The following is a 72,089-nucleotide window of genomic DNA, read 5'->3' on the forward strand; positions in this document are numbered from 1 at the left end:
TGATGCAATTAATTGTATTGTGTGATTGCGCACGATTGTTTGTTAAATATTGAAAAACTTGACAAATATACAAACTTGGTGGTGAAACTGTGAATTTATTATGAGATGGTGTGCATGTGTAAAGTATGATACTTGGGGAGGTAGAGGGTAATTAGTGAAATTCTAGAGATACTTAACCCTAATCCCTTTTCACTAATCATTTGCACACAAAAACCAAAGCACGTACATTCACTTTCTCTGGCAATCATCATCACCAAGATATTCACTCTTGATTCCTCTCTTTCTCTAGAATCATTCAAGGTAATTGTTTTTGAATTATTGTAATACTTGTAAACCCTAAATGATTGTTGATTGTATCGATTCTTCATTCTTGTGAACTCTTGAAAACCCTAGTTTTACATATAATACTTCTGTGTTTATGGATTATGATTATAGAGTATTGAATATGACAAATTGTATGCCCGATAGATGATTTGTGAAAGGATTGTTTGTTGTTGATAAAATCGAGTGATTAAATATGGATTCTGCGATGCAAGTATATGTGTTAGGGTTTTATGATCACGTTAGAAACCAAAACGTAACTGATTTGATTCTTTTGACGCTGTATTGGAATTCACGTATTGTTGTTGTCTGAGTTTTGTGCATAATTGATGGTCTGAGTTTCTTAAGTGTGCTCAAGGTCCGACTTTTAGAAGGTGCATGCGTCCGAGTATGTAAAGTTGTATGCTATCCGAGTTTTAATAAGATTGCCTAGTCCGACCTTTTTAATGGTGATAGAGGGTCTGAGTTTTTTGTCACACCTGTTGTCCGAATTTGTATGAGTAGTGATGTGTCCAAAGATTAAAGACTATGCTTGTCCGAACTTTATGAATATTGTAGGTTGTTGTTCTGAGTTTTGTTTGATTATGTTGTCCGAGATTTTACAAGTATGTAAGGGATGAGGTCCGAGTTTCTTTGGCACCTTTATTGTCCGAGTTTTGTGAACCAAAACACTATCCGACTTTGTGAAAGGATTTTCCACCTGGTCCGAGTTTCAGGGCAGCCCCCCCCCCACCCTTGTTCTATCCGAGTTTCATGCCTTAACCGTGTGGTCCGACTTTTGTAAGTTGTAATGGTCCGAGTTCCTTCATGATGATATGTCCGAGCTTTGCTAACACCACATGTGGTCCGAGTTTTGTTAAACATCACATGTGGTCCGACCTTAGAGCCTATCCCCATGTCCGACTTTGTGTGGTTAACATAAAGCTATGAATGAATGTATGATAAATCATGATTTAACCTGTTACGTTGATCACCTTGTTAAGATACGTGCATGACTATGTAAGTGGTTAACTGTTGTTAACTCAATTAGTATATCCTGCTAGTTAATTAATGATGTGACTGTATCATTCCTGTTATGTTTGTAAACTCTGATAAGTTGCTAACATCGTTAAGACTGCGACTCTCCCAAGAAGGTGAATCAATGATCATGATAGTACAAACTGTGATGAACATTTGTGTGAAATATAGATTACATGTGAAATATTGCAAACTCGAAACTGATTATTATGTGCATACAATAGGACTTGATTGATTACTTGTGAGTGCATAACCTAGCATACCGAGCAAACCAAGGTGAGTTCACACCCTTACTAAGGCATGGGATTCCCAAGGGCTTGGGAATGGGATTGAAGGAATAAGGTTGAATAGATTCGTACTGACACTAATACTAGACTACCATACCACTGTCCTCGGTTGTGCAGGACACATACTTATGCTACTCACTGTCCTCGGTTGTGCAGGACACATACTTATGCTATTCACTGTCCTCGGTTGTGCAGGACACATACTTACAATCTACGTAGACTTATACTTACTATTATCCTCGGTTGTGAAGGATACTTATACTTACTACTATCCTCGGTTGTGAAGGATACTTATACATACTACTATCCTCGGTTGTGAAGGATACTTATACTAAATTACTATCCTCGGATGTGAAGGATACTTATACTTATTACTATCCTCGGTTGTGAAGGATACTTATGGTTACGAATAGTCTAGTGGTTATACAACATGGGAAGCCCCCACCAATAGAACGTACTAACGGCCCAGTAGAGCCACCTGTTACATACGAACTTACTATTACGCATTTACTTTCTGTGAACTCGCTCAACTAGTTGTTGATCCTCTGTTACATGCCTTGCAGGTCGTTAGGTATATGGAGCTTGCACAGGGAGGAGCAGGTCGTTGTGGGCGTGGATCATGATTGTTTCTTTAAACACTTATGACATTACATTATTAATTATGTTGGGTTTACTTACATGCTTCCGCTACTTAAACAAATGTTTGGTTTTGAACATCAATCATGTCTTGTTGAATTATATTATCTACTTTTATTATTAAATGCTATGTTCGATATGATTGATGGCTTGATCCTGGTCAGTCACGCTCCCAAGCGGTGATACTCCGCAGGTGGATTTTGGGGGTGTGACAGATTGGTATCAGAGCCATTGGTTATAGAGAACTTGGTTTTAATATGGGAAAACGTTTTTATTAAAACCAGACTATAACCAGAACAGTGCTCTCAACGATCCACAACGACGCTTCGCTCCACGTGCAAGACTCGACATCCTAGGTAATAAGGTTTATGTTTATTGCCTACATGCTAGAATTGCATAGAACTTTGCTCGAAGTATGCTTACATTACTTTGCTCACTACTTGTTATTGCTTGAGAATACCTATGTGCTTACACTCTTCTGTCATCGCTTTATTCGCGAACCTCTCTAACTCATGTTGCATTTGCCATGAAGATCATGTCCGGACGTATTAACATGACTCAAGCCCAGCTAGAGGCTCTCGTTCAAGCTCAAGTTGCTGCGGCACTTGCAGCTGCTCAAGCAGGTAGTATACCCTGCAGATTAGACTCACACTAGGATCTTTAGATCCTACATTAACTCTCGTATTTAACTTTGTCCTATCCGTACACAATAGGTCAACACGCGCAGCAGCCTGTCTGCACTTTCAAGAATTTCATGGATTGTCGCCCTAGCACGTTTAGTGGCACTGAAGGAGCGGTTGGACTCCTCCACTGGTTTGAAAAGCTCGAGTCTGTGTTCGAGATGTGTGAATGCCCTGAGGCTCGCAGGGTCAAGTATGCCACTGGTACTTTGGAAGGGATCGCGTTAACTTGGTGGAACGCGCAGGTGCAGATCCTAGGGTTGGCAGCTGCTAACGCCACCCCTTGGAATGACTTCAAGGAACTGATAAAAAGGGAATACTGCACACGTGAAGACATTCACAAGTTAGAAGACGAGTTGTATCATTTGAAAATGGTTGGATCAGAAATCGAAGCTTATACTAAACGGTCGAACGAGCTGGCCGTGCTATGTCCAACTATGGTGGACCCTCCATACAAGCGCATCGAGTTGTACCTCAAGGGATTAGCACCAGAGATTTAGAGCCATGTGACATCGGCTAATCTTGACAACCTTCAGGCTATTCAGCGCCTCGCTCACCGCATCACAGATCAGGCAGTGGATCAGAACAGACTGCCAAAGCGTATCAGCGCTACTACTACCGCTACTGCTTCTACTACACTTGCTACTCCCAGTGAAAACGAGAGAAAATGGGATGGGGATTTTAGCAAGGGGTCAGCTTCAGTGCAGTCACAAGCTCAGCAACGAAAGACAGACAGTTACCAGAGTCCCAGTCAGCACTCCTCAGGCAGCCACAGACAGGGAGGATATCGAGGAAATCTCCCGAAGTGTAACACCTGCAACAAACACCACAGTGGCCAGTGTAATAAGGGTCGCTGTCAAAGATGCCTCAAGATGGGTCATGAGGCCAAAGATTGTAGAAGCCCTCGGCCTGCGAACCAGAATCAGCCGCAGCCCCAAGCACAGCAGAATCAGCAGCAGGGCAACAAAGGGTGTTTTCATTGCGGTGTAGAGGGTCACTTCAAAAGGCACTGCCCTCAGCTGAACAGGAACCAGAACAACAACAACCATAACAACAACCAGGGAAATGACAACAACAACAACAACAACGGAGGGAACAACAATGGCAATGAAGCAAGGGGTCGTGTGTTTGTGTTGGGGCAGGGTGATGCCAGAAATGATCCCAACGTCGTTATGGGTAAGTTTCTTCTCGACGATATTTATGTTACTGTTTTGTTTGATTCGGGTGCGGATACGAGTTATATGTCTATGAAAATGAGTAAATTGTTAAAACGTACACCAACACCCCTAAACACCAAGCATGTTGTAGAGTTAGCAAACGGTAAAAGTGTAGAGGCCACACAGATAGTTAAGGGTTGTAGCATTGTCTTAGCTGGTCAGACCTTCTCCATCGACCTTATTCCTATAGTTCTGGGTAGTTTCGACATCGTCATCGGCATGGATTGGTTATCCAAGCAGCAGGCAGAGATTCTATGTAAAGAGAAGATCATTCGCATTCCTCGTGCGGGAAAGGAACCTCTCGAAGTTCAAGGCGACAAGAGTGGTGCTGTGGTTGGCATCATCTCTTTCTTGAAGGCTCAGAAATGTTTACGAAAGGGTCATACGGCTATCTTGGCACTAGTTACTGATGCAGCGACGGAAGAGAAAAGAATAGAGGATATTCCCGTTGTACGAGAATTTCCTCAAGTGTTTCCAGAAGATTTACCTGGCCTACCGCCTCATCGTCAGGTCGAATTTCAAGTCGAGCTAGCTCCAGGAGCAGCACCTATAGCCCGCGCACCGTATCGTTTAGCTCCAACCGAACTGGAAGAACTGTCAAAGTAACTACAAGAGCTCTTGGATAAAGGCTTCATTCGTCCAAGCTCTTCGCCTTGGGGAGCTCCAGTACTATTCGTGAAAAAGAAGGATGGCACTTTCAGAATGCGCATTGATTATCGCGAACTGAACAAGGTCACGGTGAAGAACCGCTATCCTCTTCCTCTCATTGACGACTTATTCGACCAGTTGCAAGGGTCGAGTTACTACTCCAAGATTGATTTAAGGTCAGGGTATCATCAGCTGAGAGTCCGGGATGAGGACGTCTCCAAAACAGCATTCAGAACTCGCTATGGTCACTACGAGTTTCTCGTCATGCCGTTTGGATTAACGAACGCGCCTGCAGTATTTATGGATCTTATGAACAGGGTGTGCAAACCCTATCTTGACAAGTTCGTCATTGTCTTCATCGACGACATTCTGATCTACTCCAAGAGTCAGGAGGAACATGAGCAGCACTTACGCCTTATCTTGGAACTTCTTCGAAAGGAGCAATTGTACGCCAAGTTTTCTAAATGCGACTTCTGGCTTCGTGAAGTCCACTTCTTAGGCCATGTGGTGAACAGGGATGGGATTCATGTCGATCCATCCAAGGTAGATTAGATCAGGAACTGGTCTGCACCGCGTACACCAACAGAAATACGCCAATTCTTGGGTTTGGCGGGTTACTACAGGCGATTCATCAAAGACTTTTCGAAGATCGCACAGCCGCTTACAATGTTAACACAGAAAGGTGTTACCTATCGTTGGGGTAATACACAAGAAACAGCTTTTTAGTACTTAAAGGATAGGCTTTGCAGTGCACCTATCCTCTCATTGCCAGAGGGCACCGACGATTTCGTGGTCTATTGTGACGCATCGATACAGGGGCTTGGTTGCGTATTGATGCAGCGGGATAAAGTTATTGCTTACGCTTCGCGACAACTCAAAGTTCATGAATGGAATTATACGACGCACGATTTAGAGCTGGGAGCTGTTGTTTTCGCGCTTAAGATATGGCGACACTACCTGTACGGTACCAAGTGCAATATTTACACCGATCACAGGAGTCTCGAGCATATCTTCAAGCAGAAGGAATTGAATATGCGTCAACGACGATGGGTCGAATTACTTAATGATTACGAATGCGCCATCAAGTACCATCCAGGCAAGGCCAATGTTGTGGCTGACGCTCTCAGCCGGAAAGACACGCTACCTAGACGCGTACGAGCCTTGCAGCTCACTATTCAGTCCAGTCTTCCTGCACAGATACGAACTGCTCAGATGGAAGCATTAAAGCCCGGAAACGTCAAAGCTGAAGCCTTACGCGGCTCAAGGCAACGAATGGAACAAAAGGAAGACGGCGCCTACTATGTAACGGGGCATATTTGGGTCCCACTTTTTGGCGGTTTACGCGAGCTGGTAATGGACGAAGCTCACAAGTCCCGCTACTCGGTACATCCAGGTTCGGATAAAATGTACCACGACCTCAAAACAACATATTGGTGGCCTAGCATGAAAGCCCACATCGCGACTTACGTCGGCAAGTGTTTGACATGTGCAAAAGTCAAAGTGGAATATCAGAAACCCGCAGGTCTACTGCAACAACCCAGGATACCACAGTGGAAATGGGAAGAAATTTCCATGGATTTCGTTACGGGCTTACCTAGATCCCAGCGTGGGAATGATACCATATGGGTGATCGTGGATCGACTCACCAAGTTTGCACACTTCCTGGCTATTAAGGAAACGGATAAGTTCTCCACTCTCGCAGACATCTATCTTAAAGAAGTTGTTTCGAGGCACGGAGTGCCAACCTCTATTATTTCGGATCGGGATGCACGATTCACGTCAGAACTATGGCAAGCGATGCACAAATCTTTCGGCTCACGGTTAGACATGAGCACAGCGTATCATCCTCAGACGGATGGGCAGTCTGAGCGAACAATCCAGACTCTTGAAGACATGCTCCGGGCATGTGTTATTGATTTCGGTAACGGCTGGGAAAAGCATCTCCCTTTGGTGGAGTTCTCATACAATAACAGCTATCACACCAGCATACAAGCCGCTCCATTCGAGGCATTGTACGGACGTAAATGCCGGTCACCTTTCTGTTGGGCAGAGGTGGGGGATAGTCAAATCACGGGTCCAGAGATTGTAGTGGACGCCACGGAAAAGATTGCACAGATACGACAACGCATGGCGGCAGCACGCGACCGTCAGAAAGCCTACGCGAACAAGCGTAGGAAGCCTTTGGAATTTCAGGTCGGGGACCGGGTTTTACTAAAAGTCTCACCCTGGAAGGGTGTGGTTCGTTTTGGCAAAAGAGGCAAACTAAATCCGCGGTATGTCGGACCGTTCGAGATCATTGAGAAAATAGGCAAAGTGGCCTACAAGCTAAACCTACCAGCTGAACTCGGTGCAGTTCACAATGTTTTTCACGTGTCGAATCTGAAGAAGTGCCTGTTAGATGAGACCCTCATAGTTCCTTTCAAGGAACTCACTATCGACGAGCGGTTGCAGTTCGTCGAGGAACCAGTTGAAATCATGGACCGGGATGTTAAGGTCCTCAAAATCAAGAGAATCCCTCTTGTTCGAGTTCGTTGGAACTCCCGACGTGGCCCAGAGTACACCTGGGAACGCGAAGACCAGATGACAGAAAAGTACCCCCAATTATTCGAAACCAATGCAACCACTACTGAGGCTGAAGCTACTACTACTGAATTTCGGGACGAAATTCCAAATCAACGGGGGGATGATGTGACACCCCAGGAAAACCAGTGAACAATACAGCGTACCTAGCTTCCTCAGTGAGTGTGTACCAAATTTCGGGACGAAATTTCTTTTAAGTTGGGGATAATGTGACAACTCGAATTTCCAAGTTTTCCATTTTGCATTTATTGCACGTTCATGTATGGTTTAACTGTTTATTTGCACAATTAGTTGCTATGGAATTGTATACGCTTTGATGCAATTAATTGTATTGTGTGATTGCGCACGATTGTTTGTTAAATATTGAAAAACTTGACAAATATACAAACTTGGTGGTGAAACTGTGAAATTATTATGAGATGGTGTGCATGTGTAAAGTATGATACTTGGGGAGGTAGAGGGTAATTAGTGAAATTCTAGAGATACTTAACCCTAATCCCTTTTCACTAATCATTTGGACACAAAAACCAAAGCACGTACATTCACTTTCTCTGGCAATCATCATCACCAAGATATTCACTCTTGATTCCTCTCTTTCTCTAGAATCATTCAAGGTAATTGTTTATGAATTATTGTAATACTTGTAAACCCTAAATGATTGTTGATTGTATCGATTCTTGATTCTTGTGAACTCTTGAAAACCCTAGTTTTACATATAATACTTCTGTGTTTATGGATTATGATTATAGAGTATTGAATATGACAAGTTGTATGCCCGATAGATGATTCGTGAAAGGATTGTTTGTTGTTGATCAAATCGAGTGATTAAATATGGATTCTGCGATGCAAGTATATGTGTTAGGGTTTTATGATCACGTTAGAAACCAAAACGTAACTGATTTGATTCTTTTGACGCTGTATTGGAATTCACGTATTGTTGTTGTCTGAGTTTTGTGCATAATTGATGGTCTGAGTTTCTTAAGTGTGCTCAAGGTCCGACTTTTAGAAGGTGCATGCGTCCGAGTATGTAAAGTTGTATGCTATCCGAGTTTTAATAAGATTGCCTAGTCCGACCTTTTTAATGGTGATAGAGGGTCTGAGTTTTTTGTCACACCTGTTGTCCGAATTTGTATGAGTAGTGATGTGTCCAAAGATTAAAGACTATGCTTGTCCGAACTTTATGAATATTGTAGGTTGTTGTTCTGAGTTTTGTTTGATTATGTTGTCCAAGATTTTACAAGTATGTAAGGGATGAGGTCCGAGTTTCTTTGGCACCTTTATTGTCCGAGTTTTGTGAACCAAAACACTATCCGACTTTGTGAAAGGATTTTCCACCTGGTCCGAGTTTCAGGGCAGCCCCCCCCCCCCACCCTTGTTCTATCCGAGTTTCATGCCTTAACCGTGTGGTCCGACTTTTGTAAGTTGTAATGGTCCGAGTTCCTTCATGATGATATGTCCGAGCTTTGCTAACACCACATGTGGTCCGAGTTTTGTTAAACATCACATGTGGTCCGACCTTAGAGCCTATCCCCATGTCCGACTTTGTGTGGTTAACATAAAGCTATGAATGAATGTATGATAAATCATGATTTAACCTGTTACATTGATCACCTTGTTAAGATACGTGCATGACTATGTAAGTGGTTAACTGTTGTTAACTCAATTAGTATATCCTGCTAGTTAATTAACGGTGTGACTGTATCATTCCTGTTATGTTTGTAAACTCTGATAAGTTGCTAACATCGTTAAGACTGCGACTCTCCCAAGAAGGTGAATCAATGATCATGATAGTACAAACTGTGATGAACATTTGTGTGAAATATAGATTACATGTGAAATATTGCAAACTCGAAACTGATTATTATGTGCATACAATAGGACTTGATTGATTACTTGTGAGTGCATAACCTAGCATACCGAGCAAACCAAGGTGAGTTCACACCCTTACTAAGGCATGGGATTCCCAAGGGCTTGGGAATGGGATTGAAGGAATAAGGTTGAATAGATTCGTACTGACACTAATACTAGACTACCATACCACTGTCCTCGGTTGTGCAGGACACATACTTATGCTACTCACTGTCCTCGGTTGTGCAGGACACATACTTATGCTATTCACTGTCCTCGGTTGTGCAGGACACATACTTACAATCTACGTAGACTTATACTTACTACTATCCTCGGTTGTGAAGGATACTTATACTTACTACTATCCTCGGTTGTGAAGGATACTTATACATACTACTATCCTCGGTTGTGAAGGATACTTATACTAAATTACTATCCTCGGATGTGAAGGATACTTATACTTATTACTATCCTCGGTTGTGAAGGATACTTACGGTTACGAATAGTCTAGTGGTTATACAACATGGGAAGCCCCCACCAATAGAACGTACTAACGGCCCAGTAGAGCCACCTGTTACATACGAACTTACTATTACGCATTTACTTTCTGTGAACTCGCTCAACTAGTTGTTGATCCTCTATTACATGCCTTGCAGGTCGTTAGGTATATGGAGCTTGCACAGGGAGGAGCAGGTCGTTGTGGGCGTGGATCGTGATTGTTTCTTTAAACACTTATGACATTACATTATTAATTATGTTGGGTTTACTTACATGCTTCCGCTACTTAAACAAATGTTTGGTTTTGAACATCAATCATGTCTTGTTGAATTATATTATCTACTTTTATTATTAAATGCTATGTTCGATATGATTGATGGCTTGATCCTGGTCAGTCACGCTCCCAAGCGGTGATACTCCGCAGGTGGATTTTGGGGGTGTGACACTCAGAAACAAGAAAGGTTTTAGCAATCTGACACTCAGTAAGTTCATTGAAAAGATTGAGTCTCAAGAGATGGAACAGAGAAAAGTTATCCGAATGAAAGATTTCGATGGTGAACAGGATATCGGGCTGTATTATAAGGCAGGGGTAAATGAGAAGAAATCTTCAAATCTATCTCCTAAGGTTGAGACTGCCTACAGTGCCAAGAATTCGTCTGGGAGTCAATCATCTGGGTCCAATAGCAAAACCAGCTTTACTTCATTTTCATCATATGATCCAAACATTTCTGCAACTAAAAATGGGAGAAAATTACAGTGCAATATAGTGTTAAATCTTGAAAATGATCAAGATTATTCTGAGGAAGTTGCCAAAAACCAAATGTCTTTATTAGGAATGGTTTTGGAATCTTATACTTGTTTTGTTGCAGGTCGTATCGGGAATCCAATGTTAACCAAAGAAGATTACGACCAGATAGATGCTGAAGAAATGGAGCTGATGGACATAAAGTGGTGTCTGGCTAGTGTTTTACGGAGAGCTGAGAAATTCAAACAAATCACGGGGAGAGATGATCTTCGTGATGTGAATGTTTCTACTTTAGGTTTTGACAAATCTAAAGTCACTTGTTTTCGGTGCAGGGAAAAAGGACACTTCAAGAGAGAGTGCACTAACCGAGAAGCAAGTGGAGCTCAAAATCCGTTCAACAACAACAATGATTATTATCGAAAAGCCATCTATCACCAAGTTGGTCAATCATCTCAACAACCTAAACATCAAGCTCAAACTGCACATGGAAGAGATGTGATTGAAGATTCCGGAAAAAGAGCTTGTGTGGGTAATCATGATAGGTTGTATGGCAAAAGAAGAGATGGTAGTGCTTTGATTGTTGATCAGGATGATGAAAAGCTAGCAGAGGGTTTTAGCTGGGCAAATTTCACTTGGGATGATTACATTCCTGATCAAACTACAGCTTACACTGCTTTTACAGCAAAGATTGTAGATGATAGTGATGATGATACGGAATATTGGACAAGAAAATATAAAGAAGATATGAAGCTGCTTGCTGAAAGTGATAGTGAAGATGAAAAAGCCAAGAAGAAAAAGAAAAAGATCAAGACACCGGTGAGCAGTAATGATGAAGAGGTGCCGGTGGTAAGAAGACAAAAGGTGAAAGAAGTTCCAAAATTCAAAGTTGATGAAGAAGTTGATGCGAAAAAGATTCCGCTGAAGTGTGAAAACTGTGAAGCTGTAAAGAAGCAGAACATCACGTTGATTTACAACTTAAACAGTCTGAAGGAGTCATATGATGTGCTGAACAAGACAATGAATCAGTACAATCAAACAAGTGAAGAACAAGCAATTGCTATGAAGACACTTCAGGGAGCATTTATGACAAAATAAAAAGTTGTAAACAACTATATTGAAAAATGTGCTGCTTTAGAACAGAAACTTGAGCTACAACGAATTGAAACTGAAAGAGTTAATCGTTTATTAAAAAGTTACTCATGTACTTCCTATGTGATTGACAGGATTTATCCGACGGTTGAGAGCATGAAGGTATGGGAAGACAATGAGGTAACTGAAGAGAAAGCAGCTGAAGTTAATGCTGGTGAAAAGATTGCTGACAAGAAGAAGGGTGATCAGAAAAAGGACACTGAAAAGGCTTCATCTGGTAAGAAGAAAGGTGTCAGTTACAATAAGTGTCCACCTCCGCTGGAAAATGGATATTTACCTAGATATCCAAACGATGAAAGAGTCAAAAAGGCCACAAATTTACAGTGGGAGTCAGAGTCGTCAGTAAATCTTCCAGAAAGTATTGATGTTGTATTTACATCATCTGACACTGATCAACCGTCTCAATTGATGAAGAAAGTCGTGGATCATGTGTTAGAGAGTGATGATGTGGAAGAGTCAAAGTTTGGGTCATGCACACAGAGTCAAACAGAAAAACAGGGCAAATTGGTTTATGATAGAAAGTTTTTATTGTCAAAATCTAATTTGGATGATGGATTGTTTAAAGTGGCATACACTTTGAATGATTCTGACAAATTATATTCTGATGAAGAATTTCCAATAAGAGGTGTCAAAACAGAATTGATAAAAAAGGTTTTTGTACTCACAGAAATTAATATTTCTGAAATAAAGGGCTTATGTCTTAATGAAAAACCAAAATTTTACACCTCAAGAGTACAACAAAGGTTAAACAAGAAAAAGAATTACAGTTATGGTTCAGGTTTCCAAAAGAAATCAAACCATAATAGTAATTTCAAAAAGAAAGGTTTAGGCTTTATTCCTACAGAAAAACAGAAAATTGAAAAACATGTTCGTGATTTTAAATCCAAAATGTCATTTGTTTCAGGCACATCAACTGATGAAGAAGAAAAGACAAGTTTCTGGAGAGAATCAAATAAAGAGTTCCTTGCAAAGAAGCAAGACGAACAGAAACGGGATACAAGAACCTGTTACCGATGCAACACTGTTGGACACATTGCAAAAGATTGTTCGAATGTGATACAATCAAAACAGGGAGTATTTCGTAAAATTGAAGAGAAAGTGTTTGCGTTCGAATCACCACTTGATAGAATAAAACTGTTTAAAGATTCTATTTTTGAAATTGGTGAGAGTTCGAACAAGTTTTACGAGAAAAGAGCAAAATCTGACAACCAGAAATGGGTTGTTAAGAGTATTGGTGAAAGCTCTAGCGATGATTCTGATAGGTTGAAATCAGAGGAGCTATCTTCGGGCGATGAAACTGATTTCACAAAGTCAGTTGAGCCACAAGTTATTTCAAAATGTGAAGCTGATGTAAAAGTTGAGAACTCAGTTCCGATTGTTAATGATGAAGAGTTTCCATTACTTCGGGCTGAGAATTATAAAAAGAAAATTGGTAAAGTTGAAATTTCTAACCAATTTTATCATGATGAACAGGAATTTGATGCTGAGAAGGTCTTTAACCCCAAGGTAAAACACATCTTTGGCAAGATGATTGATCGAAAAGTCAAAGGGGTTAAGGAATTTTATGAGAAGAAAACAACGAAAGAAAAGGTAGAACCATCCCTGGTTTGTGACTGGGATGGTACATACTTCGAACAATAAGTCTCAGGACTTGCCGGAGCTCCCAGGTTGGTAAGCGTGGAGCATGAATCGGCATCTTTCTTGAATATTATTCGGTAACGTCAATCATACAAACGGTAAAGAGGTTTGTTTATGTTTGTTGGTTATAATTACAAGTGGTTAGATGATTTGATTGCATATGGTAAATCAAGGACATTAAGTTGTACTTGTATTTTCCTACTTTTGGTTGAAAGACAAGATGATGAACCACATCCCCAAACTTAGTATTGATATACTTACAAGTGGTAAAATCAACCAAACTTATTTTCCGGAAAAATCATTTTGATTAAAACAAACTTAAGTGTTTTGAAATCTAAATGAGAAAATAGTTTGTTGATAGGGGGAGTTCTGATTGTTTATGCCAAAGTGAATGGCGAATTGATGCGATTTGATATCGGTTGTCATGTTTCTGTATAGTTTGTTTTCATATTTTCGTTAATGTGTTTGCATTTTAGGGGGAGTAAGAAAATTTCAGAAAATCCAAAAACATTAGAAAATTTGAAAAAGTCAAAAACATGATAAAATCAAAAATGAGTTTTGTTGCGAAAAAGAGGAAATGATAGTACATCAGTGGACTATCACAACATGCTAAAGAATTGGAAAGTTTAAATGTGATAAACGATCTTACTGCAGATGTGTCAGTAGATTTTCGCACATTTAGTAAATTGAAACGAGATATAAACCTAAATCAAACTTGCTTGATTCGTGGGTAACTATTCTTGAATATATGGGTAACCCCCGAAATCTTGTTTGAAAGGTCCCGTATTATGAGATACCAGGTCTTTATACTTAGTGATATCTGGGGTATTATCCCGGGACTTCTGCTGTATGGAAGTACTGACCTAGTCCCCGGATAATACTTTTCGCAAAATGCTTGAAATATAGCATCGCCCTCAGCAAGCTGATGAAACAATAAAATTGATAGTCGCTGCTGTTGTAATCAAAAGATCCTCTAAAGGGGACCCACCAAAAGTCGAAGCCATCATCTCTCTGCGTATACGGAAGTATCGACCTGAGCTCTCACGGCCCTCGCACATAACCCCTTTACAGATATCATCTGTGGTATACTCACCTGTAAGACTGAATATTTGGGATCTGGATACAGGAGTATATTCAAGTGGAGTGATACACAATTAAGTTTAAGTCTCTAAAACATTAATATCGTATCTCGAATCAATTGAAGTCTGTGTGAAGATTTAAGTGGACAAACATACTGACAATCTAGGTAAATTGTTTAGAACTGAGAATGTTTAAAGCTTAACGGTGTTAGTGATATGTCTCAAAAATGATATGATCCTCTTGCACGAGCTCACAAAAATATTGTCTGTAAATATTTTCTGTTATTGCATTTCAAGTTTCTTTATTTCAAAATCCAAAAAGATTTTCAGTGTGTTTTAGCATAAATTTTTGAAAAAGTCAAAAAGATTTTCGACAACTGATGTTGAATAGCTGATTTTCAAAATTCCGAGTGCTAAACATGATGAGCAATATTTGAGGGGGAGTGTTTGTGTGAAATTAAATGTTTTTTATAATCTAACCTTTCAAGTGGTTCATCAAAATCTGTGTTTGTTTTTGAAAGAGAGTCTGAATTGGTGCAGGGTTACATGTTTGAAATATATATGTGAAAGAAATTTACTTTGAGGTAGAGCTTATGCAGGATAAGATGAGAAGCTATTAGACGAAAAGCCAGACAACGATCCTGAAGATGTTACTGAAGAACAAAGGAATACCAGTAAATCGAGAGGGGGAGTCTGAAGATAGAGAGAAAGAGAAGCCCAAAGACTGATCAAGACTGAAGACCTGAAGACACAGTATTGTTGTGACTCGATAGTCGACTCCATCAACATCTGAGGGGGAGTCTATTGGTGCACTACATCTGCTGATTCCGTCTTGTATCGAGTCATAGACTTAGGATGTTAGATCTGGGCACGAAATACGAGAAATTGTGAAATTGTATAGGTTTGGGATGATAGGTTCGCTCATATGGCCCATTAGGTCTTAGGCTCGCTCGAACGGACATGTGTGGATCGCTCGAACAACAACATTCTGGATCGCTCATTTGGTTTGTTGTTGGTCCGCTCGAGTGGTTCGCTTATTGGGCCTGTCCAATAAGCGAACTCAATCCACTATAAATAGCCTTGGAGCAATTTCATTTGTACGTGTGTGTTGAATCTCGTACCGAAGTGCTGCCGGATCGAGAACTGATTGTAATTGCTGTCAAATCAATACAGAAAGAGTTTAAAGTGAATCGCAAGCTATTCCTACGTTGATTACTTGTTTTCCGCACCTGTAATTGACGAAAACGCCTCTGAACGACTTATTTAGGTCTCAAAACGATCCTACAGTGGTGTTCGACAAAGAGGAGAGAGAGAGAGAGAAGAGAGAGATGGGTGTTTGGAGAGAGAAAGAGAGTATGTGTGTGCAGGTTTTAGAGAGAGAGAGAGAGAGTTCACGGGGATGGTGGTGTTGGCGGTAGTGGGATGGTGGTGGTGGGAATGATGCGGTGGTGGGGGTGGTGGTGGTAGTTCATAGAAGAGGGAGAGAGCAAAGTGTATCTGTATGTGTGGTGGTGGTTGATCTGTAGAGTGTATATGTATGTGTGTGTGTGTATATATATATATATATTATTTTTTGAATTAAGAAAATGTTAAATGAAAAGCAAAATGATCAAAATGCCGCTGAACTACAAGACAAAATAGGAGGTTGCAACAGTAAAAAAAATGAGGTTTTTGAATTTTGGACTAAAATAGCAACGAAATGCAAACCACAGGGACCCAGATTTAAAAAGTTTGAAATTTGGACTAAAATGGCAAAACTGGACAAACCACAGGGACCAAAATGGCAGTTTACTCAAAAAAAAAAAAAAAAAAAAAAAAAGAAAGACAAGACAAAGAACATAAAATAACATGGAAGATTAAGGTGGTTTTAACACCGTAAGCATGATTAGCTTTTAGCAACGCATATACTTACTTACTTACATAAGCAAGCATTCTTTATTATCTGGTAGGCGTGGGCCTGGTGGGACTGTGTGGTGTGGGGTTTCTTTCATCACCATCAAGTAAAAATAAAAACTTGCTTCCCGCCCTTCCCGCTTCTTCTATCTTCTTGAATCTCACTCTTCTCATCTCATCTCATCTCATCTTTCACCACAAACCCCACAAGCAGCCGACACTTAATTGGGGTTAAACATGACCGATGACAAAGATCAAGATAAAGAAAAGGCTATTGTTATGGATACTCCAGAGAGAACCCAGATCGCTAACCCACTTTCTAAGTTTGAGGTGAATTGGGTTTTCTTTTTAGGGTTTGTTTTTCTAATCTAATTGGTGTGTGGGGAGGGTTGTGTGTTGGGTTTGAGTGTTGATTTTTATTGGGTTTTTTGGTTTTTGATTTTGGGTGTTCTTTTATTGTGTTGGGCTGAAGTCAAGTTTGGTTTTTCATTTGTTGTTGGTTTGGAGAAATTTGATCTTCGTGGGTTGATCTAATTTGAAGAATTTTGTTTTTCTTTTTGATTGGTGGTTCTTTTTTAGGGTTTCTGATTTTGGGTGTTTTTTTTAATTGAATTGGGTTAGTCCCAAGTTTTGATTTTGATTTGTTGTTGGTTTGGGGAAATTTGGTGTTTGTGGGTTGATTTAATTTGAAGAATTTTGTTTTCTTTAGGGTTTTTTGCAGATTGGGTGTTAATTGTGAGGGATCTAGTTGTTCTTTAGGGTTAGGGTTTGTTTGTTGGTTTCAGTCTCAAATTGAAGTAATCAGGAAGTGTTTTTGGGATGTTTTTTGAGAGTTTAGTTATCAAGATCTGTAAAGATTTGTGCAGTTTCTTTTGAAAATTTGTGATTTTGTTTTTCCAGTCTTAAGAATTCATGGATTTTACATTCAAATGATTAATTTAGAGTGTCAAAAACAGATTATGATTTTGTAGTCTCAAAATAATCGAATCTGAATTTAACGAAAAATATCTTGCAAGAAATTCGATTATCGAGTCCAAATTGAATTTTCACAAGGGGAGTGTCACTATTGTGTATAGTTTTTTGGCTAGTTGGTGATTTGGGGGTGTTTGGATGTGCATTTTCAAGTTGATTTACATGCTCATCTTCAAATTTGATCATTTTGACTGAATGAATTGTTATTCGTGTTTCCTAAATATTCTATAAGGATTCAAGATTCATATTAACTAGTCATATTGAAGCATTTTGTTGTCGGTTTGCAGGACTCCCCAGTTTTCAATTATATCAACAGTCTTTCGCCTATCAAGCCGGTTAAATCGGTTCACTTTACACAAACATTCAGCAACATAAGTTTTGCATCGCTTCCATCCGTTTTCACTTCGCCTCATGTCAGTTCCCTCAAAGATTCCAAATTCCTTAGAAGGTAACGAGACTGATTATATTTGATTAGAGGTGCCAATTTACCATTAATACGCATTAATGTTTTTTTTTGTAATTGGTCAAACGGTAACATAGAAACAACTAGCTCAAAAGGAAACTTATTAAACGGGTTAAAAGTCACCCAAAGTATACTTTCAACCCCTAAAACCCTCTAAATATTTTTTTTTTTAAAATTAATAATCATTATTGAAATAATGAAATCTATTTCATTTAGCAATTCTTGCTAATTTTTTTTGTTATGTCAAAATTTTGTTATTCTAGGCACCAGTTTGCTGATCCATCAAAACCTGAACTTACTTCCGAGGACTCAAAGAAAGCTGGAACCGGTGAAGCGAATTTAATCGCTGCTCAAAACACATTAAAGCAGCAAACAGATATTAATTCTAGTAATCCCATTACCGAACTATCTGTTGTGCCATTAACCCAATGCTCAAATCTCGAATCAAGAAAACTGAACTATGAAGATGTTAGCCCCGTCACGATGAACACATTAAAGTTAATGGGTCCGTCAGCATCATCCGTTCCATTCATCAACGGGCCCACAAGTGGTTCATTGAGACTCGAAACAGAAATTGGTAAAGAAGTATCCGCATGTGATTGGGATAGTTTGATATCTGATGCTTCAGAGTTGCTTAATTTTGACTCACCGAGTGACACCGTGGCCTATAAGGACCCTGGTCAAAGCGCGCTAGATCCTCCAAGTTTCAATACTTCACTTATGAACGCGAAACCTCAAGCTAATGGCGATAATGATAATTCTTTAGAAAATAATGACGGTTTGAAGGGTGCGGCTGAAAATCATTTAACGATCGCTAGTACTTCTTTGAACAATTTTGACGTTGGAGAGCCAGTGGAGGATACAGACAATGAGGTGAGAATTTTAGTTACTTGTATTATTTATCATTTATAAACTAAAAGATAATCAACCCATTTATATTTATTATCTGTAGGGCGGTTCAAATTTATACCGTGGCATGAGAAGACGTTGTTTAGTTTTTGAGATGGCGGGGTCTCGAAGAAAGCACTTCGAAGACGTCTCAAATGGCACTTCTGTAAATTTATCAGAATCCAATCAAACTGTTGTTCCCATTGAGAATAAATTACTCCCATTGAGGACCGGAAACGATTCCTCTAAATGTAAATTACCCGGAATCGGTTTGCATTTGAATGCTATTGCTTCAAATTTAGTGGAGCACAAAGCTGTTAAGCATGAAAGCTCTGGCTCTGGTAGACAACTTATTATTTCACCTTCATCGGCTGCTTATTCTTCCGTGGGCTCCGGTCAAGAATTGATGACAAAACCGTCTGATGTACCCTCGTTCGAGAATGACGTACGGCCCGCTCAAAACGTTGGAGAAGATGCTTCTAAAGCACTTGGTTTTGTAGGCAATGATGAGTTAAGTCAAAGTCAAACTAGCCCGAGAAAGAAGAGGCAAGTTACTTGAACCCTTATAGTGTTGTTGATGTATAACATTTCAATTTGTCAAGCGTAATGCGGATTATGGGGTTGTTTTTAGGGGCGGCAATTCTTGACACGACCCGAAACCCGACCCAAACCCAACACGAAAAAAACAGGTTTGGGTTGACTAACATGATCTGTTTTAAAAACAGGTCGGATTCGGGTTGATCCTTATTATACAAACAGGCAGGGTTTGGGTTGACCCGTTAACCCGTTTAACTATTTAGAAAAAAACTTTTATGTTTTTGTTTTTTCCATTTCTATTTTACATGGTTAGTCATAATAATGTTAGTTTTGACACATTGTATTATTTATTTGTCACACTCATACTCACCATTAAACATGTTATCGATAACCCGCTTTAAACCCAACAACTCGCTTACGAATCGTCAACGTGACTCAATTAAAAATACAGGTTAAACGGGTCGTGTTCGGGTTGACCTGAATTTATATGTGTGCGGGTTAGGGTTAAAATCTTTGACCCAAATACTAATATGGGCCGGGTTCGGGTTGAACATTTCAACCCTGCAACCCATTCAAACTGGCACGAGTTACATCGCTAGTTGTTTGGATGTGCATAGATGTGACAAAATGGGTGGGTTGGTAACTTATAACCAATGTCGAAAACCACATCTAAATGTTTATATATCGCATTTGTTAATCTTTATTGATTCTATGTGTTTGATGTTTTGATTGAATTCTTACAGGCGTAGAGTGGAAAGTGCTGGAGATACGGAGGCGGCTTGCAAGCGTTGTAACTGTAAGAAATCCAAGTGCTTGAAGCTGTAAGTCATTTTTAGTTCATATGTATATGCTTGCTTGATCACTTGCGGTTTTATAACTCTGATATTTATGAATTACTACCAATTTCAGTTACTGTGAATGCTTCGCTGCTGGGGTGTACTGTGTGGAGCCATGTGCATGTCACGAATGTTTCAACAAACCGATACATGAAGATACGGTGCTTGCAACTCGCAAGCAGATTGAATCTCGCAACCCTCTTGCATTTGCTCCCAAAGTTATTAAAACATCTGATTCTATGCAAGAGGTTAGCATCGCAAACTTAGAGTTGCAAAAAATGAGTTTTGAATTTTATTATAAATTTTTATATCGTGGTTGTTCTTCGTCGTACAGGATGAATCTAGCAACACTCCAGCTTCTGCTCGGCATAAACGAGGATGCAATTGCAAAAAATCTGGCTGCCTCAAGAAATACTGTGAATGCTATCAGGTTTTTGTCGTTTGTTTGACTTGTTTGAAATAAACATAATCGCATTGGTCTGTTACTCACTATTTGGTTATTTTTTGTTTGAAAAAAGGGTGGCGTTGGATGTTCTATCAACTGCAGATGCGAAGGATGTAAGAATACATTTGGTCGCAAGGATGGTGGTAAGTGTGCAATTTGTAAATACGATGGGATAAACATTTTCATTTAAAGCAAATAGTTTTAATATGAAGTCGGTTGCGGTTTATTAGACTTGTTACTAGTTTGATAGTCAATTTATGGTGGTTTTAATTCTTTCACAGGTTCGGAAATGGATCCAGAGGCCAATGAGTGTGAAGGAAATGCGAGTGATGGAAGCTTACAAATGGCATTGTATAATGAATCCGAGCCAGTTTCTGCTACTCCCGCAACTCCTTCACGTTTTGGCAGGTAAAAAAACTACGTGTTTTACGATAATAACACAGTTTTGACATGTTTGAATCCTTTGTAGTTAAACCCATTAACTTATATTAATCTTCTTAATGCTAGGTCTATCTCGTTGCCAAACTCAAAGGGCAAACCACCGCGATCATTTCTAGCCATTGGATCCTCCAGTGCAAGATTTGGAAAGTTGAATCATTTTAAAGGTGGTCTGAATAAGCAACTACAAACGGTGGGGGAAAACGAGATACCTGACATTCTTGAAGACAACAGCGGGTCTCCAATCAGTGGTGTAAAATCTTGTTCACCAAACAGTAAGAGGGTCTCGCCGCCACACTCGGGCATGGGTCAACGAAGCAGCAGGAAGTTGATTTTGCAATCAATTCCTTCGTTTCCATGTCTCACTCCCAACCCGAAACAATGATGCGTGCAAATCAACAAGCAATATATGCTTTTTTTCCCCAATGTGTATGGATGGACGGATCGTTAGTTATGTTCCTTTAGTTACTGTGTAGCCTTTTCTTTATTCTTTTTTGATGTTTTAGTTGTATGGTTACTTACTCAGCTTATAAAACTCTGCTTGTAAAATAATAATATCATGTTCTTAGTTTGTTTTATATCAAGTACCAACCCTGATCAAATACTAACCTAATTGCAACAAGATTTGGTTAAATATTTAACAAAAAAAAAAAAAAACATTGAACATGTCATACTAAGAACATTAGTTGGTTATAACAAGACATCATAAACTTCTAACAGGTAATGAAGAATATACCAGAAGTCAACACAACCAGACTTGAATCTTTTCATGTGGGAGCTAAATGATTAGCATTTGGAAATTGCCACAATCGCTTCATCCATTGTAATGATCTCATCATCTTGAATCTCAAAAACTCCATTGCTGATGAAAACGGCCTTGTATCCTCAAACACGAAGCTTCTTTTATACTCGAGAATCCAAGTATTTTCATCCAAACGCCATACAGAAGCACTCCACTTTCCTTGTTCCCATGAAGTATTTGCTGTTCGAATCAAACCATTCGACCCTCCATTCAACCACTGCATATGTTACTCAGTTAGAAAGACCGAAAAACGAAGAACAAAGAAAAAAACCGGAACACTTTTACCTCTGTAACTCTTCCGGATAAGACAGTGAATGATCTTGAACCAAAATCAGTTGAAACCAACCCAGAAGTCTGCAGAGGCCATCCCCAAACACTCACTTCTTCCATTCCAGATTTGTAGAGTCTACAACGAGACCTCAAGATCAAACCATCCTGAAATTAACAAAATTAATCACATATGCTTTACACAAACATATGGTGGGTTTATTGGGCCTGGTTACACAAAAGTGGCAGACTAATTAAATTAAAGACTGGAGACAGGCTTGACCCGTTTCATTTAATTATAGCCCATCTGTAATTATAAACAAATGATCTTGTACCTGTAATTTCTCATCAAGAGAGCAATAATAACCTGTGGACGTGTAGGTCAGTTAGACCGAACCACGTAAATCCACGTGTTCATTACTTTTCAGCAGTTTATTTGTGTGTGTATGTGTTTGCAACTCGACTTAACAACATAAAGAGCATATACATATACAAGCATATAATTACAACAATAATAATAATAATGTACCTCGACTATTTCCCAATTAGGAATTTCAAACCTAGCATCTGTAGCTCCAAGAACATTCTGCAGCTCACTATGCAAAAACCCTAATTGTTCTTTCACATCTCCAAGCCCTAACGACTTCTCACCTAACTTTCTCACTATCTCCGGAGACAATTCGGTTCTCATAACTCTATAACTAACAAACTCAAACCCTAAGTTGAGTAAGTTCCCAACCAAATTCAAACACAAAACCACCAAAACACATTTAACCGTCATCAAACCGTATCCAAATCCAGTCTTCTTCTTCCTGTTGAGCTTCAGCTTCAAATCAGTCCTGACCACCGGTGACTTAACAGGCGGAGACACCTCGAGATGAGAGGTCGGAGTGGAGACGGTGGAAGGATCGAAGAAAAGAGGGGTTTCGGGTGGAGAGGGTTTGGAAGGTCTTTGGGCGCTTAACGGGAGTAAATCTAGGGTTGCGTTGAAACTAGCTTGGCAGATTTTGCAGTTGCAGTTGGCGTCTCTGAGGCATGGAGTGGAGCAGAAGGTGTCGTCGTCTTCAATGCTGCTGGTGGAAGATGATGATTTCACGGAGGAATTCGGTGACGCCATGAGCGTCTGGTTCGTTACTCCGATGAGGATCAGAAGATTATTATTACTATTATAGGTTTGAATTTTGAACCTCTTAACGGTAAGGAATTATTGCTTTATGGATATGATTTTTTTCATAGTTAATGCATTAAATGTTTGTATGGTATTTTTATATTTTAATATTTCCACAAGTATTTATAAATCGAGTGATACGATTGTTAAGAGTATATTTTAAATTTGAGTGATATGAAGACGACTTAACCTACGTAACAACGTTAATATAAAGTTACGTGACAGGGTACTGCTGTAATGAACCCTTGGGTTCAGCGGATTTAACTAGAACAACGCCGCAACCCTTTTCATCTTGGGGTGATGGTGGTTTCACGTGACGGCAAACCCGGACATGATGTGTGTTACGATTATAATTGTACAGGGGCCTGTAGTGTAAAATTGTAATAGTGTGAGGGCTTATGTGTGTGAGTTGTTGTTAGTTCTGTTAATTGGCAGTTGTACTTATAGGTTAGTTGAATAACAGAGGAGTTAGTTGGTTGTTTGGTTAACTCTTGTCTCTCTCTCTAACTCCACTCTCTCTCTAACATTCACGCATCAATTGATATCAGAGCTCTCCGATCCTCAGAAGCTCCATTATCGATTGACTGGTGCGTTCAGTTCGTTGAAATCAATCAGTTGTTCGATTGATTTGTCCGTTCAATTCATCAGAATCAATCATTGTTCGATTGATTCAGTTCATTTCAATTCGGAATTGTTCATTGTTCGATCAATTCTACTTCAAAATTCGTTCAGATCTCATCAATTTGATAATCAATTGATAATTGCGAAATGACAACTCGCAGTCAGGCTGAAATTGAAAAAACGTTGAAGGATCATACAACTTCATTGCTTAAATTTGATGCTTTCGTCGAAAAAAACAGAGCATACCTTCTTTGACATCAAGAAATTGTTAGAAAAACTGACGAATCATACCAATTCCAATGATACTGGCACTTCAGCTAATCAAGAAATGATCTCTACTAATAGGTTGTTCAGGCTAGGAAAGATTGAATTTCCCAAATTCAATGGCACAGAAGATGTAGAGGACTGGGTGTGCAGATGTGAACACTTCTTTGATGTGGACGAGACTCCCGAGAATTACAAGGTACGATATGCTGTTATTAATTTGGAGGGAAGGGCAATGAAATGGCACAATAATTTTGCAAAAAACAAGAGCAATAGCTGGTGTAACATGGGCAAAATATACTAGAACTATAACTGACCGTTTTTCTACACAAATGTTCAAAGATGCAATGGGAATATTGTCTTCTACAGTGTAAAGTGGGGAATTAGAAGATTATTGTGATGAATTTGATGAAAATTTGCTAAGAGTCATAATTGCTGAAGAAATTTGCAATTAGTTTGTTCATTAAGGGTTTGAAACCTGAATTGGGAGGTCCTGTGAGTATGTTTGATCCAAGACCATGAAGGAGGCTTATATGTTGGCTAAAAAACAGAAGGTTGCTAATGATAAAATCAAGAATCAATTCACATCTAAACCTTTAGCCACTTCTAAACCCATGTATCCTAATCCTAAACCTGTTTCACAGTTTAAACCACCGGTTAACACTTCTCATCTGCCATTATTGCCTAACCCACCATCTCATCAGAAGTTTAACACTAGAAGGCTGACTCGTAAGGAGATTGAGAATGAAAGATCCAAAGGGGAGTGTTTTTGGTGCAATGATAAGTTTACCCCTACTTATAAGTGTCATAATAAACAGTTGTTTGTGCTAGAAGTTGTGGGTGAGGATGATGAAATACAACATGAATCACTTGATGAGTCCGCTGTTAATCTAGTTTAAGAATCAGTGGTTGATACTACTTTGCCTGATCCTCTCATTTCTATTCATGCCTTAACTGGTATTCCTTCTTTTTCTACCATGCAAGTAGTGGGAAATTTAGGTACCAAACCTTTACAAATCTTGATAGACTCGGGCTCCACTCATAATTTCATAGATGAAAAATTAGCTATCAAGTTGAATTGTGTTATGAAGGACATTGAGGGTATGAAGGTAGGGGTAGCTAATGGGTCTCAATTGATGTGTGCCAAGGTCTGTCCAGGGTTTCAGTGGCAAATGCAGGGCCTATGGATGAAGGCTGATGTCTTAGTCTTACCATTGGCAAGTTATGACATGGTACTAGGGGTACAATGGTTATCTTCATTAGGGGATATTGTGTGGAACTTCCAAGACCTTACTTTGCAGTTTAAAGTGGATGATAAGGTTTATTAGCTGAAAGGAAGTAATACAAATAGGGTGTCATTGTGTTCTAATGAGTTGATGAGTCATTTGTTGTCAACATAATGCAAACAAGTGGTTAGTCTCAGTTATTCAGTCTCCAAAAAGAGGAAAGGAAGGATCAGTTTCAAGACAAGACTGTAGTTTCTAAGGAGGTGACTCATAGTGCTATTTATAACAACCCTAAATTAAACCGACACCCTCGAAATATTTTTTGACACCCCAATATATTTTAAAAATATCCCAATATGTCTTAAAATACACCCCGTATGTGAAAACCGAGCCTAAAATGTGATCTAGCATTTAAAATAAAATAAAAACAAGAAAATTAAGCTTGTCGCGGGCCGCGTAGCCCACGGCTACGTTTTACGCGGGGCGCGACAGCTCCAAGGCGGGACGACACCCGGTGTTGACACGTGGCGACGCGTGTTGGACCTATACCCGTGACCCGGATCAGCTACAGCCTAGGCCACCTACTACGCGGGCCGCATAGGCCTTGGTCTCACTTTACGCGGGCCGCGAGGAACCCGAACTCAGCCCCTATAAAGCTGGAGCTCGGGCCTTCAGTCGAATTCGCTCAAATCTTTCTTTCTTTCTCTAAATTTCACGTAGTATACGTTATACTCGGGTCTAATACCCCCCTAAATAACGAGATTCTGCTCCGTTGTAAGTATCATAACCCCTGGATACGTATTAGATACTCTGCCCGATTGATCTAGGGTTCCGTAACGGCTGTCGTGGTTCTGCTCGACGTAGTCATTGGAATGCCGTCTCGGGGAGGGTATTACTAATGTTAAAATGGGTTATTATACTAACACGTGTGCATTTGTTTAATTTATAGATAATTCCCAGGGAACCCTTACAGAAAATCTAAGACAGCAATGTGAGTAATCTCCTTTTTGCAAACTGTTTTTACAAAACCTCACTTAATTAATTATATATTAAACAGTTATTGAGTATTTGTAAAGATACAATTATCATCGGTATGTTGGGATTTTGTATACAAAATTTGTTACTGCCTTGCGAGGGGTAACATTTTCACAAGTCGGGTTTAACAGTACCGTGGGTGGTAATTGGTATGACTTGGAAACAAATGTAATTGCGAGATCGCCCTCAATACTGTACAATGGTTTTATTTAAACTTGATTGAACTGGGATTCACTCACCAGTATTTTCCACTGACAAAATGTTTTTAAACGCGTTTCAGGTAACAAAATGTGAAAGCCAAATAGAGCTGGACAACACTGAAGGCTTGGAAAAGTGGCAATAAAGTTACCTAAAATAAAATAGATGTTTTTATTAAATAAAAATAGGATTTATTCCTATGAAAAAGTGTGTACTAAAAACTTGGGTTTTATCCCATGTGTTTAATATTATGAAAGTGTGGTATTTTACTTTGATAAAATATTTCCTAACTAGGGTCCTGATGTAATTTCCGCTGCCAAATAAGATAAAAACAAGATACCACCAAAACTGGCCGCGGCAGCCCGTTCCTATAGTTGTATAAAGGGACGGGGGTTGCGACAGAAGGTGGTATCAGAGCTAAGCCACTGATTCAGCCACAGAAGTGTTCTGCTGACACCAAAATACAATCTGTTAGGAAATAAATTACGGAACTACGTGCATAATTGTATTTTATTGTTATGTGTTATTTGCCTATTTGTTAGTTTACAGTATGAGCGACCAAGGACCATCTGACGCGTACCGTCAATTGTCTGGTTCGCCTAGAAGCGAAGGTGCCTCTTCTCAGCCTGTCCTCTCAGGGTACCCTGCTGATACTGAAGAAGGAATATTCATATTTAAGGCTCAATCTGAAGAGCCATTTCCTCAGAAAAAGAGGGGATAGTTCACTAGGGGAGCACATGAGCGTAGGAAACGCATGAAAAAGTTACAAGAACAGAGAGTACTAGCAGCAACCAAAAGAGACACAGATGCCCATGCCCAGGATATGATTAATAGGGGTTTAGCTAATTTTCATACCTTAGCAACCACTGCAGCTGACCCGAACCTAGAGCAAATGTTAGCACCCCAAACACAACCACCATTTCTCGACCAACCAATGGAGATAGAAAACCCTGAAAATCAAGTAGAAATGCATGATTTCAACCCGGAGGAGATACCTAGGGTACCCGCACCAAATCCCTTAGACCCAAATTACGACCCATGGTGGGATGACAATAGGGACTATGTGCAACGTTACCCGATACACGAAGACATGCCCATGCAGAATCTAGGAGCCTACCCAGGGTTGGACCCTCTAGATCCCTATTACGATAATGATGTATTCATTAGGGAGATTCTAAAAAATCCTTACCCATACCAGGCCCCTACACCCCCATAGCAGGAACCCGCACCCCAGATTCCGAACCCAGTCCTAGAACCTGCACCCCCAATGAGTGCAGAAAACGTACAAGAACTTAGGACATTTGGTGAGGAAATTTTAGAGAATAGTGAAAGGATGAGACAGGTGGGAGAGCGACTCGTCTGGAAGTACGACGAGCGCAATATGGATTTCTGGATGAATCCATATCCGTAGAAGTGATGGTGGAGAAGGTTATAATAATAACAACAATAATAATATAATATAATAATAAAATATGTGTGTATGTGTATGAAAAAAAAAAACTACAGATGCCTACTACTAGTAGTGTAACTTTAAATTTCAGTCGGTATTGTAATTTTAATTTCAGTACTGGTGTGTAATAGATGCATATTATATAAATAGAGTAAAGTCGCAATGATCGACGCTTTTGACCAAAGTGCATGACATGTGATTGGCTATATTAAAATATTATTTTGTGATATTAATGCGTGGTAAATGTTTAAAATTCAGATGGACAACGAAGTGAACCAGAAAAACCAGAGTGATAACCACCCGAATAACGATAATCTGAATAATGAGAATCTGAACAACAATAACAATGGAAACCAAGTGGATAATAGTGCCATCCAACACATAGTGGCACAAGGAATAATAGATGCAATGCCCTTTATTATCCAAACCGTTAAAGAAGCTGATAATAAAAGTAAGCATAGCAGTAAGCGACCAACTGAACCTGAACACAGCGTGAACAATGGACCTGTACTTCAAGTGCCCATTCCCAAAAGAAGAAGAACCATGCCTTATGGTTGTTCTTACAAAGAATTCTGGTCCTGCAAACAAATAGAATTCTCGGGCAATGAAGGACCCATTGCAGCTCTACGCTGGATAGAAAAGACTGAGGCTGTTTTAAAAATAAGCAAGTGTGCTGAAGAAGATAAGATAATGTTTGCCTCAAATCTGTTTAAGAACTCAGTTTTAGAATGGTGGAACACTATCCTCCAGTTAAGAGGAAGTGACAGGGTATATAACATGGAATGGGAAGAATTCAAAAATATGGTAGAAAGGAAATTCTGCCCTCCCAATGAAAAAGAACAGATACCAAATAAATTCCTAAACCTTAGAATGACCGGGGTAGATAGTAAGGGTTATACTACCATGTTCTTTGAATATGCCAGAATAGTACCAACCCTTGCATCACCTGAGCCAGTATTAATCTCCCGTTACATCTAGGGACTAATCGGGGAGATTAGGCATGTAGTCAAGGCAGCTAGGCCCCAAACCATAGAAGAAGCTGTAGAACTAGCAAATACCTTGACAGATGAATTAATCCGTACTAGAGAAGAAGACCAGAGGAGAAACTGATGTGCGTGAAGTGTGTTATATTTTAGGTGTATATTTTAAGCCCTTTTTACACTTTTTTAGCCAAGTTTTAAATTTATAAAACACGATATTTACTAACACTAAACACACATATGGGCAAGTGCACCCATCGTGGACGTAGTATAGTGTTGGTAAGATACCGAGGTCGTCCAAGGACACAAGAGTTTTTAGTACCGGTTTATCCTCAACGTCTAATCAAATCAAAAAAGTTAGAAAAAGGTTTTTAAACTAGAAAAATATAACTAACTAAAATGCTAAAAACTAAAATAAAAGTAAAAACAGATAGACAAGATGAATCACTTGGATCCGACTCGTGTGTAGTGTAACCTTTGATTATTTTCGCACTTTTGCACTTGTTTAAGAGATTATCTTAGTTATTGTAGTAGGCCCCTCTTTTGAAGGTGACGTTACCCTCAACCCAGTAGTTTGAGTCAGCAAGGATACAATCCTAAAGGGTCGGATTATTGAAAGATAATTAATTAAGTTATTAACGCATAATGTGGTAAGGACCGGGAATGCATTGTCGTGGCAAGTTCTAGAGTCGTAAGAACCAAGCGGCTATTCACACAAGAAACGAAAAATGAGCATTTAGTTTAAAGATATGTATTTGTATGCTCAATAAAGGCTCAAAACTCACTTTTGTGGGAATGGGTTTTTATGTGATCAAGTATATATTATCAAATTTTAACTAAGTTTGTCATGCCGTTTCATAATTTTCTTATGTTGGTTCTTTTTATCACGACGCTATCGGTTGTAAATTTGTAAAAATATAACCTTGTTAGAACTTGAAATTCCCAAATCAAACCTAGACAAGTAAAAAGAAAATGAAATTTTTTGAAAAAAATTGGGGTGATTAGCGGTTCCAATAGAGTTTTGTGTAAGCCTTGTTAATTAGGACTTGCAAGATTTAAGGTTTTAGCATCCCCCCCACACTTAAATTATACATTGTCCTCAATGTGTCCCAAAAATAAGGTTTTTAGGTTGATTGAATGTGTAAAAGGGTGTAAAAAAACAGAATTTTGTGTTACTGGGCGCCTGGACACGGCCCCGTGTCCGATAGACACGACCCCGTGTTCAGGTGCCAGTAACGAAAACTTACAGAAGGTGGACACGTGGGCGTGTTGGCTGGACACGGCCCCATGTCTGGCAAAAATGTGAAGAAATAAACAAACAGCAGGTCTGGGGAAGTGGGCACGGGGGTGTGTCGGCCGGACACGACCCCGTGTAGAAAATCTGCAAAGGTGGAAAACAGGTTTCTGGCTCCGGTTTTCCCGTCTCGGCTTTAGTAGTACTAATGTTTAGTACTCTAAGCCTCGTATGTACCTGTTTTATCAATAAACACCACACCAAACAATAGCAAACATCCTAGATTACCAAGTTCAACATCCAAACCACAAAGTTAAAAATAAAAACAAAAGCAGAAAATAAAAATAGTTAGAGGGAAAGTAAATTGTTCAACACTCGGCACACAGGCCGGAAATTGTTCGATAGAAAAGAGGGGTTAACCTGTGGGATTACCAACCATCTGCTCCTGCTCCTACTCCACCCGCCTAGTCCATGTCTTCATCATCGTCATCACCTCCTCCTCCATGCCCCGCCATGTACTCCCGGATGTTCCCGATGTCATCTTGGATATCGGAGATGTTTCTTTCAATGGCTCCGACCCGGTTGTATGTGTTGTTGGCGAGGTTGTAGGTGTTCCTGGTGCACATAAGGTTTTCCTTCAATAGATCATATAAACTTTGAAAGTTAGGAAAACCACCTCCTTGTGAGGAGGATTGGCCAGGATCACCGTGAGGCTGGTACTGGTAATGAGGAGGTTGTTGAAATTGTGGAGCGTGAAGGACTAGTGCCTCTTGCGGGTTCCATGCATGCCCCCGCATCCTCTGGAAGCTAACCGACCCGTCTTCCGCCTCATAGATTAGGTTCATGGAGCGGCAGATGTGTACATCCACTCTTCCCGACCATGGGCTCCTTTCGAAAGACCTAGGTATGTTCACAAAGTGCTTGAAGAGATGGTATATCCATCCCCCGAAGAAGATAGGGGTTGGTGCAGTAGCAAGCCGGTTCCAATGCATGTTTCGGAGCAGGAGATAAGGAACATCGAGGGGTCTTCAGGTATGAATGCAGTGAAGGACTATCAAATCTCTCAACCCAACAACGCCACCACTATCATGCCTTTGGCTAAGAGAGTAACCGAGGACCCTATGGATGTATCGGTAGAGTGGGTCCCTCAACTTAGTACTCCTCCTGCTGCTTGGGTTGTAGTGCCCTTCACCAATCTGAGCCCACGCGACTTGGCGTTCGTTCTCATCCAAATCTCGCACCCCTCCGGTGTTCTCCTCATTACCTGAATCTTCCTCCGTAAATAGCCCAACTATTGACCCAAACTGTGCCATTGAAATCGAGTACCGAGTACCGAGTTCCACCACATCTGAATTGCACCCCATTATTGTCGAAAGGGTTGCTTCTTGAATTGAACGTGAAAGTGCTATAGAACTCCATAGTGCACTCGTGGACTGATCGAAGTCGAGTGGTTAGAGCAATCCTTAGAGGGCCGGTAACGAGGTTGTTGAACCGGTCAAGTTGGTTTACCAGTGCTAACAGGTCCATACATGCTTGTCTCGGGTATTCTTCCGGTCTTGTTTGAAGTACTTCGTATCTCGCTCTAGCATCGAGCTCATTGGCGTTGAACCTTGTGAACTTCTTCGACATCTGAAAGAATACACCAAAATGTTAGCACGAAACGGTGAAATTTTCGGAGAAAACTGAAAATAGTGGGCTGGACACGGCCCCGTGCTCAGCGGGCACGACCCCGTGTCCAGGCGTCTGTTACTCAAAATTTCCATTTTTCGACCCGGTCCCGAAAACTTGAAAATTTTTGGTCAAGTATGTGCGGTTTCCCCTGAAAATGAAACCCCAAGTGCCGTTTTTCCCAAAACAAACTGTTTACCCCTTCAATTTTATCTTTTTTCGGTTCAAAAACAAGGGTTTGGGTTTTTCGTGAGAAATTGGGCAAATCTATGAACAATACAAGTGGATTTACTTCCCATAGCACTAATCTAAACTAATGCTAACAGATTTATGCAAAAATTTGAGGTTCGATCCGGATGAACTTCAAGAACCCTAGATTTTCCCCAAATTTTTGAGGTTTTAACTACATGCAAGTAACTAATTTAACTACTAATGGTGATAGAATCATACCTTGATGTTGTTAGAACGAGAGGGGACGTCGAATTTCTGCAGAAAATCGCCCGGACCAGAGCGTTTTGTGGGGAAACGGGGCGTGTTGAAATGAAGAAACTGTTTTGAAAAGGGGTTTTATCCTGACAGTTGCGCGGACACGGCCCCGTGTTTAGCGGACACGGCCCCGTGCCGAGCAATGTTTTAAATATTTTTTTTTAAGTGCTCGTGTGAGTGCCCTGTTTTCCCAAAACTCGGTTAGAAGACTTACCAGTTTCGATGTTCATCCGATTGTTCGTAACTTACCAGGTATGATGTTGATGCTTTTACTCGTTGACCCTTTGAAGCGAGATTTCTTCCTCCTCATCCTCAATGAATCCTTGATAGAGTTTCAGCCGTTGGCCATTCACTTTGAATGGAATTCCATTCCGAGATTTAATTTATACTGCACCGTGAGGAAAAATATGGGTGATGGAAAAAGGTCCTGACCACCTAGATTTTAGTTTACCCAGAAATAATCAAAGTCGTGAATTAATCAAAAGAACTTGATCTCCTACTCGAAATTCATTAGGCTTAATGTGTTTGTCATGCAAATTTTTCATTCTTTCCTTATAAATTTCGGAGTTAGAGTATGCATAATTCCTTAATTCGTCTAATTCATTTATTTGACAGAATCGATTTTTACCGGCAAATTCTAGATCTAAGTTTACATTTTTTATTGCCCAGTAGGCCATGTGAGCTATTTCTACCGGCAAGTGACAACTTTTTCCATAGACGAGCTTATCTGGGGTTGTGCTTATCGTTGTTTTATAAGCAGTTCGAAAAGCCCATAAAGCATCATCTAATTTATCGGCCCATTCCTTTTTATTTAATCCTACGTTTTTTTCAAGTATTCGTTTTAAACCTCTATTAGTCACTTCTGCTTGTCCGTTTGTCTGAGGGTGATATGCTGTTGAGACCCGGTGATAGACCCCATATCTTGTTAAGATTTTTTCAAGTTGATGATTACAAAAATGGGTACCTCTATCACTTATTAATACTTTAGGTGTTCCAAAACGAGAGAATAATTTTTTCAGAAATCTTACCACAACTCTTCCATCATTTGTTCGAAGTGCCTCGGCCTCGGCCCATTTAGACAAGTAATCTACTGCCACAAGTATATATTTGTTTCCTTTCGACGGTGGGAAAGGTCCCATGAAATCGAGTCCCCACACATCAAAAATTTCACAAACAAGAATGCCATTTTGTGGCATTTCGTTTTTGGAAGAAATATTACCTGATCGTTGGCAAGCATCACATGTCTTGACAAGACTTTGCGTGTCTTTGTAAATGGTTGGCCAATAAAATCCTAAATCAAATACCTTTCGTACGGTACTAGCGGCACCATGATGTCCTCCGTATGGACCTTCATGACAATGGCAGAGAATTCTTCTTGCTTCACTACCATGTACGCACCTTCGGATGAGTTGGTCGGCACACATTTTGAAAAGATAATAATCTTCCCAAAAGTAATGCTTTACATCAGCAAAGAATTTCTTTCTTTGGTGATGTGCCCATCCTTTGGCGACTATTCCGCTAGCTAAATAGTTAGCGTAGTCGGCATACCATGGTTCTTCCTTGTATTCCACCATTTCTAAGGACTCCGTTGGAAATTTTTCGTTGATTTGCTCGTCCCTAGTTGCCTCCAAAGCTGGGTCTTCTAAGCGTGAAAGATGATCTGATGTGGTGTTTTCTGCTCCTCTTTTGTCTTTGATCTCAATATCAAATTCTTGGAGGAGTAAAATCCACCTAATCAAACGGGGTTTTGCGTCCTGTTTCTTGAAAAGGTATCGAATGGCTGCATGATTTGTATAGACTATTGTTTTAGAAAGAACAAGATAAGAACGAAATTTATCAAAAGCAAATACCACAGCTAGTAATTCTTTTTCAGTTGTTGTATAATTCTCTTGTGCATCGTTAAGTGTTTTACTAGCATAATAAATTGGGTGAAAATGCTTTTCTTTTCTTTCTCCCAAGACTGCTCCAACTGCAAAGTCACTTGCATCACACATGATTTCGAAAGGTAATCTCCAATCAGGCGGTATCATGATAGGTGCATTGACTAGCATTTCCTTAAGTGTAAGAAATGCTTGATTGCAATCCTTGTCAAAGATGAAAGGGGCATCCTTTTCAAGTAATTTCATTAGAGGTCTTGAAATTTTAGAAAAGTCTTTGATAAATCGCCTATAAAATCCGGCATGCCCTAAGAAACTTCTGATTGCTCTAATGGAGGATGGTGGAGGTAATCGAGAAATAGTGTGTATTTTTGCTCGATCAACTTCCATTCCTTCGCTTGAGATCTTGTGACCGAGTACTATTCCCTCCGTTACCATGAAATGGCATTTTTCCCAATTAAGGGCGAGGTTACTTTCCTCACATCGGGATAGCATTCGTTCAAGGTTATCGAGGCATTGGTCGTATGAATCTCCAAAGATAGAAAAGTCGTCCATGAAGACTTCCATCGTTTTTTCTATCATGTCATGGAAGATGGCCACCATGCAACGTTGGAATGTTGCGGGGGCATTACATAGACCAAATGGCATGCGTCGATAAGCAAAAGTTCCATAGGGACATGTGAAAGTTGTCTTTTCTTGGTCTTCGGGTATTATCGGGATTTGAAAGTAACCTGAAAAACCATCCAAGAAACAATAAAATTTATGACCGGATAATCTTTCTAACATTTGATCAATGAAGGGCAAAGGAAAGTGATCTTTCCTTGTTGCTTCATTTAATCGTCTATAGTCTATACATACTCTCCATCCTGTGACGGTTCGGTGGTATTAATTCATTCTTTTCATTAATTATTACCGTCATACCTCCCTTCTTTGGAACTACTTGGACGGGGCTTACCCAAGGAATATCGGAGATAGGGTAGATAAGTCCAACGTCAAGTAATTTGATGACTTCATTTTTAACCACTTCTTGCAAATTTGGATTTACTCTACGTTGTGGTTGTATTACCGATTTATAGTCATCATTCATTAAAATTTTGTGCGTGCACATGAAAGGACTTATTCCTTTAATATCTACAAGCTTCCAAGCGATCGCATTTTTATGTTTTTTCAAAAGTTTAATTAATTTTTCTTTTTCTTTACTACTTAATTTAGACGAAATAATTACAGGTGATTTACCATCTTTGTCTAGAAAAGCATATTCTAAACCTTTTGGAAGTTCTTTGAGCTCAAGAGGTGGGTCTTTAGGAGACTCCTTATTTGGTTGCTCATTTTGATCAAGAACCTTAAAAGTTTGTTCTATGGCGACCTCTTTTTCAACAAAGTGGTCAATCTTTTCACTTGTATCGGGTGGCTCATCTTCATCTTCAATTAGGGGGTCATTATTGCCAAAAGGATATTTCATTGAGCGCTCAAGATCTATGCTCCTTTTGAATGCCCCTAATTGAAGAGGTAGGTTGTTGTATTTCCGGTTTTTCAAAGCTTCATGAGTTTTTACAAAAGGTCGTCCCAACACTAGAGGGGCGTCATCAAGGATGACAAAGTCGGTTGGGATTACCATTGATTTGTTTGAACCAAGACATCCTCAACTATACCGATTGATTTAGTTGTTTTCCGATTGGATAGAAAAACGGGTATTTGAAGTGGAGAAAAATCACTAATACTTAATTTTTCGAAAATGTAATTAGGCATTATGTTAACACAAAGATCTTTATCAATTGTGACGTTACTAATAAATGAATTTTGAAAGAAAGATGGAACCAGTGTAATGTTAATTTCAAATGGGTCTTCTTTTATTAGCGAAGTTTGATCATTAGTTAACTTAACACTTACCGTTTCGTCAATTTTAGTGTCAGTGTTTAATTCTTTTAAAAACTTAGCATGGGTGGGTACTAAACAATGATTTTCAAAAGAAGGTGACAAGAGATTAATTTATTCAAAATTAGACTCTTCTTGAATTTTAACGTTGTCGGACTCACCTTTTTCGTTGTTTAACTCATGTGTAAGTTCTTCACTTATTTGTTTTTCCATTTTTACACTTTCAACTATTTTTGCGTTATTATTACAAGTTAACTCTTCTCTTGCGCGGGACTCCTCTTCCCTTGCACGAGACTCTTTTATATAACGTTCAATAGTTTTAATGTGTTCTAATATCCTATCGGTCACTTCGGTGATAGAGAAAGGATCGGGATCCTCAAAGCTTGAATCCGGTTGTTCGATCCTTGGTTCCTCATAGTACTCATATGAAGTAGATGGTTCATACCATTGTTCTTCATTGTAAGTATATGATGGATAAGGGTCGTAATTTTGTTCTTCATAGTACTCATATGAGGTGGATTGTTCACGCCATGGTTCCTCATAGTAAGAATATGAAGGTGGTGGCTCATATCTTGATTCCTCAAAGTATGAGTATGAAGGCTCATACCTTGGTTCATCAAAATATGAGTATGAGGGAGAAGGTTCATACCTTTGGTCTTCATAGGATGTGTATGAAGTCGATGGCTCGTACCTGGGCTCCTCATAATAGTTGTATGAAGTGGATGGTTGAGATGAGTTGTAATATTGAACCGAGTGCGGGTTACCACAATTAGTGCATAGTCTCTCCTATAATCATCCTCCTCATAGGTGTAGTTGTAGCCTCCTGAGTATTGATCCATAAGAATCACTCAACAGACCACAACAGAGTCTCGGGACCAGAAAACATAAAGACGAAAATAGAGGCTGGACACGGCCCGTGTTCAGTATCTGTATCTGGGCGTTTTAATTAAAGTTACTGGTTTCGTTGAGCACGGGGGCATGTTTAGTGAGCACGGCCCTGTGTTCAGACTCTGTATCTGGGTGTTTTATCAAAAAATATGCAGCACGGCCCCGTGTTCAATGAACACGTCCCTGTGTTCAGGCTACTGTAAATGCAAACTAAACTAAAATGCAGAAAAATGTGCGCGCGTTTTGAAAAGGTTTTTGAAAAACTGATTAGGCCGTCGATTTTAAGCTTTCTTAAAATCCTTGTGTCCTCGGCAACGTCGCCAAAAACTTGATGTGCGTGAAGTGTGTTATATTTTAGGTGTATATTTTAAGTCCTTTTTACACTTTTTTAGCCAAGTTTTAAATTTATAAAACACGATATTTACTAACACTAAACACACATATCGGCAAGTGCACCCATCGTGGACGTAGTATAGTGTTGGTTAGATACCGAGGTCGTCCAAGGACATAAGAGCTTTTAGTACCGGTTTATCCTCAACGTCTAATCAAATCAAAAAAGTTAGAAAAAGGTTTTTAAACTAGAAAAATAAAACTAACTAAAATGCTGAAAAGTAAAATAAAAATAAAAACAGATAGACAAGATGAATCACTTGGATCCGACTCGTGTGTAGTGTAACCTTTGATTATTTCCGCACTTTTGCACTTGCTTAAGAGATTATCTTAGTTATTGTAGTAGGCCCCTCTTTTGAAGGTACGTTACCCTCAACCCAGTAGTTTGAGTCAGCAAGGATACAATCCTAAAAGGGTCGGATTATTGAAAGATAATTAATTAAGTTATTAATGCATAATGTGGTAGGCCCCTCTTTTGAAGGCGGCGTTACCCTCGGCTAAGTAGTCTGAGTCAGCAAGGATACAGTCCTAAGTAGCCGTTTTAAAGCTTTAATAGTAGTTTAACTTATGAGGGGGTCAAAGAGTTTGGACCCCCGCCATCCAATACCGTTGGGTATTGAAGGAGGTCCTACTAAATTTGGCCCAGGTCCTTTGCAGGATCTATACACTGAACAATGGCAAGACTCTTACCAAACCGTTCCCTTAACCCCCGACCAGGTAGCCAACATACCTCCATATAGACCGTGGAGATATGAATGGTGAAAATCTTTTATTTTATATAGACAGTAAAATAATGCCAAGACACCACGGACAAACGATAAGGAAGAATCACCTTCAACATAAGAAACTAGTAATTAAAGTCATTAATACATAACCAATTAAAAAGTGCAAAAGATTAAAAATAAAAAGTATTACACTAAACACTTGTCTTCACCGAGTGATGTAAGAGACTTAGGCAAACATGGCCTTTGATTGTCAAGAACTCTTACGATCAATCTTGGATTCCGAGACAACTCACACACTCTATGATGGACAATGGATGATGGTGGTGGATGATGGTGTTGTGATGGTGGTGGGTGGTGGGTGAAGTGTGAGAGAGGTGGTGTGCCAAGGGATGAGTTGCAAGAGCTCCAAGCACTCCTATTTATAGGCTGAACAGAAGCTTGGGCACGACCCCGTGTCCATCCTCCTCTCTTTCTTCATTAAATGCAGTTTGTCTGCATTAGTTGACCACGCCCCCGTGTCCGCTGAGCACGACCCCGTGTGCAGAAGCATACCTGTACTATCAAGATTTGCCTGGATTCTGCGAATCTTATAGTTGACCACGGCCCCGTGTCCGCTGAGCACGGCCCCGTGGTGGGCGATGGAAGCTTCTACAACTTTGTCTTTTTTGCTGACACTTGGGCACGCCCCCGTGCTCATTGAGCACGGGGCGTGTTCAGCCCTCTGTTTCCTTGTTTTGCTTGGGAAGATGCTGTCGGGAGGCCGGGCATGCCACGTTTGTTCATTTTCTTGTATTTATGTTAGATTTAGCTGCCTTTTTGCTTCTTTTGTTTATTTGAGCTCATTTAATCCTGAAAATTCGAAAGGAAGACAAAAGCACACTTTTTCCAACATTAGTACTAAAAAAGGGTTAGTTTTATGCCACAATTGATGTAATTTATATGTTGCATTTTGTGCACACCAGAAACCTAGCCCAAAGGTTTACTCAAGAATTCCGTTCTAGAAATTCCAACTGTAGGAACTTAGGTTCTACCTCTGCACTGTACTGCAAAGCTTGTAAGAAGAAGCACTTAGGAAAATGCTCCACTCACTGCAATTTCTACAAGGCACCAGGGCACAAGGAAGAAGATTGCAGGAGGAAATCTAGTAACGGACTATGCTTCCACTGTGGAGAAAAAGGCCACATCAAGCCAAATTGTCTGAAATTGGCTCCAACTGCGAACAACAAGAACACTAAGAATGCTAGAGCATTTGTTCTAACTGCAGATGAAGCCAAGATGATTCCGGACGTGATAGCCGGTACGTTTTTAGTTAATGATGTTTTTGCTAAAGTATTATTTGACTTTGGTGTGAACCAAAGTTTTATCAATACTTTGTTTTGCAAACTTCTAAATCAATCATTAACTAAACTCCCACAAGAATGTCTAGTAGAGACAGCAAATGGAGAAACCGTTAGGAATTTTGAAATCTTGCAGGGAGCAAGAATAGAAATTTTAAATCAAAAGTTTATTGCAAACCTTTACCCAATGAATTTGGCAGGATTTGATATTGTACTAGGAATGGATTGGTTAATAGCCAATAAAGCCAGTATTTTATGTGATCAAAAGTCAATTCAAGTAAATTCACCAAGAGGTGAAAAGATCACAATTAAAGGAGATAAGCCATCTAAATCCACTAAATTCATCTCTGTGATGAAAACTGCAAGTTGTATAAGAAAAGGGTCGTTAGTGTATTTGATTTCCATAATCACTAACACTAAAGGAAAAGAACTGAAAGACATTCCAGTAGTGTCTCAGTTTTCAGATATATTTCTAGAAGAATTCCAGGGCTACCACCAGACAGAGAAGTTGAATTTAGAATCCATCTGCTACCAGGAACGACACCAATTGCCAAAGCACCTTACCGTTTGGTGCCAGCAGAAATGCAGGAACTGAAGAAACAATTAGACGAATTATTGTAGAAAGGATTCATACAGCCAAGCTCATCACCATGGGGATCACCGATTTTATTCGTTAAAAAGAAGGACAGATCAATGCGTATGTGCATTGACTACCGTGAATTGAACAAGGTCACGATTAAGAATCGGTACCCATTATCAAGGATCGATGATCTGTTCGATCAACTTCAAGGAGCTCGATTTTTCTCTAAAATCGATTTAAGATCAGGATATCATCAATTAAAGGTACAGGAAGAGGACATTCCTAAAACCGCATTCATAACAAGGTACGACCATTATGAATTTACTGTCATGCCATTTGGTTTAACCAATGCCCCAGCTGCATTTATGGACATGATGCATTTATGGACATGATGAACCGAATATGTAAGCCATATTTGGATAAATTCATAATTGTTTTTAATGATGATATTCTCATCTATTCTAAAAGTAAAGAGGATCATGCAAAGCATTTGCACACACTTTTAAGTCTATTAAGAAAGGAAAAGCTTTACGCTAAGTTTTCAAAGTGCGAGTTTTGGTTAGAGCAGGTACAGTTTCTTGGACACTTAGTTAACCATGAAGGAATTCATGTGGATCCCACAAAAATCGAGGCAATTACCAAATGGAAAACCCCTGAATCACCAACCGAGGTTAGAAGTTTATTAGGATTGGCCAGTTATTATAAAAGATTTATTTGAGATTTTTCTAGAATAGCCATTCCCTTAACCAAGCTAACCTGTAAATCTGTTAAGTTTGAATGGGGACCAAAAAAGGAAGAAGCCTTTAGAATCCTTAAGCAAAGACTAACCCATGCACCCATACTAGCGTTACCAGAAGGAACTGAATACTTTGTAGTCTATTGCGACGCTTCTAAATTAGGTTATGGATGTGTATTAATGCAACGTTAAAAGGTTGTAGCTTACGCGTCTAGACAACTTAAGAATCATGAAGAAAATTATTCAACCCATGATTTGGAATTAGGAGCTATAATTTTTGCCCTTAAAATTTGGAGACATTACCTTTATGGTAGTAAGTTTACCATATTCACAGATCATAAGAGTTTAAGGTATGTTTTTGGGCAAAAAGAGCTAAATATGAGACAAAGACGCTAGATGGAGATACTTAGTGATTATGATTGTAATATCCAGTATCATGCAGGGAAAGCCAATGTAGTGGTTGATGCTTTAAGCCAAAAATATCACGAAAAGCCAAAAAGGGTACGTTCTCTTAAATTAAATCTACAAGTAGATTTAAATGAACAGATTAGAAAAGCACAAGAATCAGTAATCAAGGAGTATACTGAAAAATTAAAAGGAATGATTAAGGAATTAGAACAAGGAACAGATGGAATTTGGAGATTCCATAAGAAAAGAATATGGATACCTAAATTAGGAAACCTATGCCACCGTATATTAGAAGAAGCCCATAAATCTAAGTATACAATGCATCCTGGAAGTGATAAAATGTATCAGGATTTAAGAAAGAATTTCTGGTGGATAGGAATGAAAAAGGATATAGCAGCTTACGTTTCTAAGTGTTTAACTTGTTCATAAGTCAAAGCTGAACATCAAAAACCCTCAGGTTTGTTACAACAGTTAGAGATGCCAGTGTGGAAATGGGAATTGATAACAATGGATTTTGTTACCAAATTACCCAAAACAAGAAAAGGTAATGATACAATCTGGGTGATTGTAGACAGGCTAACTAAATCAGCTCATTTCCTACTATTGAAGGAAACTTTCAGTATGGAACAATTAGCCAAATTGTATGTAAATGAAATCGTTTCATTACATGGAATTCCTTTATCAATTGATTCTGATAGGGATAGCCGTTTTACCTCTCATTTTTGGGCAAGTTTCCAAAAAACAATGGGAACCAAGTTGAATCTAAGCACAGCTTATCATCCTCAAACAGACGGACAAAGCGAAAGGACAATTCAGACAATGGAGGACATGCTTAGAGCTTGTGTAATTGATTTCGGAGGTAGTTGGGACGATCATTTACCATTAATAGAATTTTCTTATAATAACAGTTATCACACAAGTATCAATGCTGCACCATTCGAAGCACTTTATGGACGAAAGTGCCGAACCCCAGTCTGTTGGGCAGAAATTGGGGAAAAGCAACTGTCTGGACCTGAGATAGTGCAGGAAACAACCGACAAGATCATTCAAGTCAAGGAACGACTGAAAGCAGCACGTGATCGACAGAAGAGCTATGCTGATAACCGACGCAAACCATTGGAATTTCAAGTAGGAGATAAAGTATTGTTGAAAGTCTCTCTTTGGAAAGGAGTAGTAAGATTCATCAAAAGAGGGAAGCTAAGTCCCAGGTATGTTGAACCTTTTGAGATTATTAGAAGAATAGGACCTGTAGCTTATCAGCTACAACTGCCAGAGGAAATGGCAGGAATACATGATGTATTTCATGTATCTAATCTCAAGAAATGCTTAGCTGATAAATCACTGATGGTACCTCTTAAGGACATAGAGGTAAATGAACAACTCAAATTTGTAGAAAGGCCTCTACAAATTGAAGACAGGAAAGTCAAGAACCTTAAACATAAGAGATTAGTTCTGGTCAAAGTAAAGTGGGACTCCAAAAGAGGACCAGAATACACATGGGAGCTCGAATAAGAAATGCAAAGGAAATATCCACACCTATTCCAGTAGACCTCGAGGACGAGCTCTAAAATAAGGTGAGGAGGATATAACAACCTTAAATTAAACCGACACCCTCGAAATATTTTTCGACACCCCAATATATTTTAAAAATATCCTAATATGTCTTAAAATACACCCCGTATGTGAAAACCGAGCCCAAAATGTGATCTAGCATTTAAAATAAAATAAAAACAAGAAAATTAAGCTTGTCGCGGGCCGCGTAGCCCACGGCTACGTTTTACGCGGGGCGCGACAGCTCCAAGGCGGGACGACACCCGGTGTTGACACGTGGCGACGCGTGTTGGACCTATACCCGTGACCCGGATCAGCTACAGCCTAGGCCACCTACTACGCGGGCCGCATAGGCCTTGGTCTCACTTTACGCGGGCCGCGAGGAACCCGAACTCAGCCCCTATAAAGCTTATAAAGCTGGAGCTCGGGCCTTCAGTCGAATTCGCTCAAATCTTTCTTTCTTTCTCTAAATTTCACGTAGTATACTCTATACTCGGGTCTAATACCCCCTATATAACGAGATTCTGCCCCGTTGTAAGTATCATAACCCCTGGATACGTATTAGATACTCTGCCCGATTGATCTAATTGTTCCGTAACGGCTGTCGTGGTTCTCCCCGACGTAGTCGTTGGAATGCCGTCTCGGGGAGGGTATTACTAATGTTAAAATGGGTTATTATACTAACACGTGTGCATTTGTGTAATTTATAGATAATTCCCAGGGAACCCTTACAGAAAATCTAAGACAGCAATGTGAGTAATCTCCTTTTTGCAAACTGTTTTTACAAAACCTCACTTAATTAATTATATATTAAACAGTTATTAACTATTTGTAAGGATACAATCATCGTCGGTATGTTGGGGTTTTGTATACAAAATTTGTTACTGCCTTGCGAGGGGTAACATTTCCACAAGTCGGGTTTGACAGTACCGTGGGTGGTAATTGGTATGACTTGGAAACAAATGTAATTGTGAGACCGCCCTCAATACTGTACAATGGTTTTATTTAAACTTGATTGAACTGGGATTCACTCACCAGTATTTCCCACTAACAAAATGTTTTTAAACACGTTTCAGGTAACAAAATGTGAAAGTCAAATAGAAGCCAGCTGGACAGTACTGAAGGCTTGGAAAAGTGACAATAAAGTTACCTAAAATAAAATAGATGTTTTTATTAAATAAAAATAGGATTTATTCCTATGAAAAAGTATGTACTAAAAACTTGGGTTTTATCCCATGTGTTTAATATTATGAAAGTGTGGTATTTTACTCTAATAAAATATTTCCTAACTACGGTCCTGATGTAATTTCCGCTGCCAAATAATATAAAAACAAGATACCACCAAAACTGGCCGCGGCAGCCCGTTCCTGTAATTGTATAAAGGGACGGGGGTTGCGACACTATTCAAGCTTTATTACAAGAATATGAGGATGTTTTTGCTACTCCTAACAGTTTACCACCTTCCAGAGCATATGACCATAGAATCATTCTCAAGATGAGTCTATGGTTATTAATCAAAAGCCATATAGATATCAGGCTGCCCAAAAGGATGTAATTGAAAAGATGACCAAAGAACTGTTCGATACGGGGGTTATACGGGGTAGTTCCAATCCTTTTGCATCTCCTGTGGTGTTAGTAAAGAAAAAAGATGGGCCGTGTAACATCCGACAAAATGGGCCCCGTTTTGAAATTTTCAAGTTTTATTTTTCTATAACCATGTCGATCAAGAATTGTCGTATATATATACACATATCTAACTATAACAAACTATTATACAAATTTATTCTATTTAGGATATTATAAAAAAATATAATACTTTTTATTTGATAAAACCATTTATAATGATTATTTTTATTCCTTTCAAAAATAAACTTATGATTATTTGCAATTTATAAATATTTAAGCTTAGAAACCGTAAAGCATGATATTTATAAGTTTCTAATCAACTTTATAAAATTCATTTCTTTTATTTCAAATTAACCAACAACCATCACAACCATTTCTTAAAACATCTCTATCTTGTTTTTTCTTTGTTGAACAAAATAAGTAGTGAAACTTTTAACTAGACACTGGTATCATAAATCAAAATTTACTAAACTTATCAGTTATTACATAACAACACATACATTATATTTGTGTGTATTAGGATAATAATAATAATAATAATAATAATAATAATAATAATAATAATAATAATAATAATAATAATAATAATAATAATAATTCAAACAAACTTAGAAAAAGAAGAATATTAATTTAGTTATTACAATAATAGTTTAAGTTTTAAAAATACAAAATTTGCAAAAATAACTAACATGTCACATTTTTCAATTACTGGGTATATAATATAAAAAGATTATGGATAATTTGAATAGTTTTTTTTTGTTGAGTATTGTTATGGAGACGCCTTTGTATTTTGTAAGATTACTAGTTAGGATTAAACCCTATGTCACCTCTCAACCCTAAAATACTTTACTACAGCCGCATACCCCCTTAACCCCACTATTTCTTTTATTTACTGCAAACCTCATCCACACACAAATCCTCTTCTTCTTCAAACTAAAGAATCACAACACACTCACCTGCTACCTCCTATCCTCTCCCTCTCGACCATCCGGCCACCGGAACATCTCCGGCGCCGTGATTGGTCCGACAAACACCCCCTTATCTTGTTACATACCCCCACCTGTTTACCCTCTCCAATTGAAACGACCCCCACCACCATCGTGTGGTGGCGTGCGGCGACGACGGTATAGGAGAATGGCAGCTCCGGCGTCGTCTACGGCGGCGTGGTTCAGGTCGTCTGGTTTGGTTTGGCTTTCAGTTATGTTCGGGTTTGCTCCGATTCAGATTTTGGGTCAGTTTTGTTTCGAGTTCACTCCGGTCAGACCAATGGGTCAGTTTCAGGTTTCAGTTCGGTTCATTTCGAGTATTATTCGGTTAAGTTCCAGTTTTAATTCAAGTTGGATTCTCTTTTGAATTTGCTTTCAGATTCGTTTTAACCCGATTCAGTATAGTTACATGTCGGGTTTCAGTTTCAAGTCGAGTCTTGGTTCCGGTTCTGTCAACAGGTTAGCTCGGTTCAGTTTCGACTCGGTCAACTGCTGGTCAACTCAGTCGGACACAGTCAACTCTTCGGCACGAGACTCGGTAAAATTCTAACGTCGTGAAATTCATTATATTATCTATGTTAACGTTATTTTAAATCGTAGAACCGACTCTAATGTTATTCATGATTAATGTTATTTTAGTCGTCGTTCATTATATTATTTATGTTGATGTTAAATTTTACGCGAACCAAACTTTTTATAACTTGTAATCATACTAGAAGTATATATATATATATATATATATATATATATATATATATATATATATATATATATTTATATTAATTTTATAATGTGTTGTTTCGGATTGTTTCATATTTTAATCATTGTTAATGAATTGTTGAGTTTTGGGAAATAATATCGACAACTTGTGTTGTCGGGATCATCCAAAAACAGAGGAAACTCTGCCCGATTTTCGTAAAAATCAATAATTCAAAATGCGTTAAAATTTTAAAACTAAATGTATCGGATTCAAATATTTTTTTTTAAAAATAAATATAAATGTATAGTAATTTTTTACTACTATGTTGAATATATATATATATATATATATATATATATACACATGTATACAAACAAGATAAGCTCTAATTCCCAACTAAAATCCTCCGTCATAAATTTGATTACTCATACACCTTCGTTTGCCCATATAGGGTGACCTCTGTGTTCCATCCTCCTAATCCCGTACACTCGTCAACACATGGATAATCGGAAGACTTAGCAAATTTTGTGAGTATACTTGAACCCCTTTTTCCTTTTGCTACTTTTTGGGGGTGTAACATGTTATCTATTAACTTCTACTTAAACTTATTTCGTAATGCATAAACATTCCGTATACATGCTTGCATACTTGATTACTTGATACCTTAAACTTGGGTTAGTTTCATCTTGTGTTAGACTTTTCATTAACTTCGTACGAGTCTATCCTTGACATATATAGCATTATAGGATTAACGCACCTCCTGTAAACTTTGGGTTATGTCATGAGCTTATTGCGTTTCATCATTGGGTTGATTAGTCGAACACATGCCGATTTTGATGTTTATCTTGTTATCAATACCTTGCCATGTGGAATGATTTTAAAACTTATCTTTCGTATGCTACATATATCAAAACTTGTATACTCGCATTTTCTTTTGCATTGAACTTTATTTTAAACATGTTACAGGTTGAGGATGACGACGCTTTGAAATTGAAGTAGTGATGATGCCTAGATACACATAGACGTCTTAAGCTTTATTTCGTTGTATCCATTTGTAATTGCTTGTTGTATTCTTGTATTCAACACATTGTACATCAAGTTGTTGTAATTGACTTTTAGAAATGAAATGAAACCTATTATTTAATTATTGTCACAAATAGCGTTATGTGTAATGAGCAATTTTCTTCATCTCACTCCGATGTTTCCGCCATCGGTTGGTGTGTGACAGATTGGTATCAGAGCCATAACTATAGGGAATTAGGAAAATTGCCATGCTTTTGACCTAGTCTATAGTTAAGTACCAAACTCGACCATACTTGATTCATATGTTAAGTTCTTAAAACGCTTCTTATGTGTTAATTTCTTGAAAACGTTTCTTATGTGTTAATTTCTTGAAAATGTTTCCTATGTGTTAATTTCTTGAAATGCTTTACGTGCTTACACTTGTTTTAATATTTCAAACATACGCCTTCCTAAGGCATTTTTCTCGTTTATACTAAAATCGAAACCACTCGCAATACACAGATGAGACGACTTCACCAAAATAGGCGTGAAACCCACAATTTGGTGAACGACTCTCAATCCATTTATTCTTTTACGCGAAATTCACCAACAAGCTAGGAGTGAAATCCTCACCTTGATGTAGAATTTCCATTTCAAATTCTAGTGGACCCTCGTCAAAGTGTTGAAATTAAATTTTGACCCGACGAGTACCAACCACACTTAGGGCACGAAATCGTCAAGTTAGCGGTGAAACCCGCACCTTGTCGATTAGTTCCGCTCCTTGATTTTCAAAAATCCCGCCAAGTCTTGAATTTTCGATTGATTTGGAACATGTAGTAACTGGAAGGGTGAATACCGTTAACCGAGATATCGGCAAGAGTATTCCACCTATTAGGCCAAAGCATGTTTCTTAAATTCAAAGGAATTTCTGACCACTTTGGTTTAGTCAAAGTTCTGTTTGGGAACAATCCAAGTTTTAATCAAACCTATGCTTTACTATCATTGCTTTTATGTGAAACAATTCTCTCGTTTCAAATTTAAATTTATTTTCGAGATCATTTTTCTCACACACACATCATACTAGATCTTTTCATACATTTATACATATGCATGATTTCAAAACGTCACTCAATTTTGTTTACATTCTTTGTAACACCAAAATGGAGACATGTCATCGAGATAGGAGTGATTTCCTTACCTTGACGATGAACTCTACTCCTCCTTTTCTTAAAACGACCTCACCGACAAGTTAGGGGTGATTCCCTTACCTAGGTGATCGTTACCAAAATTTTCTTTCAAAAGAGACTTCATTATACAACACGGTCAAGTTTTATATCTAAGTCGTTTTCATTTATCAAAATCCCTACTTAAGCAAATTTCAAAATTCATTGTTTTATTAAACGTACATCTTACCCCATAATCTATTCACAAGAACCGCACTGTAGATCCCAAAATCAATCCGGATCACAGTGGTTGGTTGTTTTAACCCAAAACACCTATTGATTAAGTGTTTGAGTTATGAAAAGTCAAGAATGATCAACGATGAAGGTGAAGCTAATGGATTAATGAATACAACAAGTGTTGTATTGAATCCAAACAATGAAATAAATCAATAGAGAACCTTGGATATCAGATTTGAGCACAAGAACAATGATAGAATGTAAACAACACCAATATTCATTCAAGAGCCAAAAGCTTGAGTTGGTTACTGTTGGTGCATAATGTCTAAAGCCTGCGTCTTTGTGAAGTTAGATTAACGTATATGGTCTAGATAGGTTATTTTGTAATAGCTCAGGGGTTAAAAGTGTAATTGTATGAAAGTTATGTTGCTGGACCGCTTTTGTGACAGTTGTCCACAAAAGCGACCCAAGCTGGATCGCTCATGTGGACATGTCACATGAGCGGTTCCAGACATCTATATATACCCCTGTGCTCCTTTCATTTGTAACGTTGTCTTGTGCTGTACGTCGAACTGCTGACCGTTTGGCAATCGTTATCAAGTGAAGTAAAAGTGATTAAAGTGTAGATCTCTCTGTTTTCTACTCCTTTCTATCAGTTTTATCATCGTATCATGCTGAAAATGTGTTTCCGCCACATTTTCAGTAAGCACTAGCTCTGATTGACTCGTTCGTGTGGTCAAAACTGATCCTACAATTGGTATCAGAGCCAGTTGCGAGTTAGTTGCTAGATACGAAGTGGTTTTCACGGACTTTTGTAGATCTAGACTGATTTAGCGGTGGAAATAGACTGAGATTTGGACAGTAGGTGTGAAACACAGTAATAACAAACCCTTGAAAGTTTCGGATCAAAATATGGCCTAAAAGTGACATAAAAACACTCGTGAAGTTTGGACCGCTCTGACGTCATCTGTGACTCGCTTTTATGAACCGCTCATAAGTATATTTTTAGCTGGTTCGCTCATAATTTTTGTCCTGGATCGCTCCAAATGGCCGTTTTAGGTGTTGGATCGCTTTTCTGAACCGCTCATTTGGCAATCTTCTGAACCGCTCTTGTATCACCCGTGGATCGCTCGAAATACAATCTTCTGAACCGCTCTTGTATCACCTGTGGATCGCTCGAAATACAGTCTTCTGAACCGCTTATACGTCATCTGTGGATCGCTCATTGGACAGTTTCTAGGATCGCTTTTTGAGCAAATTTTCTGGATCGCTCTTTGTGCAACTGTAACACCTCGAAAAAATTTCGTCCAATAATGTCTTGACACGTGTCATAAGGTTTTCCGTTATGTGAAAACATACTTTAGAGGGACTAAAAGTGACAACCAGTGAAAACTATGGAACGTAAGGGTCCAAAGTGTCAACAATGGATAAATAGACTCTATGATAACCCTACATAATGTTCATAACCTTAAACGGATGGTTCATGGATCATACGACGCGGAAATTGCACAAAAGTGAAGTTTTGAAAACTATAGGGGCCAAAAGTGTCAACATGTTTAATTTATACCTCTGAGTGAACTTTTGGCAGACCCGAAGCTTTGAGAAGCTAAAATATACTCACTAGAATATGTGGTAAAAATTTCATGAAGTTTCGTCAACGTATGAGAAAGTTATGGCCAAAACCGTACTTAAGGGACTAAAAGCGTCAACGTCGAATTTCAGGGCTTTTCGGTTGAGCGCAAAGTTATCCGAGGGCATTACCATGTTGGTAAAAGTCCTAAGGTTCTTAAAAACCAAGTTTGGGGGTTTACGGGTCAATTTAAGCAGCCGAAACATCGCACGCAAGTTCAGGGACTAAAGCTGCCAAAATAAAATCAACTTTTGCTGATCAGGGGTCAGGCGACCCGCCTGGTCTGACCCAAGCGGGCCGCGTGGGGCTGCCAGCGACAGAAGTCGCGGATTTGGGTTATTTGGCTCTGATTTTGAGTGGTATCCAGTTGTTTCTTGCCTCCTTTTGCTCCAATCAAGTGCCATGCATGGCTAGGCAAACAGTAACCCACGAATTTCAGCTTTAAATCAGATTACCAAGCCATTTCTTAGACATTTGCATTGATCAAGAACTCATTTCTCTCAAGAGCTCTCAAGAACTTTCAAGGCAGGCTTTCTGGAGTTAATCTGATCATCAAGGTCGAATCCTAGTGTTCACTAAACACCTATAGGACCTTTGTAAGCTTTCAATTCAATCTTTAATCCGTTCTTGTTGTGATTATTGCTAAAAGTCAAACTATTTGTTCATAAGCTTTGACTTTCTGATTAAACGGATTTCTTTCAGTCATTTCTCGAATTGAAACCTGTTATATGTTGGTATTTAAGTGGGAAATAAACCCTCAAAAGGGTACTCTCTGATTCCCACTACATGCATGCTAAATGTCGAGTCAAACCTATTTCTAAAAAGTCAACAGAAACGATTTTTGTGAAAAATGACATGAATAATGATATAGATGACATGCAATCTGTTTGATCTTCATAGAAAGCTTTATTATGAATATAAGAATGTATTTTACCACGATCAACTCGACGATCTTTAGTGTAAACCCGGATTGGAACCGAAAGTCTTGTAAAACGATTATTTCGTAGACTATCGATTCGGATTCGTACATGCATGTGCGAGATCTGTATTGGAAAGTATTTTTGACTATTTTTATTTTAGTTAAACTTTCTGGAATTTTCTTTGATTAAGTCTATGCTTAGCCTATTCGAATGCATGTTTCCGATTTATGCATAAAGTTGACTATCTTGCCCTTTTTGATATAAAACGTGATTTTTGGAAAAGTGAAAGAGTAGAAATCTTTATTTTTAATATATAAACTTGCACCGAAAATTTCGGATCAGTTGGTGGTCCAGATTGTGAGTTATGGCCATTAGCGTAAAACTATATTATAAATTTACATAAACGGCCGTTTTCGCATATGACCTATTTCTGGCCACGTTTTGGTATAAAACTTTTTACCAACTGATGTATTATAATATTCTGGGAATTTTGATGATTTTTAATTAATTTTTGGCTGAACGGATCCTAGATCGTCTAGTCATTTCGGCTTATGTCGGTTTTGACCGTTTTAGCCATAAAATGAGTTTTACACATCCTTTTGACCCGAAACCTTTTTCTACTGATTTTATATGATGAATAAATTATTTTAAGTATTCTGGAAATATAAAAATCTCAGATTTAATTTGAAAACCCGAAAACGCCCTTAAATCGCATATTTAGCGTTTTAAGCGCATAGTAAGCGTTATACTTGTTTTAAACATATAAGACCTATACCTACTGATGTGTTTAGCATATTTTCATATAATAACAGTAAGTATAAGTATATAATCTCAGATTTCCAGTTTTGGCACTTTTAGCCCTTGTGAAATTACTAAAATACCCCTACGGTGCATAGTTTGGTTTTAAATGATAAATTTGGTATATGGGTCATACCCTACTGATATAATATGTTATATTAAGTATATTTACTGTATGAACCAGACCCGAAACTCAGATTTCTAATTTTACCCTTTTATTATCTTTTAAATAACCAAAATGCCCTTCTAAGGCATAAATTGGGTTTAAAATTATTCCGGGCAATATAGAACATAACTTACTGATATAATATCATATTTTAAGCATATTATCTCAGGGAACTTGCATTTGAATTATTGGTCTACCCGTATCGCCCTTTTCGCGTTCGATTCGGTTTACGTAACTAGTTTGCGTAAATTGACCGAAACGGGTCAAACGATATCATTTTTATTTCAAAATCCAGAATGTATTTAGTATACCCATATTATACAAGTATTCAAACTTGTCGGGTCTAATCACATTCTATCCGGTCTTTCGCTTAATCGTGCGTAAACCGTATCATCCTTAAACTAACCGGTCAAAGCTTAAGCTTAAATAAAAGGCCGTTAGGAATCTAATAGGTTAATTATAAACCTTTGTTCCAGATTAGGAGGCCCGGTAAAAGCTACCAACACTTATCATTTGTGACTTATACTTGCTCAGGTAAATACATTTTGACTTATTTTCCCTATACGGGCTTGGGGTACGGTATTTAAAATACCGCTTGATCGGGCGCACAAGTCCTGCGCCTTATGGGTGTACAGTCTTGAATAGCTTGTGCGACTTCGTTTAAACAGTCTTGTCTTACTTAAAGGCTTTGGGGGGTTATTGACCGTGTCCCGGATATCCTTGGCATTATCTTACGAGATGGCCACGACCAGAGCACGGGGTGTAGGCGTACACTCGTCGTGTATAACTCTTTAATGTGGTGTGTCATTTAATTCTTAGCCCGGACAGCAGATCCCGGGCCACCAAAGATACGAGTGCATGTAAATCGTTCACAAGTTTATATTATATAATTATCCCAAGTTAATAAAAATATTTATGCCTCGTGCATTTAAATCAATTTTCAATCATTTTCAAAATGAGTCAGTCGATTTGTATTTACCAGTGTAAACTGACGTATTTTTCCCAAAAGGTTAAGTGCAGGTACTATACGAAAATAGGCTGGCTGTTTCCTAAGAGCGTCCACTATAGTCTCGCAAGCTCGGACGACAAATATCTGTTGAACTACTTTTATCTTATTTTATTTGATCCGCCTGTGGATCCGTTTCAACTACTGTGATATTTATTATTGCAATTTATTTAAAAGTTGAAATGTATCTATTCTGCTTCCGCTGTGCATTATTATATTGTGTTGATTGTCTATGACGATGCCAACTACGTCACTGTACCCCACACCGGGCCCACCGGTGACACGTGGAAATCGGGGTGTGACAGCAACATATCTGGATCGCTCTTAGTGCATTCTTTGGATCGCTTATTCAGACTGTTTGAAAGATTTTTCCGATAAAGCTGAAAATGGAAAGTCAGGATTTCTACAACATGTTTTCGGGTGTGGCTGCGACTCAAAGCCAAGCAAGTATCATGCAAAATGTCAGTTTAGAAAACGAACTTGGAACGATGCAGAAGCCTCCAAAATTGATGAGTTTGGATGAATATTCAGGATGGTCTGAGATGTTCAAAAATTGGGTGCAGGCAAATCACTTAGAGAGTTGGATCAAGATCGAAAGAGAGTATGTTCCTCCAGTAGACGGGTTGAATATAAAAAAGACAATTGCCAGTCTGACAGAGGCCGAGCAGGTCGAATTCAATGCCGAGAAAAAGATGATCAGCATCTTACAACAAGCCATAAAAGAAGATATTTTAGTGTTACTACAGCACAAAAATAACTCACAGTCAATATGGCAAGCATTAGAGAAAAAATTCAAAGGCAGCGTCAATGATTAAAAGTAAAATGGCATTGCTAAAGAAAGAGTTTGATATCTTCGCAGGGATTAAGGGTGAGTCAACAAAGCAGCTTATCGAGAGGTACTGTCACCTGGTGTTAGAGATGAGAAGGTTGGACATAGAGAAGACAAATGAAGAGTGGATAGACAAATTGTGCGATGCACTTCCCTAGGAGGAATGGGGAACGTACGTGATGATGTTGAAAAACAGTTCGGATTTCGTGAATTACAGCTTGAGTGAGTTCATAGAGAAAATTGAAGCTCATGAGTTGGAATTGGTGAAAGTCAAGAAGATGAATGCAACGAATATGCCACAGGATGTATCTTTGTATTACAAGAGTAGTCCTGTAGTATCGAATGTTCAAAGTCCGAAAATTCAAACTGGTTTTAGTGCAGACAACACTTCATCTGTTGCTCCAAATGCCTATCAGTCAAGTCAATCGACTCCATTTGCCAACTACGAGCCGAATGTCAAAGTCTCAGATCAAAATTCTCCTCAAAGCTCTACTGGGTCAAATCAACAAACAGTTGTGTCAGGAGTACAATGTAACATTGCAATTAACATCAAGAATGGAAATGAAATCTCCGAAAATGCAGCCAAGCAGCACATCGCGTTATTGGGTTCAGTTCTGGAAGCATATGAAGGGTTGGTCGCTGGTAGGATCGGAAATCCCGATATGACTAAAGAGGATTACGATCAGATCGATCCGAAGGAACTGGAATTGATAGATATTAAGTGGTGTATGGCAAGTTTAGTTCGAAGAGCTCAACGATTTATGGAAATCACCGGTAGAAACAGTTTGTCGGGTCCGGATCAGAAATTAGGGTTCGATAAGACCAAAGTTACATGTTTTAAATGCAAAGAGAAAGGTCATTTCAAGCGTAAATGTCCGAATCGTGAGGTGCAAAATCATCAGAATCTGTTTACCAATGATTATTATAGACAAGCTATATATCATCGCCCGAACCAACAGCCTACAGTTCAGAGACCTCAGATCGAGAACAAACCTGAAAAAGCGTTGATCGTAAACCAAGATGATGAGAAGGTTGCGTCTGGTTTTAGTTGGGATAAGTATATTCCAGGAAAGGACGATCAAGCAATGATGGCTGAAGTTGTAGAGATTACCAAGACGGGTGATGAACCAGAGGTTTTCGAGAAGGTAGTTACTGAGAATGTTGGTGAAGAAGTTACTGAAATTGTTGAGTCTGGCTCTGAGGTGGTTGATAAAGCAGTTACTGAAGCTGTTAAGTCTGTTCCTGAGATCGTGGTTGAAGAGGTTATTAAAGTTGTTGATCAGGAGGTTCTGGAGATCGTTAAAGATGTTTCTATGGAAGATTCTGCAAAAACTGAGGAATTTGTATCTGATGTTCTTAGTTTTCAATCTCGACGGGAGGAATTTGTCTATACTATGAAATCAATTTTACCTCCTAACGTCTTTGATTCTTTTGCAGATTATTTTGAAGATCCAAGAACCGGAACGTGTCCGAGATTCGTAGCAGAGAAAGAAAAAGTCGAGGAGATTATTGATGTGTCGAAGGAAATGACTGAAGAAACTCTAAAGGAGATTGCGGATAAAGCACTGATGAGCAAATTAAAAGAGGTAGATTCAGACATTCAGGAGTCAGTTGATAAAGTGTCAGGTCTAGGAGAGGAATCTGGAGTCTTAGAAGTCAACATGGTCAAGTCGTCTGAGTTGGAGTCAAATCCTGTTGGTAAAATTGTTTGTGAGAATGAGATTATAGTAGAAAAAGTTTTAGTCTCTGATACACCGTGCCAACGTTGTTCACAACCATGCACGGAGTGTCTTGAGAAAGACACCATGTATCAGGAACTGAAACGACATGCAGATCTGATGAAGTTTGACTTAGGGCAATTAAAAGAGGCATACGACACATTGTCTAGGTCAGTAAAAATGATCCAAAAAGAAAGTCTTGAAAACGATAAAGCAACCAAGCTGGCACAATCAACCTTATTTGACAAACAAAGAGAAGTAAACTTTCATTTAGACACAATCGCATCTTTAAGAAAAGAGCTTGAGTTGATTAAAATTGAAAATGATAGAATTGATCAGAAACTGATGAGCTATGTGGCGTCATCATATGTGTTAGAGCAAATAGTACCACAACAACCACATGCGTCACCTGCCTTTAACGGTGTTCCACCCCCAATGTGGAATCATTATACACAAATATATCCAGATGGGGTGGAAGTTGCATTAAACATCAAACTGAAAACACTTGAGAATGATTTACCTGATAACATTGATATCACGTTTACTGCGTCTGACACTGACAACGAATCCCAGGTAATCAAAAATGTTATTGATCAGGTGTTGGACGTTGATAGTGAGAAATATGAGAAGGCAAAATCAGTGGAGTCCGGTAGTGATTCTGAGGAGGACGGAAACTTTTTAGATCGTTATTTGACGAAAACGGATAAAAGTGTGGATGATGATTCAATCATGGTGGCTTACACTATGGTTGGATCTGACAAACTTTACTCCAACATCGAGTTTCCACTTCAGAATGTTAAATTTGAGAATGTTCAAAAAGTGTTTAAGCTGATTGAGCTAAGCGTAAATGAGTTAAAGAAAAATGATTTCTTTTCAAAACTAAATAAGTCAGTTGGTTCGTCACGTCCTACTAGTTCAGAAAAGTTAGAGGGGGTGGGTAAAAACCAAAACAAGAAAAATCAGTTTAAAAATAAAGGCCTTGGTTTTGAGAAGAAAATGACTAAGAAGTTGGTAAAGCCAAAAGATAAAATTGATGATGTATTTGTTTGTGGTCCGAGCACTGAGACTGAAAAAGAGTATATTTTTAGTCAAAAGGCTGTGGACGATTTCAATGCAGCGCAAAAGCTGAAAGCAGAAACTGTTGGTAGCACATTTGTCGAGTATGACAAACGTGTATGCTATCGCTGCAATGAAGTCGGCCACATGGCAAAGCAGTGTAAGAAAGTGATTGAAAAACCGGTTGTGGTAAAAACGGTTAAGAAACAAGTGGTTGAGAAACCGAAGGTTGAAAAACCTAAGGATAAAAACAAATATGTGCCAAAACAGACTATTCAAAAACCTCGACCAAAATCACCGGTCGTTGCAAAAGATAAACAAGTGATGGTTTCGCCGATTCGAATTCTCAAACGAGGTGAAAAGTTGAAGTCGGAGGATAAGCCAGAATCGATTTTCGAAATTGGCGAGTCTTCTATGTCCCCCAAGACTTCAAAATTTTATCTTAAAGCAAAAACTTTTGAAAAACAATCATGGATTGCGAAATCTAAATCATCTGGTGAAATTAAAAAGATGGAAAATGTGTTGAAAAATGAGTCACAGTCTGTGAAAGATGATGTTATTGTTTTTGAGTCTGAAATTGATCAGTTTTTGTCGGAATTTCCCAAACTTCATAGCAATGTGAAACAAGATAAAAAGGAAATTGAGCCAAATGTCACATTTAACTTTCCTAAAACGAGTGAGAAATGCAATGTAGTTTTTGGTACAGTGTCGGAAGTTAAAAAATCGTGGGCATCATTGTTTAACTGATGTGTTTGTGTATTGATTGCAGGAGCTGCCCAAGTCTGTGCTATCAAGGTGGATAATGGACAGCGGAGCGTCGCGACACATGACGGGATCCTTAGCACTGTTGTATGATGTTAAAGCGATTAATGGAAGTTACGTTGGATTTGCCGGTAATCAAGGTGGAAGGATTGTTGGTCAGGGAATGCTCACGAACGGCATCATATCGTTTGACAAAGTGAATTATATTGTTGAACTGACGAACAATTTGTTAAGTATTTCGCAAATCTGCGACAAAGACTTTAGCGTACACTTTACAAAAACAGAATGTTTAGTCTTAAAACCAGGGTTTAAAGTCCCTGATGAGTTGGTTCTGTTGCGCGCCCCTAGGGTTAATGATCTTTACATTTTAGACATGAGCGCTGCAACACCACCAACTCCTCAAAAACAATGCTTTGTGACAAAATCTAAAGCGACTGAAAAAGAGTCGGTTATGTGGCACAGAAAGATGGGTCATATACACATTCGTAAAATGAACTTTCTTGTGCACAACGATTTGGTAGAAGGTGTGAATGTTAAAAATTTTCATTTATCTGACGATTGTGTTGCATGTAAGAAAGGTAAACAGGTAAGGAAGTCTCATCCGCTAAAGATGATCAACACAATCCGGTTACCTCTCGAGAGATTGCATATGGATCTCTTTGGGCCGGTCAACATCAAAAGCATCAGTGGAGATTCTTACTGTTTGGTGGTTACGGATGATTATACAAGATTTTCATGGGTCGTTTGTTTGGAAAAGAAGGATGAAACGTTTGAGGCTTTAATGGTTTTGTTCAAAAAGATGGAAACGGTGTACAAGCTGCCGATCAGAAGAATTCGAAGCGATAATGGAACTGAGTTCAAAAACAACAAAATGTACGAGTTCTGCAATGAAAAGGGGATACTTCACGAATTCAGTGCGCCATATACTCCACAACAAAATGGAGTGGCTGAGCGAAAGAATAGAACCCTAATCGAGATTGCACGTACTATGTTGGCCGATTCAAAGCTTCCAATTTTCTTCTAGAGTGAAGCAGTGTCAGCAGCTTGCTATACTCTGAATAGAGTTCTGACTGTGAAGAAATATAAAAAGACTTGTTTTGAGTTGTTGCATCGCTATAAGCCAAATCTTGAGTTCTTGGAACCTTTTGGCTCTCCGTGTACGTTCATCGATGCTGATGGTAAATTCGGAGCGAAAGCAAATGAAGGATTTTTCGTAGGATACGCCAGCCCATTAAAGAGGGTATTTGTACCGTGTCTGGGGAAGGTGATTCAGGTCCATCATGTGGATTGTCAGAAGCATACACCGTCACAACAACTTCCCGGACAAAGATTCCTATTTGATTACGACAAACTCTGGGAATCGTTTCATCTGCCGTCCAAGCCGAGTGAGGAGGAAATTGCTCTTATGTACCTGTATCAACAAAGTCAGTTGCACGAGCCAGAATCTAGACCGCTAGATGTTCCTACGCCCACCGTGGGCACTCACGATGATGAAGCTGGACCAAGTGGAACAGTTCATATACCGCCAGAGGAACCAGAGGAACCAGCTCCATCATTTGACGTTTCTGACGACTCAGAGGAGGAACCCGCTCCTACCTTTGACGAGGAACCAAATGAGATATCAGAGGAGGCTGTTGAACAAATTGTTGATCTCGACATTTCAAATCTGGAATTGGAAGTTGTGGTGCCTGATACTGTTATGCCACGGACACTGTCTTACCATCCTTCAGAACAAATTATCGGCGATTTACAGAGTGGTGTCAAAACAAGACATCAGATAGATCAAGCTTTTTCATGTTTTTATTCTGATATAGCTAATATGCAGAAAGAAGTCTCATACAAATGTTTTATTTCGCAGATAGAGCCTAGGACTTACAAAGAAGCATTGACTGAAGACAGCTGGGTTAATGCAATGCAGGAAGAGCTGCAACAATTTGAAAAACTGGGCGTTTGGAGACTGGTCGATCTGCCGAAGAATCAGAAGCTGATAAAAACAAAATGGGTGTTTAAATGTAAACGTGATGATAGAGGAGTCGTGGTTAGGAACAAAGCACGTCTCGTGGTCCAGGGCTTCAGCCAGCAGGAGGGTATAGACTATGAAGAGGTTTATGCGCCGGTAGCAAGGCTTGAAGCAATCCGCATTTTTCTAGCTTTTGCTTCATGGAAAGATTTCAAAGTCTATCAACTCGACGTTAAATCGGCATTTCTGTATGGCAAGATTCGAGAAGAAGTTTACGTGGGGCAACCACCGGGGTTTGCAGATCCACTAAACAAAGACAAGGTGTATTTGCTGGATAAAGCTTTATACGGTCTTCACCAGGCCCCGAGAGCCTGGTATGAGACGCTATCGACCTACTTGCTGGACAACGGGTTCACAAGAGGGACAGTAGATAGCACCTTGTTCACAAAAGAAGTAGCTGGCCACTTGCTGATTGTGCAGATCTATGTCGATGATATTATTTTTGGTTCCACCAACGACGAGCTATGCAAAGAGTTTGAAGTTGTGATGAAGAAGAAATTTGAGATGAGTTCTATGGGGGAGATGAAGTTCTTCCTTGGGTTACAAGTTGAACAACTACCCGACGGAATCTTCATTCATCAATCAAAATATGTAAAGGACGTGCTGGATAAGTTTGACATGACAGAATGCAGTCCTGCATCAACCCCCCTCGCACAAAATCATGGTATCTGTCCGGATGAACAAGGTGTGAAGATGGATGAAACATTATACAGATCGATCATCGGATCGTTGATGTATCTTACAGCTTCCCGGCCCGACATCATGTATCCGACATGTTTGTGCGCATGATATCAGTCAAACCCGAAGCAATCACACCTGACGATCGTCAAACGCATTTTACGGTATTTGAAGGGTTGCCCAAGCATCGGCTTGTGGTACCCTCGCTCGGGTGATTTTACATTATCTGGCTTCGCAGATTCAGACTTTGGTAGTTGCAAGCAGAACGCTAAGTCCACCACTGCTGGGTGCCAGTTCTTCGGAACTCGGCTCGTTACCTGGCAGTGCAAGAAGCAAACTGCAGTCGCGCTCTCAACTTGCGAGGATGAGTACGTCTCAGCCTCTAGCTGTTGTTCTCAGATTCTCTGGATTCAACAGCAGATGCGCGATTTCGGTCTGCAATTCTTGGATACACCAATATTTGTGGACAATGAAGCGGCCATCAATGTTACGAAAAATCCGGTTCACCACTCAAAAACGAAACACATAGAAACCCGTCACCATTTTATTCGAGATTGTTACGAAAAGAAACTAATACGGATTGAACATGTGAGCACCGATGATCAGAAAGCTGATTTTTACACGAAACCGTTTGATAAAAAGAGATTTTATTATCTTTTAAGGTTAAATGGGTTAAAAAATCTGCAATCTTGGAGGGTCATCGAGTGTGAAGCCGAATTGGGCGGCGATCTGACTTGAACCGTATCGTGTTGTCAACTTTTGTTTGTACAGTTGTATTTCCTGCTTTTCGATTAAAAACAAAAACACAAAAATATGTTTTAGTTTTAGGGGGAGATATTCGCAGAAAAATACAAAAACATGATAAAATCATAAAAATCCAAAAACATTAAAAAAAAATGCAAAAAGAGCTGTGTAGTATAGGGGAAATGATAGTACATCAGCTAGACAGGCACAGTACGCTAGTGATATGTAATGAAAAATGCAATTAAGCAGTCTCGCTAAAGATGTGCCGGTAGGTTCTTGCAGATTTAGTAGATCGGTTTGGGATATAAACTAAATTTAACTTGTGTTTTCGTGGGGAACACCTCCAGGATATATAGGTAACCCCTGAAATCCTGTTTGAAAGGTCCCGTATTCTGAGATACTAGGTCTTTATACTCGGTGATATCTGGGGTATTATCCCGGGACTTCTGCTGTATGGAAATACTGACCTAGTCCCCGGAAAATACTTTATGCAAAAAGCTTTGAAACATAAGCTTCACCCTCAGCATGCTGATGAAACAATAAAATTGATAGTCGCTGCTGTTGAAATGCAAAAGATCCTCTAAAGGGGACCCACCGAAAAGTCGAGCCGTCATCTCTCTGCTAAACGGAAGTTCTGACCTGAGCTCTCACGGTTTCGCATTCACCCCTAACAGATATCAGTTGTGGTATATTCACCTGTAAGACTGAATACTGGGATCCGGATACGGGAGTATATACTGAGGTGGGAACACACGTTGACGTTTAAGTCTCTAAAACACTATTAACGTATCCCGAACAGTTTGAAAATTCTGTGAGAATTTAAAGTGGATCAATATACCGACAATCAACGCGAATTGTTTAAATGTTTAAAATGAAATAAGCTTAACGGTGCTTGTGTTCTGTCGGCAGCTGATATGATCCCTTAACACGCTCGAAAAAATAGTGTGTGTATATATTTCTGTTTGTACAGCTTTAAACCCAAAAAGATTTTCTTTTCTCATTTTAGTTTCGACAACTGATACTGGGGATTGGAAGTTCAAAGCCTGTGTGCAGTTCATGTCGGTATTTGATGAGGTTTGGGTAAGCTGTGATTGCAAACAAAGATCTGGGATGATGTTTGAAAGATAAAATGTGCAAATGTTTTAAACGTAGAAAAGTTCATTAATTTGAACTGATTTTGTAACAAAAAGACAGAGTACTTTATAAAATTTGATCATCCAGGGCCATTAACTTGGACTTGGAAGATCAATCAGTTGTTCCAAGGTCATTAACTTGGACTTGGTCAACTGGGTGCCAGCATGTGAAATCAAACAAGTTGAAAAATGATTAAAAAATTGAATTTTCTTAAAAAATTAAGGGTGGCTCGCTTTTATGACATCTATGGACCGCTCTTGTGCAAGGTTACAGTGTGAACCGCTCATAGGGCATGACGAATAAGCGGTTCAGACACTCATATATAAGGAACAGGGTCCGCTTATTCTACCATTAACCTAAACCGCTTATACGACAATTGTCTCTGGGGCGATTCCACCTGTTTATCGTGTTCATCAAGATTTCGTGCTGTTTTGACCGTGTTTTCACTTGTTCGTGATAGATTACTACTTTTTACATCATGGGCAAGGTAAATCTTCTTTTAATTTCAGTTCTAACGTGATAAACCATGTCTGTCGGTGTGTGTGTCTAAACGATTCATGTTTTAAGCATGTTAATGTCTGTTTTGTGTGAAATTATTGTTGATTCAGTGTCGTATGATGATATTAGATGTTATGTTACATGAAAATTGATGAGATTTGTACATTAGATGAGGGTTGTCGGAACTGAAGGTGTTTAGATCTAGATCTAGGGTGTTTTAGGCTATTCTAACAAAATTAAAAGACACCCTTAGGATCGGAATGTTCAGCAGAATCTGATTTTCGAATCAATTTTAAGCTTTAAGCTGTTGTTACACGTTGTAGATATGTGGACCGCTTTTACAGTTGGGTTTGTTTAGGACCGCTCATAGATTATTCTTGAACCACTTTTGTGAGCAGATGTTCTTTGAACCGCTTATAGGTCCCATGTTGACCCGCTCATTCATACATTTCTAGGACCGCCCATTGGAACAAATTCTGAACCGCTTTTAAGGCATATTAGGGGTGTGTCGCTTATGTGACTAGGGGTGGCTCGTTTTTTATGTTTTTAGTTGGACCGCTTTTTAGTCATTCTTGTGGATCGCTTTTAGGGTTGTACAGTTTATGAACCGCTTTTATGGGTGAAATGAGTTTGGATCGCTTATCTGGGATCGCTTTTTTGGTCAATTTCAAAAGTTCAAAATTTGCTAAGTATTGATTTCTGTTGTTGTTATGCAGGCTTCTACGAATGTGTTGTTCGATCCAGTCCACAACAGTTGTGTGGATTTAGATGTGGAGAAATATCCGCTGTTATCTGAATTCAGCAGTATTTTGAGTTACATGGATCGTATACCAGTAAAGAAAGCGATGACGGAACAGAGGCCATTGTATTGATCACATATCAGCAGATTCTGGAACAGTGCAAAGTATGACGAGAAAAACAAGGTGATCTCAGCAGAAGTGGAAGTAAATGGAAAGATAGAGAATATACTAGTGTCCGAAGCGTTGGTTCGAGAAGTTATGGAGTTTCCTGATGAAGACAACTACCCAACTAGATTTCCTGAAAGAATGGTGAAGGGTTGCATGCTACGTTTGGGATACAGAAGCACGTTGAATACTGGAAATTACTTGAAGTCAAAATTCCAGAAATCATTCAAGTTCTTGATTCACTGTATTTTGATTTCCCTGAGTCACACAAAGGGAAGTTATGATCAGATGAGGGATTATCAAATGAATATGTTAACTGCTTTAGTATTTAACAAGAAATACAACTTCTCGCACATCATTTTTCATTATATGGTGGAGAATCTAGCGTCAGATGTTAGAGTCTGGAGATATCCACGCTTTGTTCAAATGATGATTGACCGTGCTTATCCTGGAATTAACAGACACATTAAAGATGATCTTCTTGTTCAAGGACACATGTCTAATATCTCATTGAAGAACTTGATCAAGTACCATCCTCATCATCCAGAGCCGGAGTTGGTGATTGAAAACTTCGGATTACTTAAAGATGCAAGTTATGTGGATCCTGATTCAGAAAATCATCAAAACTGGAGAAATGAAGAGGAAATGAAAGAAGCATTGTATGCTGCGGAGTTGAAGATAATTCAGGGTTTCAAACCAACCAAGAATGAGTGGTATGTGAAGGAGTCTGGGCACAGACGTAGACTTGTATCTCCGGTAGCTGAAGGTGAAGGTTCTTCATCAAAGCCAAGAAAGAAACAAAAGAAGAAGGCTGAAACTATGTTAATAGATGAGTCTGAAGAAGAAGTTCCTGAGGTGAACATTGAAGAGGAACAAGAGGCGGCTAGTGTAGCACATATTGAAATTGAGACTGATTTGTTCACAATAGAAGCAGATTTTGTTGATAGACCAGTTACTTCTGAGGTTCAAAAGGAGAAAGAGAAAGTGATAGATGATGTTGAAGGCGACGATGTTGACAAAGACACTACTAGTTCTTCTAGTGGGTCTGTGTTTGAGATAGTTCATGCAAAAGAACGTGAAAAGCGAATGAGAGAGGAGGTAGAAAAAGAGAAGTTACTCAGAAAGAGGAGGAGAGAAGAGAAAGAAGATGCACCTTATGAACCGTCTCCAGAACATATTTCTGCATCTCAATCTACTCCTAAGAGTAAAAAAGAAAGCTGGAGGTAGAAAGAAGGCTACTCCAAAGATAAAAGTATTAAAGCGCCCTCAAAAGATCATGCAAACACAATCTACACCTCCACGTCAACAAACACTTCCACGTCAACAAACACCTCCACATCAACCAACACCTCCACAATCTCCAATACATCAATCACCACCTAGACAACCAACACCACAACAATCACCAAAACAACCTACTCCTCCATCACATTCAACTCCACCCAGATAACCTATTCCACAACGACAATCATCTCCTCTGTTTCCACCATCACCACCTCCATATCAAACATTTTATTCTTCACAAAATCTTTTTGGCACACCTCCTCTTGCTCAAGCACAACATGGTTCTTCAAGTAGAGGTCTTGCAATACCGCATGATAATCAGCTAAATGTTGATTTTGATTTTGCAAACAATTCTCAAGTATTAAAGTTGGAAAAGAGAATTGATGAGGTGATAGCAGAAAACAAAAAGTTGGAAGATGAATGCAAAAGAATTGCTGAAAGAGAAAAGTCTCTTGCTGGAAAGGTGCAGAGATTAGAAGGTGAAAACAAAGTGTTGGAACTAAAGATTGAAGTTGATCAGACAGAAATTGATGTTTTGAAAGTTCGAGTGTCTGAGTTAGAAGAGGAGAAGAGTCGCCGGGAAAGTGAAAACGAGTACTATAAGCTGAAGAACAAAGAACTTATGGCTGCTAAAGCACTACATGAACATAAGTTCTACATGCTGAATAGGGTTGTGGAAAGTATGTTGGAGACGTCTGTGGAACAAAAGTATGAAGAATTGAAGTTAGAGGATCTTCGTGCTGAACGTAAAGCAGAAGTAGAAAGGCAAATGAAAGAAAAAGGTAAAGCTATTGAAGGAAGTTTTGTAATGTCTATTGTGCCTTCAATGGTGGTAGATAATCCGGTGCCTATATCCTCAGTTCCTGGTATAGTTGAAGAAGAAATTCAATCGCCAAAGTTAATTGGTGGCGAAGAAGAAGAGGATGATGAAGATGATGATGAGGAAGAGTTTGTTTATTCTGCAAGCAGTCACAGTTCAAAAGGTGATGATGACGATGACGCTGCAGGAGGTACAGGTGTTAGAATATCTGAAGCTTCAAAAGAAAAAGTCGTTGAAGATCTGCTGAACGACACAGTCAATGAGGAAAGTGGTGAAGCTGGGGGAAAGGGGGAGTCGAGCAAGAATCAGATTGTAGAGCATCACGAACCCCTGTTCTTATGTCTAGATGAGTATAGGGAGATGTTAAAAGATGTAAATCCCAAGATTCCAATTGATCTTGAAGCTGATCTGGAATCTTTTGATATTAATAAACAGAAGGATTACAAGTATAACTATGTTGCAGATGCCGATCAGTATGATAGGGTTGAAGTAGAGGATGATTTGGATAATGAAGATGTTCCTGAAGACACTTCAAAGTTTCCAACGTTAATGGAATTCTTTGCTGCTGAAAACAGAGATGAGTTACGTCAGAAAGTGACTGAAGCAGTAAATGATAATGTGTTCGAGTGTTTGAGAAAAGAAGCTGAACAAGAAAGTCAATCAAATGTTGAGAAAGAAGATCATTCAAAATGGTTTAAAGACAGTCATGAGAGAAAGTTCAAGAGGCCTTTGAAGTTTTTCCAACGTGATAGATCTATTTCTCTTGGTGATATCATCAGTTGGGGTTTTCTTCCTCAAGTCAACGCCTATGCAGTTAGAAGAGAATATGGTGTCCAATACTTTAAACGTTTATATGACATTATGTCATTACCATGGTGGGATGTCGATGAGTTATCTCAGGTGAGAACGTTGGAGTATCAGGTGAGACAGAATGATAAAGCAATGTGGGGATATATCAAGTATGAGACTCTCAGAGGTTATCTGAAATGGAAACCTCATCATCCAAGACGGGTTGAAAGAGTAGATCCTGAAACTGGTGTACGGGAAACTATTCTGAATGTAAAGCCTCCAAGAACCATGACGACAATTCCTATGCCAGAAATGGAACAAGATTTTTACAAAGGGTTCATTGATTGGGTGTATAGCTGTCTTACAACTGAAGCTATCATTACATATAGAGCTGGTAGTGAGCTGAGATATATTCGTGTCTATGATCCGATGTGGCTGGTGAATTGTTCGGCAAAAGACATCGAATGCTTGTTTATTCACAAGATTCGTTATAAAGCAGAAGATAAAGATCAAGCTCAACAGTTCCAGCGTGTGGTATCACTGTGCTTTCAAAAAGGAATCAATTCCGAAAGCAAGTGGAAATCGTCTTGGTGGGCATTGGATGAAAAGATGAAGAAGAAGGCTAAACGTGAACGTGAACGTGAAAATCGTAGGATGGAAGAGAAAAGAGGAAAGTTTTTGGAGAAACAACAGGAAGAAGAGAAGGCAGAGAAACGAAAGCGTGAAAAGATCAGAGTTGCATTGAGCAGGAAGCCTAAAGGGCGTGAAGAAAATTACAAAGCTGCTATCTGAAGACCAATTTTCAAGACAAAGACTGCGGCTTCATCCAAGGGGGAGTTTGTTGGTGCATAATGTCTAAAGCCTGCGTCTTTGTTAAGTTAGATTAACGTATATGGTCTAGATAGGTTATTTTGTAATAGCTCAGGGGTTAAAAGTGTAATTGTATGAAAGTTATGTTGCTGGACCGCTTTTGTGACAGTTGTCCACAAAAGCGACCCAAGCTGGATCGCTCATGTGGACATGTCACATGAGCGGTTCCAGACATCTATATATACCCCTGTGCTCCTTTCATTTGTAACGTTGTCTTGTGCTGTACGTCGAACTGCTGACCGTTTGGCAATCGTTATCAAGTGAAGTAAAAGTTATTAAAGTGTAGATCTCTCTGTTTTCTACTCCTTTCTATCAGTTTTATCATCGTATCATGCTGAAAATGTGTTTCCGCCACATTTTCAGTAAGCACTAGCTCTGATTGACTCATTCGTGTGGTCAAAACTGATCCTACAGTTACAATACAAGGGCTATATATAGTGTTCCTGACTAGCCAGCAAATTTATAAATTTGCTGGAATCTTATCTACACTAGGTCAGGAAGCCTAATTCTAGAGAATTACAAAATAAGCCCTTATACTATCAAAATAGCTACAAACCATAATTAAAACTAATCCAACACAAGTATCAACGATCTCAAAAGTTCCAATAATATCCCCCCTAGATCGTTGCATACTTGTCTTTTCATTCTTCAGTTGTTTCCGCTGGATTCTCTGTAGCTGGATTTTCAGGCTCTGTGGGATTTTCTTCGTTCGTTGTCGTTTCGGGTGGTGCCTCGGTCTCGATTGATGCAGTCTGAGTTTCTTGAGTAGTTGCAGCTTCACTAATTGGTTGATCCTCCATAATGGCCTCATATGTGGATGAGGCTGGAGGTGGTGATGTTGTGGTGGTTTCAGTTGTTAAAGCAAAGGTTCTTTCTTTCTTACGTTCATGTTTCTTTTTCTTCCTTGCTTCCTTTTTCTTTTCTTCGGTTTCTTTCCTTTTCTCAATCTTGTCTACTAGATCCAGCATTTCTTTCTTTAACTTCCAGGCTCTTTCGACTGCTCTCTAAAATAGCGTAGCCTCCTCAAGATTTGCATTACCAGCTCCTACATTTATGCGGCTTGTATTCAACATCGTTAGATCGGAGAGCCCAAACATAAAAACATCCATAGGATCCAAGATTCGAATATCCACGTTTTCGTTGGATCTGATCACAGCTTCGCCAGTTTTGCTATCGTAGAACCATTTCTTGAAGTCTTTGAGCGCGACAGAAATTTCTTCAGGGAATTTGATTCTCGTGACCACTTTGGCAGGGTTGATCACCCACATCACCTTTCCCTTCCCTGTTACTATATCAATGGTTGTTTTCGGCACTCTGCATCTTGGACGCTGTGGAGTATGATTAGGGAAACCCTTGTTTCTTTCTTTAGCGATTATCCGTTCAAAGTCTCTGCCGATGCCTCTTTCTTCTGGGTTTAGAATGTCCAGACGACCAAGCTCACGCAAATCCCACCTGGGAAGTGTAAAAAGATCAAATCCGGTCTGAAAGTACTGGATTACGCCACCACGTCTTTTAACCACAAACATTCCTCTGAGGTTGTCGTACATCCAGCTGATGATTCTGTCAGTAGCTTCACTCTTTTCTACAGTTATCACCTGATAGAAATCTGGGAGTCTTTCTCTTTCTTTCTTGAACCATTCTAGATGCTGAGGAGAGAAGGTTTTTCCATTTTCATGCTCATAAAGTACTTCCTCTTCCAGACCCCATTCGATAAATCTGGCTGGCATATCATCTCGGTCCACTTCCTCTTCATCACTTTCATTCCCCTCAGTTACCTTCTCGACTGATTCCAGACGCCTTTTCTTAGCCTCAGCCTCCTTTTCTTTTCTAGTAGTTTCTTCTTCTATGAAAGCTTCAAAGTCGAAGATTTCATCAAAGGAGAACATGGGCTTTACTTTCATCTGCTCACACATATTTCTCATCATTCTGTACATTTTCTCTAACCCCATCTGCTGGAATCTGATAAACTTGGATTGCTTAGACATGTAGGCGTTCATCTCTTTATTTTTCTTTCGCTGATCCTTAATCTTCTCTCTCAGAAGGTTTGTGTCGTTTACTTGTTTTTTCAGCAGACAAATTTCCTTGGCAACAGAGGGACCGGTATCTTTGATCAGTTTATCGTAGAGCTCTTGAAAGGGACGAACCCTTTGTGGGGGGACCGGTGGCTTTGAAAACCTGGTCGGCTTCACAGGAGATACCTTGGACGAACCCTTTCTTGCTGAGGCTTCATCAGGATCAACAATCAACGCATCTACGAAATCGTTCAGTGATTGAACTTCTTCAGTAACAGTCTCTGGTCTTTCGGAGGCTGATATTTCTTTTCTCTTGAGTTTCTTTTCCCTCTTTTCCTTTTCTTGCAAGGCGTGAATCAATCCGGATCACAGTGGTTGGTTGTTTTAACCCAAACACCTATTGATTAAGTTTTTGAGTTATGAAAAGTCAAGAATGATCAAAGATAAAGGTGAAGCTAATGGATTAATGAATACAACAAGTGGTGTATTGAATCTAAACAATGAAATAAATCAATAGAGAACCTTGGATATCAGATTTGAGCACAAGAACAATGATAGAATGTAAACAACACCAATTTCATTCAAGAGCCAAAAGCTTGAGTTGGTTACAATACAAGGGCTATATATAGTGTTCCTGACTAGCCAGCAAATTTATAAATTTGCTGGAATCTTATCTACACTAGGTCAGGAAGCCAAATTCTAGAGAATTACAAAATAAGCCCTTATACTATCAAAATAGCTACAAACCATAATTAAAACTAATCCAGCACAAGTATCAACGATCTCAAAAGTTCCAACACGCACACACGAAATACTTAGTCATACCATAGACGTTTTTTTTCTGATTTTCAAAAATTTGAAGAAATGCTACCAATCAACTTAATCGGTCTACTGAATATCTTGCCCACAAATTTCATACTTAACGAAATCACTAAAACACGCTTACATTATATCATTGTACTAAGGACTTTTATTCACAATCGAAAATCAAACCAACCTTTCTCACATGCCTATAAGATCTTATAGATATTATAAGATCATTGTACTAAAGCTCTTCTCAAAATCAATAAAGAATTTTACAAAAAGGCACTTTTCGACGATCACTAAGTTTAATATACTAAATTTCTTTTTAAGAATCAACGTTTTCACAAGAACCTCCAAATTTCAAATTTCTTATTTAATGCACAACCCTTAAAATGATGCAAACTCATTATTTTTGAAAACCTTTTTCAATACGTCATTCCAATTTCCAAACACGTGGGCAAGAAGACTTAATGGGGACTAACAATCTTCAACTTACGTAAATCTTCTTTTAAAACAAAAGTTGCATTTCCATTCCTTACAAAATACGTCATGCATAACTAATAAGTATTTTATATTCTTTTACATTACAAACTAGATTCTACCTTTTAAGTCAAACTCGATCTATTTTGATTCGATAAACTCGGCGTTTTGATCAAACAACTATACACGCATATCATCGTACACGTTTTGGTCGATATCCTCTGACAATTTCATTTATATTATTCGTTTTTACATACCCGACCTTTTGATTGTTTTATATGCTTAAATTTGTTACGTCTCAGTTAATACTATATACACAATCATTATTATTCGTACTCATACTCATACTAACGATACGTTTTATGCCTATAATTATTCTTATATTCATATTCATACTCATACATGTTACGTTCATACTTATACACGCATGCGTATTCATACTTAAGCATATACTTATGCTCATACCTTCATTCATACTCATGATTCATACATTCGTACCTGTACGCGAGCGGAATCCGAGGGATTTGCTTACGTGGGTCCCATACATACTTAAACATAAACATAAACATGGTTATATACGATATTCTTATAGGTACTCATTCGTATTTTCAAATTTATGAAAACCCCGATTCATACACGATTAGTACAAGCTATGCGGATCATGCGACTATCAATATAATCACGGGTGCACAAGGGATTATAATGATGGGCGTATGAAAACTATAGGGTGTACTATTGTGTATGGTAAGATACGGAACGGAACGTAACATGACACCGAATACGAAACATAGATAGCATGGTTAAAACATGGTGGATACACCGCTGGTACTTCCTATATATAAGTGTTTTCATCATGTTACCAAACCTTCGTAAAACGTGCCATGAGAAATTCAGTGATTTGCATACCTTTTGGACCTAACTCCAACTTTAAACAACTCACAAGCGCATTATATCCGATTATCCACGACGAGACTTCATTCTTAACACACTACTTTCGCCTATCCAGTACTTATGCTATTCTTATACTCGCATTTGTGTATTTAAAATCAATCGTTCACTTTTATACTCCCATTATTCTCCTTTATTCTTTGTCTTTTATACGAACCCCATTCGCGATCAAGTCTCATCTATTCTCTCTGTTGAATCGTTGGATGTCATCTTTGTTGGTGCACGAATGTCTAAAGCCTGCGTCTTAGTCTTAGTTGATCAATGTATAGGGTCTAGATGTGTTAATTATGTAATGTATAGGGGGTTGAAGTGTAATTGTTAGGTTTTCATTCATGATTTTGCTTATATGAACATGTGTCATTGGAGTGAAATCACAAGCTTAAGGTTTCGCTCCAAGAGACATGGTCATAAGAGCGAAACCCTCCCCCTATGAATAGTTGTGTTGTTTTCTCATTTTGTACGTTCATGTCTCCCGTGTAGCCGAACTGCTGCTCGTGTATTTTGTGAAAGATTAATGAGAAAACTGTTTTAAAGTGATCTACTTCTGTTTCTACTCCATTTCTGCTTTGATTCATGCCGATTTTGTATTTCCGCTGCATTTTCGGTAGTATCTATCTCTGATTGACTCACACGACTGTCAATAACGGTCCTACAATTGGTATCAGAGCCAGTTGTGAGCTAGTTTACCCGAATCAAAGCCTTTTTCTAGCACATTTTGAGTTTCTGGATTTTCCGACGGACAAAATGGACTGAAATTTGAACACATAGTGTAAAATTGTCTAATAACAAACCCTTGAGAAATTCAGACCTAAAAACAGCTTAAAAGTGACCTAAAATGGCTCGTGAACAAGTTTCGCTCGAAGGTACTTGAAGTGATTTCGCTCGTACGTTCAAGCGAAATCAAGTGTTTGTCACCTAAGGAT

The 72,089-nt window shown here is 39.0% G+C and overlaps 2 protein-coding genes across 2 annotated transcripts; one reads left to right on the forward strand and one right to left on the reverse strand.

The window, feature by feature from the left end:
- The first annotated feature begins 16,290 nt into the window (after nt 1-16,290).
- Nucleotides 16,291-21,393, forward strand: LOC110885096 (protein tesmin/TSO1-like CXC 2). Its single transcript, XM_022132798.2, has 10 exons — nt 16,291-16,566; nt 17,496-17,656; nt 17,935-18,544; nt 18,624-19,105; nt 19,840-19,917; nt 20,006-20,180; nt 20,267-20,362; nt 20,451-20,520; nt 20,659-20,785; nt 20,885-21,393. The coding sequence occupies exons 1-10, from the start codon at nt 16,474-16,476 to the stop codon at nt 21,198-21,200; spliced, it is 2,208 nt and encodes a 735-aa protein (XP_021988490.1). The 5' UTR covers nt 16,291-16,473; the 3' UTR covers nt 21,201-21,393.
- A 68-nt stretch (nt 21,394-21,461) lies between these two features.
- Nucleotides 21,462-23,076, reverse strand: LOC110885097. The gene is made up of 3 exons (XM_022132799.2): nt 22,414-23,076; nt 21,903-22,052; nt 21,462-21,834 (listed from the first exon to the last, which is right to left on the reverse strand). The coding sequence occupies exons 1-3, from the start codon at nt 22,999-23,001 to the stop codon at nt 21,583-21,585; spliced, it is 990 nt and encodes a 329-aa protein (XP_021988491.1). The 5' UTR covers nt 23,002-23,076; the 3' UTR covers nt 21,462-21,582.
- Between the last annotated feature and the right edge of the window lie 49,013 nt (nt 23,077-72,089).

This window comes from Helianthus annuus, chromosome 10 (assembly GCF_002127325.2).
Source record: "Helianthus annuus cultivar XRQ/B chromosome 10, HanXRQr2.0-SUNRISE, whole genome shotgun sequence".
NCBI classification, from domain to species: domain Eukaryota; kingdom Viridiplantae; phylum Streptophyta; class Magnoliopsida; order Asterales; family Asteraceae; genus Helianthus; species Helianthus annuus.

Coding starts and splice junctions, on each gene's coding strand:
- LOC110885097 (XM_022132799.2), bottom strand. CDS start 23,001: ATGGCGTCACCGAATTCCTCCGTGAAATCATCATCTTCCACCAGCAGC. Junction 22,053..22,413: donor CTAATTGGGAAATAGTCGAG/GTACATTATTAT, acceptor TGTTAATTTCAG/GATGGTTTGATCTTGAGGTC. Junction 21,835..21,902: donor TATCCGGAAGAGTTACAGAG/GTAAAAGTGTTC, acceptor TAACATATGCAG/TGGTTGAATGGAGGGTCGAA.
- LOC110885096 (XM_022132798.2), top strand. CDS start 16,474: ATGACCGATGACAAAGATCAAGATAAAGAAAAGGCTATTGTTATGGAT. Junction 16,567..17,495: donor ACCCACTTTCTAAGTTTGAG/GTGAATTGGGTT, acceptor GTCGGTTTGCAG/GACTCCCCAGTTTTCAATTA. Junction 20,521..20,658: donor ATTTGGTCGCAAGGATGGTG/GTAAGTGTGCAA, acceptor ATTCTTTCACAG/GTTCGGAAATGGATCCAGAG.